We start from the raw sequence: 68,778 nt of genomic DNA, 5'->3' as shown, positions 1-68,778 counted from the left end.
GAGATACATAGTAAAGGCATGTGTGGTAAAGGCTAAGATTAGAAAAAGGGGGCTTGGGGGGTCTCCCCCCACCCCCAAAAAAAGCATGGGGGAAAAAAGGGGGGTCTCCCCACCAAAAAAACACACCTGATGTCACGTCGCGAAGTGGAGGCAATTGGCGTTGTTTGAGAGGAAACTGAAAGAAACTTCTGCTTCCTCTTTACAACGTCACCAAGGAAGATGAAGGAGGGGAGACAACGTGAAGAGGTAAGGGGAATTTTAGTTTAAAAAATATATATATAAGGATTGAGGGTTCAGGGCCGGGGTAATTATAAGAAGGATTGGGGGCCCGGGGTCACGTAAGGGTACAGGGTAGGGATATAACCTTTACCAAGAGTATGCCCTTACCATGCATAAATTTACAACGTAAATCGTTGTAAAGGTACGCGTGGTAAAGGTTATGCATGGAAATAGCATTTCATTGTAACGCATGCGTGGTAAAGGCATGCGTTGCAACAGAATGCGTTGTAACAACATACAACCCCTTCCACCCTCTGGTTATGGTATTGTAAGGCTGGAAGACACGGTCTACTGCCCTGGCTACGCATGATGCCTTACATGCACCGTCTGTGGTCACGCGAGGCTGATGGACACCGTCTACAGTCCTGGCCGTGCACTCTGCCAGTCTATGGGCATGCGGGTAGTGGACACACTGTCTGTGTTCTGGCAGCTGTGACCTTCTCAAAAGTCAATGGTGTTGCTGAGGCTTTCCTACATATGTCTCTAGGCTATGGCTGCTGCTAGCAGGCACACGCCTGCTGTTGCTTTCTGTAAGCTGTTCTAGTTATTGCTGTCAGAGTGGCTTAGTGTAAGTACTTTTAAGGTGCAGTAGATACCACAATCTGTGGTTATTGTGCAGTATACCACACAAATAGTATCCACAGGTCTAAACCATTATTATGTGACCTGCATAAATCTGTGAATTACCTAACTGAGACCAGAATGGCGCAAAATTCAAAGGAAATATTCAGAAAAATGCAAAAAGATTTTAGGATTGCCATCACTCACCAAACTTGGTGACATGCTTCATCATCTGGGTCTCCTCATTTTTAACCACTGGTGGTTCTAAGGGCTACAACCATATCAAAAGGATAGGGAGCCCGTTGGATGTTTTTATCTTGATTAGAACAGATGGTCTTACCCGATGAGAGAGATAGTGATAGACGGAAGTCATGTGCAGTGCTAGGGTGAAAGAGGGAAGCCAAAATTGATACATGAGAAACCCAAACTTCATTGATGTAGCTCATAGTTCAAAAGTAAAAACAGTGCAAAGATAGTGTCAACAAACCACTATCTAGAGTCTTATTTTGGACCATTTTACGGTGTAGTTCAGTTGCTGGCTCTGGGTACCTCGGGTTCTTGGAGAACCTCCAAACCCTATACATCCCCACAACAAAAAGAGTCTAGCGAAGGTAATGGTAGATTGCTTTTGTAAATCATCCATCGTGACATAAGGTTACAGGTGAAAACATTGTCACAAATGGCTGTTTTTTCACACTCACTTTCACTATTTCTTTAATTCAACACTTTTCTTTGGGAAAACCTTGAGGGATCTACACATATGACACCTAGCTGAAATCAAAATAGAGTCCACTTTTCAGAAATATATATCTTTCTTGGATCACCTATGGGTTTCATACTGGTTTTCACCACAAACTGGAAGTAGGTTGAAGGCATAAAAAATAGGAAGAATGGGTTACCTCTTTGAAAAATGTGAAAGCATTAAAGCTGGGAAAAATGCGATTTTAGCACAGCAAATTGTTTGTTGAAGCCATTTTGGAGGAAGGGGGGGGGGGGGGGGGGGGGGGGGGAGAACAGACACTTTTTCCCTCCTAAAAACGCAAAATGTTGCTATATTTTGTCTTTTTTCCTCAGTCCCCTCCAGGTGAATTCACAAGCCATGGGCACCTTTAGAATTCCCAGAATGTCGGTAAAAAGGACACACATTCGGCATGGAAACTTTGTGGACAAAAGGTTATGGAGGCCCAAGCATGAACTACCCCAAAAAGCCAAAAAAGGGCTCAGCACATAAAAGGGGGGGGGTTAATGAGAAATGTAACAGTGTACAGGTGGAACCTGCTTCTTAACTGTAGAAGGGCAATTATATATTACAACAGTTGCTACTACAGATATCTTAGCTCATCCCACATTGAACACTCAATTTAATCTTCCCTCTTAGAGACTCTAGACAAAGATGGTCATAAAAATGGTATTTGAGAAAACTGTACATCACTTTCTATGGTAGAGGTGGGGCCAGACCATACATCACAGTGGTGGCTTCACTATGATGGCCAACGGTAAACCTTTGACAATCCGTTCTAATACCACCATTTCTTTCTTCATATTTACGGACATGTCCGAGATTTTTCACTGGCTGTATTCTTGCAGAAGTCAAATTCTTAGCATCATAGAAACTGTCAAAGAATAGGATACAAGACCTCAAACTGTCCTATTTGTTTACTTCTGTTTATTGAGCAGCTTAAATGGTCTTCTCATCTCAAGATTCATCCTGTGCTTTTATCATTGTTCATCCCTATACACGTCTCTAGTGTATTGCCTCAACCCAAAGTGAGTTGTCTTGTTCAAGGATTGTTGAGCTAAGCCATGTACAGGGTTGCCACTTTGAAGTACTTAGTTAATTGGAAGGGGTAATGGTATATACAAGTAGATTTCAGATGCTTGTCATTTTGCACTTTCCTGGGTAGGGCATTTCTGCATTCTGTCCTTGTAAGACTGGTCCCATTAAAGGGGGGGGGGGGGGGGGGTCCAGGAGAGGACAACCACTAAAATGCTAAGTTTCTTTACACTCTCAGCCATGGATTTAAAAATGGATTCAGGATTCACTGTTAAGGCCTCATGGGACTGTTTGTTATATCGGGAGATCCTTAACTAGGCAGTGTGTATCACGGTGATGAGGAGAATGGACTATGAAAATGTGCCCCTCCGCATTACAAACCGTGATTATTATGGATGAATGGCCCTTCCAAAGATGGCACCAACAAACCTGGTAATGTGCTCGTAAACATGTATTTCAAGTCTGGGGAAATGCCAGCAGCAACTTCTTCAGCCAGCATAAAATCAAGGGGCATGCGGAGGCTCTGCATTGTTGCAACTACCATTGCTACGAGTGGCTGTGACCACAGTTCCAGATAAACTACTCTCATAAGTACTTCTGTTCAGATTGCTTTTGAGACCTGTGTGTTTTTTTTTTATCGTGATCATTTTGAGATGCACCCTCAATGAATTCACTGGCAAAGTGTTTGGACTTGGCAAGAAAGAATAGGTGTTGACTGCAATGACGCGTTCTTGTTGACTTTTGCTCTCAACTACCTTAATTTTGAGATGGGGTGAGAATGCTGTGTGTTTGACTCTGTTGCAGACAGTCATTGGCTGGAGATCATTTGTACCGTTCAGTGATTGCAGGTGAAATATAGTTACTATGTACGAGTGGATGGAGGTTATTGGTTTGTTGGAGTTATGATGACGCACACTTCAAAAGCAACACACTGCCAAGCTGAAAATATTTAAAGTGAATTAGAAGTCAACAGATTCCATGAAATCCACAAAGTCTCCCTGAACAGCAAACTGTATCCCTGACATTTACAGTGAACAATTTCACTAGGGGCAGCTTCTCGATCAGGGCGGAGGAGAGTAGCCACATTGCTTATTCACAGTGCAAGAAGCAGAAACATAAAATGGTAAAACTACCATTTTATATTTCTGCTTCTCACACTGCGAGAAAGCAGGGGTGGGGGTGGGTCTGCTGGAAAGTAGGGGAGGAGTGGCTAGCTCAATGCTGTGGGCTCTGACTGTTTAGGGCCAACCAAAGCAGTTACGCACACGAAATATGGTTTTAGAAGCAAACTTTGAAACATAGCTTGTCCTGGTCTTCATTGAAGATTAACTAATGCTTTCAGCTTAAATGCCAGTATGAGGAAGTTTTACAATGTATGACCTAGTTTCCACCGGAGAGGAGAAACAGATGGCCAAGATTTGTTTTCCGCAAATCTTGACTTTTGTGGTCTTGCTATTTAATGCACAATTTCAGTCACTCTGCAATACCATTTGGAGCATTACCACTAATATTACAATAACTCTGTCTGATACAGCCTTAAAAATTCTCTGGGTCATGGTGGCCACCTTAATGGAGACAAAATAGGTGAAGCATAACCAAGACAAGATGCTAGATACTTAGAAGTTCGCACACACTTTTGTTAGCACATGACAATTCCCTGGCTTTATGTCCACATACATTTGAACTACTTGAACGTCCTTTAAGCAAAGATTAGCTTCTGATAAATGCAGAAACTCTTGCTAATGCATAATGAAGGTGTTTTGCACATCTTGTATAATAGGCACTGATTACCTATGACATCTACTTCTAGAAACCAGTCTTGGGCCTTAAAGCGTTCCAGGGTGCTGGTTGTATGGTGGTTGGGGAAATAGATCTTCTTGACTTTAAACTGGAACCTGGACCCAGGACCAGAAGACAGACAGACAGAGGAAATTGCGGATCTTGGAGAAGGGAAAGTACTATGGACAAAGGATATAGCCTTTATGTGGCAATTGGTGTAAAGTGCATCCATTAGCCTCCTCAGCTTGCAGTTTGGTCCTCCCTGCTGCTGGAAGACCATTGGATACAAAATGTATATAGTGTGAACTTCCTGGCAGTCAGGGGAATAATTACTACATCTGCTATGCATAGATGGTAGAAGGGTGTTCCAAGGAAATTTCATGAAAACCTTAAGGAACTTATTTTTGTGATCATAGCTGGTGATTTGAACGGATAGTGTGTTGAGATTCCAGTTACTACTTGAACGGTAATCCTAGCCACTAGTGGAGGAAGTCCTTTTAGTCAGATCTGGACCACAATAGCCTGAGTAAAAAGCAGAGAGTTCTGGTTGGGGAGAGTGTGAGAGAGAAAGAGAGAAAAAGCAGAGAGTTCTGGTTGGGGAGAGTGTGAGAGAGAAAGAGAGAAAAAGCAGAGAGTTCTGGTTGGGGAGAGTGTGAGAGAGAAAGAGAGAAAAAGCAGAGAGTTCTGGTTGGGGAGAGTGTGAGAGAGAAAGAGAGAAAAAGCAGAGAGTTCTGGTTGGGGAGAGTGTGAGAGAGAAAGAGAGAAAAAGCAGAGAGTTCTGGTTGGGGAGAGTGTGAGAGAGAAAGAGAGAAAAAGCAGAGAGTTCTGGTTGGGGAGAGTGTGAGAGAGAAAGAGAGAAAAAGCAGAGAGTTCTGGTTGGGGAGAGAAAGAGCGAGAGAGAGAAAGAGAGAAAGAGAGAAAGAGCGAGAGAGAGAAAGAGCGAGAGAGAGAAAGAGCGAGAGAGAGAAAGAGCGAGAGAGAGAAAGAGCGAGAGAGAGAAAGAGCGAGAGAGAGAAAGAGCGAGAGAGAGAAAGAGCGAGAGAGAGAAAGAGCGAGAGAGAGAAAGAGCGAGAGAGAGAAAGAGCGAGAGAGAGAAAGAGCGAGAGAGAGAAAGAGCGAGAGAGAGAAAGAGCGAGAGAGAGAAAGAGCGAGAGAGAAAGAGCGAGAGAGAGAAAGAGCGAGAGAGAGAAAGAGAAAGAGCGAGAGAGAGAAAGAGCGAGAGAGAGAAAGAGCGAGAGAGAGAAAAAGCAGAGAGTTCTGGTTGGGGAGAGTGTGAGAGAGAAAGAGAGAAAAAGCAGAGAGTTCTGGTTGGGGAGAGTGTGAGAGAGAAAGAGAGAAAGAGCGAGAGAGAGAAAGAGAGCGAGAGCGAGAAAGAGAGAAAGAGAGAAAGAGAGAAAGAGAGAAAGAGAGAAAGAGCGAGAGAGAGAAAGAGCGAGAGAGAAAGAGCGAGAGAGAGAAAGAGCGAGAGAGAGAAAGAGCGAGAGAGAGAAAGAGCGAGAGAGAGAGAAAGAGCGAGAGAGAGAGAAAGAGCGAGAGAGAGAAAGAGCGAGAGAGAGAAAGAGCGAGAGAGAGAAAGAGCGAGAGAGAGAAAGAGCGAGAGAGAGAAAAAGCAGAGAGTTCTGGTTGGGGAGAGTGTGAGAGAGAAAGAGAGAAAGAGCGAGAAAGAGAGAAAGAGAGAAAGAGCGAGAGAGCGAGAGAGAGAAAGAGCGAGAGAGAGAAAAAGCAGAGAGTTCTGGTTGGGGAGAGTGTGAGAGCGAAAGAGAAAAGAGAAAGAGAAAGAGAGAGAGAAAGAGAGAGAGTGTTCCGTCAGTTTTAGTCCTTTGGTCTTGAAAAAGGGGTCCCTGTATTTGCACAATCTGCAGTGGCGGTTGGCATGTACCAAGGGTGGTGGGGTGCAAATAAACACTTACCTTGAGGTGCCACGCCATCCACCACTGGTCGTCTCTCTTCCAGGGTGGAAACTGCATTAACCAATCCTGGTCCACCTCTCACAGCAGGAGAGCAGCAGCAGGATTGGCTAGAGCAGGCTCTCAGTGTTCCGAAGAGCACTGGAGGTCTGCACTTTCTCTAACCCAGCTATCTAAGACAGCTAGGTTAGAGAACCCTAAAATGCACGTCTGGCGGGCCGTCCCAAGATGGCTGGACAAATAGCATGTACATTTTAAAGCACAAAGCTCCTGACTGCCACTTGGCAGCAATGGCCCCGCCCAGTCACTCAGCACAGGATGGGTCTGTTACTGAAAAATAAAATAGTAATAAACTTCGCAGCCAATGCTCGGAGCAGAGATATGCTCATCTGCAGTGCCGCTGTTAAGGAGGGCTTTCCTCATTTAGCCTAAATGCACGCTGGACTTCCTATTTTTCATTCTTTTGCAAAGCCGTATTAATCCAACTCGTAGAATTCAAAATCAGCAGTAGTCCTAGAGTAAAAAGATACTTGGACAGAAATAGGAGGCAAGAACACTCACATCCCACCACTCCTGAATGACAACTATTCTAATGTTTTAAGTCCAAACCATTTTTAAATGGTTTAATTTACTGGGAATAATAAGTACCATCATCATTTCCTCAAGCATGGTTCATTGCATTTACCTTCTCTCCCTACCTGTGCCTAATAATCATCCAGTTCACAAGTGAAATCCCTGCAGTGCCAAACTCCAAAATCTCTGGTCTCTCCATGCACTACTCATAGTATAAAGATTTACTGTCCCTTACTTTGCCTGATCACCTCCTGCAGGTGACGTCCCCTGGTTTAGCACTAGGAATAATTCCCAATTACTGTGCTGCTCACCTGTGTCCAAATGGCTGTGGGCTCTAAATGTCTTCGTTTTTTAGTTTGCATTTTTTAGGGGCGACAAAGGTCAGATTTAGAGCAATTAAATAAACCACTTGAGAGAGAAGGAAGGGATCCAGCATGAAAGGGGAATTGATCAGGGCATTGCTAGTACACTGATCAATAAAGCTCATGGGTCTGCAAATGGGTTAATATAGACTGAGATGCAGATGACATTATGGCACTCTGAATTGGTATTTCACAAATGATACAGGTGATTAAGAAAACAGGAGGAAATAAGAAAGATCACCCCTAAGACCAGGTTGGCTACAGGGATACAATTAATTGGGCATGTCTTCCAGGGGCTATCTGAGACAATGTTTCCACAAAGAACTCAATTTCTTTGCAAGCCTGAAGCTACACAGAGCAGTATAAAAAAACTCCAGAAGTCTAGGCACTTGTAAATGAAAAATAAAAACGTGCCTTTATCTCAGCTGCGCATTAATAAACTTCTTCGCACACTACAAACCCTACCACTTCAAAGTAGATACCTTCACGTCCTACCGAAATTGGTGACCTAAACTAAAAGCCTTCAAGTAGCTCATTCCTTTTAAGTGCCTATATCCCAACTGCCACCAAGCCACTCATATCAGTGCAGTCTTTCTCGGGCCATTCTCAGTAGGCAGTCTTAACTTGCAAGGGTCTGTCCACAGCCTGCTCCCAAGTTCTGTCATCTTATTGACTTCCTCTGTCGCTTTCATCTAGATTCAATCATGCTGATGGGCACGCATATGTGCCCACCTACTTTTAAGCACATACACAGGAACCAATACTCCTAAGCATCATTCTAGTCCTTTTTTAAAGGTATTTAAAATTCATGGGGAAAAAAAACCCAGAAAAGTGCATAATAAAGCTGAATCAATGTTTATTTCTGCAAGCATGTCATATTCATAATTAACTGCCGGTCATTCTAAATGTGTTGATAGTTGAAACACATGTAATATTGTAAGGTATTTGACATCGCTAGGTTTACAGCATTCAGTATATCAATGTATGAAAATCTACTCTTCTTACGACTGTTACCACCGTTTTGGTTGTCTCAATCTCAAAAAATGAATTGGTACAAAAAACAATCTTATGTCACGTAAAAGGAAATTGTGAAACAGTGGAGTGTTGCTTCAGAATTAAGATGTGCATGGTTCATTCTTACAGGTTTTGTTTTTCTGCCAGCATAACGTGATCTTTTTACGTGAGTTTTTTTTTGTAAATTTTTTTTTTTTTTAAGATGTTGAAAGTATTCCCTCAATTTCTTTTACTTTAGTAGGTGGATCGTTTATTTCCCTCTAGTTGCGGTCACCAACTGTTCCAATGCTCGTGTGTCCATTCCATGTTCCTTTGTTCTTCCAGCTTCATTGCCTTTATTGGCGTTATCCCCTCTTAATTTATCATTACTTTCAGGGCACCATTAGCAAAATTTTTGGAGCGGTCAGGGAATTTAAAATATTTTTTTTCACGTGGTATCTCCGGTAGCGCAATGTTGATTTGTCAGGGTCCCACCTGTTTTAAGAATCACCATTAAGTACCACTTCGAAATTTGGAGGCGCTTCAGCACTGATAACACATTCGGAGAAACCTTCAATTTTCAAATCAGCTGCGTTTTGTACTTCATTTTCTTTTATGTCCGCCAATTTAATTTCTATTTCCTTAACAGCTTCAGGACTCAGTTTAGAATCAGGCTCTTCTGGGTATTTTTCCTCTGTTGCCTCTTGCCCCTCTCTCGATGGTGCCCCTTCTCCTTGGTTTTCTTGTGCATTGCAAGTGTCTGAATCCTTCATGGTTATGAGCTCTGCCAAGTCTTTGCATGGATCGGTGTTAGATGAAGCTAAGTCCACTGGTGTGGCATCAGCTTCTACCTTGGCAATGTCAGGTGTGTCCTCAGTAGTCGCATGTTCTTCATGCTCAATAGGCATTATAGAAACCTCAGGTGCTCCTGGGCAGTCCAGCTCCACTGGCGATGCATTCATCGTAGAGGATATATGTTCTGATGTCACAGAGACCTCAATCTCTGGTGCAGAGGTCCCCTCTCCATTTACAACGCTGTCCTCCATTTCAGCCTGTGAAGTTATGTGCGTTTGAGCCACACTATCTTCTACTTTGCAGAGGGATGTTGCTTGTTCTGGGTCTGCACCCGTTCCCGGTTCTTCTGGTGATGCTGCCTCTTTCTGCGCCGAGCCCTCTTCTGCTTCAGCTGGAGCGAACAGATCTTTCTGAGCCGTACAATCCACCAACTTATCTGAGGATACCTCCATTTCTTCTTTCTCCATTTCAGCAGCGGAAGACACCTCCACTTCATCCACTATTATTTTTCCTAGGGATGCCTTCTCCATTGTGCCCACCTTGCTTTCTGAGGAGGAAGTCAACGTTGCTACAGTGCCTTCCAGCTCCACTTCAGATGTTGCTTCTGCTGGGGCTATGCAAGGCTCCATCTCAGATGAGGAAATATCTACTGCTGGTGCTTTCGTAGAGTGTGAATCCACTAAGGAGGCCTCCTCCACTGGAGCCCCTGATACCTCTGGTTCAGTTGCAGATTCCTCTGCCACTGGAGTCACACAGATCTCTATCTTCGATGTGGATTCCACCTCCGTTTGGGTGAGAGGGGGTTCTACCTCAGTAGTTGATTGCACAAGTGTCACAGGGATCTGCACCTCTGCTATTGGTTCCACTTCTACTGGGTCCAAAGAAGCCTTCTGCGTAGCTGTGGAGGTCACCTCAGCCTGGGCGGTTATACTTTCTGCATCAATGACAGTTATTTCTGTAGCTTCATCCACAATTTTAGTCTCGGCTTGGGTTTCCACTTTGGATGGAGCTATGCTGCCCTCTAAGCTAACGGAATCTTCCAGTTTTGGGACAGAGTCATGGTCTGGCTTAGTTTCAGACAAGGTGGATGTTTGATCTTCTGGGGCATCCTCATGTTTTTGAGCTGAGCACTCATCTTCTCCTTCAATTACACGGATACCTTCGCCTTGAGCAGTACAACTGTCCTGTTTCACACCACACCTATTTTCTGTGTTTAAAGATTTAGTTTCTTGTGCTGTGTTCAGCAAATCGCAGTTGTTGCTTTCATCCTTGTGTGATTCAGTTGACTTTATTAAATTATCAGAATTATTTATAGCTGTTGTCACTGCTTCAATTGTACTGCTATCAACCACGCTCTGTTTGGATAACGTGTCCCCACAGCTGACCTGAAGCACCTCATCACTGCTTTTCAACAGTCCACCATCATTTCTGCTACAGTCTGAATTATTTTCCGTGTTTGGCGATTCTTGCAATGCACTGGGAGGGGTATCTTGGCAAAGAACATCTGTAGGGGGGTTAGAACATGGACTATTATCAGAGGGTTTCACAGTGTTTAAGCAAATAGAGTCTTTTTCTTTTACAGATTGTGCACTGCAGGTATTTTCTGGGGAAATGGAACTCACTGGTTCATCTGCACCATTGATATTTTTGTCACTGTCTGCTGAACATTCTTTAGGGTTTTCATTATCCCCACCTGTACTTTGAATAGTTGCAGGAGCCTCTTTGGCCTCATTTTCGGATGTATTATTTGGACAGATCTCAGATTCTTTTTTTTCTACAATTGCAGATGTTGTTTCTTCAGGTTTAGATTCTGCTGAGACAGTGGAGTCAACCCCAGGCTCAGAGTGTGTTCCCTCACCATTTACTTTTTTAGTTTCACTTGTTGCACCCTTCGCTTGCGCTAGTTTGAGATCTTCGCTGTTTGGGGATATTTGACCTTCTTTTGTTTGATCGTTGCTGGCTTCCTCTTCTTCTTTTACATGGTTAACCGTTTCCCCTACTTGCAACTCATTTTTAGATTTTTCTTCACTCTGTAATCCATTGCTGGCTGGCTGCTCCCCTTTCAAAGTGAGGTCACTATTCAGTTCTTGCTTTACATTCGTTTCGTCATCTTTTTGGTCAACCGTAGTTTCAGAAGGTTCGTCAGCCGCTTCGTCTGTATGATCTCCATAGCACCCCTTTTTCTTCTTACTTAGTTTGCCTCCCATTTTCTGTGAAATAAAAAGAAACCAGTTAGCATTTTTGGTTTTCAAAATGTCTTTTTTCATATCAAAACAGATTGTGCCTATAGTCTGCACTCAAATGTAAAAGTTACCTCTAAACAATTGTGGCGCAAGACTATTCTAGATTCACCTACTGTGCATGATCTGCCATCTGCGCTTGTGCTAGGTGAAAACATTGTTTTGACGTCGATAGGATTCATGTCGTCATCAACTGGAAGCCCACAATATGATTGCAATCCTCTAGATATTTCATTGATGGTCATGTGTCAGGATAAGATGTCCAGAAAGCAAATACTTTTTTTTGCCATTCTTCCGCTTACTGGGGAGAAAAGTGGCCGACCACTGTGACTGATAATTAGAAACTTCGCAATTTCAATATGCGTCAGGTCGTTTCAGTAACTCAGTAGACCGGAGTGGAGTTCTCAATCAACCAGTAGGTCAGACTAAAACTGAACGTAGACGCCAGGTCAGTAGTAAGGGTGTAATGGGCCTTTTAAAGCACGCAAAGAAAAGGGGCTTTTGACATCTGAATGGATTTTAAATTACAACAAAAATCAAGGTGTAGTCAGCTCCTCAGATTGTGCGCCCTGGTGCCGCTGCACCTGCTACATCATCAATAGCTATTACCTATGGACAGTGGTAGAAGTGGGCGGGATCGAAAGGGCATGGTGTGCCCCTACTTTTAAAAATTCTTTCAGTCCGTTCCCCTACTTCTCATTCAAAAAAAATTGCCACGGGACGGCAAGAATAGTCCAACTTACAAAACAATTATTCTTTCATCTTCCAGGGGCTGCTCGCACTTCTCTGTTGAACTCGAAAGGCTGCAGCAGCCCCTCCCTGAGCTCACACAGACCGAGGGCAACCCATTGTCATTCCGATTGAGGTAGATTAATCCTTTCTAATGACAATGCGCCGCCCTCTGCCTTTAGCATATCATGCTGAGTTGGTGATTACAGAGGAGCTTTCTCCAGACAGAGGACTGTCGGGAACTTGCCACCAACTCTGCAAAACCTGTATGATTATTTTTTGGTTACGGTGGTAAGATGTCTTTGTAAGAAGTTTATTTTCCTCACAAACACATGAAAAATTGTGACTTGTGTTTTTAGGCCTTAATGTCCGTGCCAACTGATCTAGTTTAAACTTGATACTCCTTTGTCCAGCTCCTTGAAGATGTCCATTCCTGCGAATGTCATGAAGCAACCAGGGCCAGAAACTGTAGATCCACAGCCACACCGTGGCTTCAGCATACTCTACAGTTTTTTCCGGACAATAATTCGAGGTTTTCCTGCACAGCGGCTAATTTAACATTCCAGGCCTGTTCTGTAATGTGATGTTAGTCTCTAGCTGTTTTGTCGTGATACTTGCTTATCGACTTGTATGCTTTGTATACTTTTGCTTATTCAGGGCCTGTCATTTTTAACCAGACAGCTCTGAACGCGGCATTTGTGGATATACCCATATTTTGCAGGACAAAATTGTTTGGGGTGTTGGGGAATGTTCTAGTCTAATGAACTGGACATGTATTGCTTTGAACCAGAAAAGGCAACCAAGAGTTCATTTAGACCGAGTATCTCGGAGGTTCCCAGTTTTCTATAGCAAGTTGTGGTGGTTTGAAACGATTGTGATTTTGCGTGAATGTTCCCTTGAGTGAATGTGCTCTAAAGGCATTAATTTTCGTGGAAACCCTGCCTGTAAAGACCCATGCTAAGGGAATCATTTGCGCGCTGACCAAGTTACTTACATACATGAAGGTTGTTTACTTGCTGTCCCGTTAGGAGAGGTGACGGGGGGCAGGAGAGGTGACGGAGGCAGGAGAGGTGACGGGGGCAGGAGAGGTGACGGGGGCAGGAGAGGTGACGGGGGCAGGAGAGGTGACGGGGGCAGGAGAGGTGACGGGGGCAGGAGAGGTGACGGGGGCAGGAGAGGTGACGGGGGCAGGAGAGGTGACAGGGGCAGGAGAGGTGACAGGGGCAGGAGAGGTGACAGGGGCAGGAATTGAATTTGAATTTTAAATATTTTTAAGCGCACGACTACCAAGCGGTTTCTTGGCGCGGAGGATGCGAATCAGAGGGCAGGGGAAAAGGTAGGCTGTTAGTGTGGGAAAGCTTGGGTAAAGAGAAGCGTTTAGTGCTTTTCAAAACTCCAGGTAATGAGAGGCGGACCTGAGGGAAAGGGGAAGAGTGTTCCATAAGACAGGAGCCAGAGTGGAAAATTTCACGCCTCCCGACTTTTTCCTGAAGCGGGGGACAACCAAGAGTGAGTGAGAGGAGGAGCGCAGCTCTCTACTGGGGAAGTAGGGCGTGATTGCAGAGGTAATAAAGGACGGGGCCGTCCCTGCCCGGGCCTGGAAGGTGATACAGGCCATTTTCAAAAGGGCACGCTCCCGGATGGGCAGCCAGTGCAAAGCTTTGAGAAGGGTTTTTAAATGGTGGAACTTGGGAAGGTTGTAGACAAGTCGGGCAGCCTGGTTTTGAACCAGCTGAAGTCGCCGGAGGTTGTATGCAGGGACACCAGTGTAAAGAACATTGCCATAGTCAAGGCAGGAAATGACCATGGCCGAAAGAATAAGTTTGAGGACGAAAAAGGAAAAACAAACGGGAAATTTTACGAATAGTGCGGAGGGTAAGAAAACGGGAAGAAACAACTGAACTAATCTGGGAGTGCAAGGTGAGGTGAGCATTTAATTTTATCCCTAGAGTCTTGAAAGAAGGAGAGGGGGGATGCCCAAGGTGGGGGGCCAAAACCGAGAATTCCAGAAGAGGTGACAGGGGCAGGAGAGGTGACAGGGGCAGGAGAGGTGACAGGGTAGAAGTGACTTGTACTTATGTTCCTTGCCTATTTATATACCATTGCATGACATTCACTGATGTGTCTGCAAAGCATACCTGTTGTCCCGAATTTGTGTGCTGAATTTTGACCCCTTGTCCTGAATTTTTACACTCACCATCCTGAATTTGCCATTGTTCCTGCTTATCTTTCGCACGCTTTACATAAACCTGTATTCCCTATGAGTATTTGCTTTTTCCTGAATTAAACCTCAAATAAACATGTTTATCCATTGTTTGAATTAAACGTTATAAGCTGTAACTGGTCAGTAAAGAAGGCTAAACGTACTAAAAATTGGTATGTTTTGCGATTTCTAGCCACACCCCTGACTCCGCCCACTGTTCCAATCTACGGTTATTCCTGCCCCCTGATTCTCCACCCACAGTTCCCCTACCTTTTATTCCCCACTTCGACCACTGCCCATGGAAGAAACGAGCTGAAACGTAAGTGTGACTTACATGAAGCCTGCGCTAATGCTTTCTCAGATTGAGATGACCTAAAACCATGGTAGTGCAGGAGCTAAACCACCATAGACACGACACAAGTTACATTTAATGAAATGCCACTGGCTCCAACGAAAACATGATATTGCAAACATCAAGTTCTGGGAAGTTACCGTTGACAGATTTAGTAACAGCAGACCCCTTTAACCAGCTATAACTCAATAGCAAAACTAAACCAGTTGACGCAGAGCTGCTTTCATGCTATGGCTTCTGATGCGACACAGGAGCAAGCAAGGAGAGCGCGCGAAAAACGATTGGTGTCCCATCTCCTAGCCCAAAAAGTGGGGCTGGCACAATTAAGAGTGCACAGTACTAGCGCACAACTAGTTTCCGGGGCTCGGGCTCCGGCACTTAATTGTCAACACTGTACTTATAACAGTCTGCCACATGGTGGCGCTGTTTATCTAAGTTAGAGATGAGCAGAAGAATGGTTGTTTATTAATACAATGTACATTAATAATTACTAATACCCGACTCCCCACCTATTCCTTTACCTTCGGGGACCTGGAATAATCTGAACTGTCGCATTTGCAGGCGAGAGAGATGGTTAGTGGTTGTTTTGGCAGCAAACACAGGGGCGATGGGTGGTGCAAGCGGCAGTGGCCTCCTGTCAGGACTCTGGCACTTATTATTTTACAAACTAAGCAGTCACCGGGGTACAAGGCAACCCTATTAAGGCTCCCTTACTACATAGCCTGGTAAGAGGGCATTTCCCTTAATTGCATTAGGCACCAGGCACCTTTACTACACTGCTGTCAGAGATCCATCTGAATATTTGTATATCCTGTGAGATTGCTTGATAGCGGTGTATTTGAGCCCCCCCCCCCCCCCCCCAATATATTCATTTAAAGTTTGCCTCGGTTATTTTGCATTCCGATACTGAGCTCTATAGGTGACGGTGAAATGCAGAGCAACCCAGAGCGACAGCATCAGGATACTGCATGCAAACCGACTAAGTTCTGTGGGTAACCCGTGGAGAGGGGGCTAGCCAAACCTGCACACGGGTCAGTGCTGAAATGCTGATCTGCTGTCATAAGTCTGGCGGACAGGGGTGAGGGCAAATGTGGTCAATATCTGAGGGTCTACTACTGAAATGAAGGAGCCAAAAAAGTTGGAAAGGCCTTTAAAAATACACGTGGCAAAGAGAGGAAGAGAGTGTGCTCGAGTTGCTGTGCTGCAAGTGGGAATTATAGCGGCCACAGACCACAAATAGTCAACTGTGGGATTGCAGTGCCATCCAACGGGGACAGACTGGAGCTGCAGTTAAACTATATTAGTAGCACCAATACGGAAGGAACCTGTAAAAGTGGCAGGTTCCTCGCTCTTAAAAAGAGCGGACTTGGGATCACCGACAGTACAATGTGTCATCAGAAAGAAATACAGAAAGCGATGAAAAAACAAAACTAAAAAGATAAAAAACATCCAAATTACATTTGTAGGTTGAAGGAAGCGAGTAACAGTTGATATTCTGGCCTCCCTGGGCCGTATTATGCATTGTGATTGTTTGCGCCTGGCTCACCTCTGGAGCAAACGCAATGCTCCCTATTATGATGTATGCCTTACCCCCAGGGCGGTGTATTCATGTGAAAACACGTAGCAGCTGCTCCATGTTTTCACAGTGCAAGCTGCACCCGCCTGCAGCATTACAGGGGAATAGAGATCCTCTTGCATGAGGGTGCAGTCTGCAGAGGGCTGCTGTCAGGAGGCTCAATGACAGTGCATCACCTTCTAAATGGCGCACTGTCAGTGCGCCTCCGGAGGGCTTCTTTGCCTCTGTGCCCCCGTCAGTAATATGGCGCAGCACAGAGTCAAAGAAATTCCCTCTTTTGCATAGGGGCGTGCCCTATGCAAATGAAGGAACATCCTCCGATGGTAGCTGCTATTGGTATTAAAAAAGGGGACACCCATGCATCTGCGCCCGCTTCTATAATACCAAAGTGCCACAGGGGCGCGCACAATGGGCGCAAACACCCGTTGCGCCCCAGGGGCACTTATTGCAATACTGCTCCCTGTGGCTACAGAGTCAGCATCTAAAAGTGTTTGAGGAACAGGGGCTTCCGAAACCTTTGAATGTAAAAGCACACGTCACAACCCTCAACAAAAACCTGAAGACATAGAGCTGCTATCTGACCAGTCCTACAAATGGAAACCATAAAGAAACAGGAGAGTAAGGTCCCCCTTGGAGGAAGGAACGGGAAAGTAAAATAGTAAATATAAAGGGCATAGTGTATGCCTTTCCACTTACGCCTCTCCCGAAGCAGGGCAGCAGCAGCAATATAACAACCGATGATTTGCCAACAAAACCGAGACAAATGTCATGGATTATGAACCGGTTCTTAGTACAACTGTCTCTAGATGTTGAAAGGGTTGAGGAGATAAACGGGTTAATAGAAGTATTTTCTCGCACATGCTAAGTTCATAATGTGCATGGGGAGGCCGGAGACTAGTGGGGAGTGGCACTATCCAAGATTATAGAAGTTCACGTTTCATTTCAGTTTAATAAACGGTTGCACGTAACAGTCAAGGCGAACACTTTTCAATTGTATTTTAATTGAACATGCCTCGTGTTTTCTCTAATTAACCCTCTCCACTACTTTACAATTGTTAGCATATTTAAAGGTCTAGGGAGGTGAAATAGTTCCATGTAGGTTTCAATTATATAAAACAGATTCGAAAATTCAAATACGGGTAAGGTCACTGGAATCATGCACGCTTCAATGAAGACAACTGAGCTGCTTACTAACAGAAGGAATGAAACAAAGGTTGGTTTCGCACTTCTCCTCGAACATTCCATTGCTTGCTTTTTAGGTCTCACGACCTATCAATGCGGGCAAGCGCATTGAGCGGAGCGAGAAATCATGTCCTCGAAATCCTCGTCAAACCAAGGGCTTCTTGCGCTGCGGTTTTCATTAAGTTCACGTGAATCACGTGACCAAACAAGCACACACATTCACGGCCGCACAGCACATCAAAGGGCTTCGCCCAGCGTGCGCTCTGCGGCTTCTCCTCCCCTAACACGCTTCTCCTCCTTTTCAACCTGAGAGCAGTCATGGCCGCACAGCACATCAAAGGGCTTCGCCCAGCGTGCGCTCTGCGGCTTCTCCTCCCCTACCACGCTTCTCCTCCCCTAAATAATCATGGCTGGCCGGCCGGCCGTACTTTCAGTTTCCCGGCCGCTCTCTCTTTAGAAAAGAGAACATTTCAGCTCTCAGAGTGTTAATTCGAAGAATATTAACCCACAGGCTTCCCACAAATGTATTTTAAACAACAATACTTGCCTTGAGCATGCAGAACTGAGATAAACTCATGAAATTTTTGGGCAGCTTCCGTAAAATATATAGAATGCAAGTTTTATTTTTCAATTAGATTTTTATCAGCTTTTGTTTCTATTTTAGCATTTCCTGCTGCACTTTTTCTAGAACAAGATGGAATGATGGTATTAATGGTGAAGAATTATATCATAATTTGTTGAGTGCAAATTTCAAAGGTAGCTCATTTGTTAAACCCATTACTATTAGTTCGGACTGCAACTGCCAAATATCTTTTCGAAATGAAGTGGCATGCCTGACATTATGTCTATCTAGAGGCATCTTGCTTTGGTATTTAGGCATACATGAGCATACAGTGTGAGATCCAGTTTTACGATGAGTGCGGAACAGCAGAATTGCGTGTAGACTCTTTAAAGAAAAAAATACATACTGAGGTCACTTTCTGGCCAAGAGTCTCCACCATTAGGAAACTAGGACTCTGGTGTAGATGTGCAGTTCATAATTTCTGGCCGCCATAAAACTAAAACCTCTGTCCTGTTGGTAAAGGATTAAAAATCTACAGATTGACATGTTGCAGAAGACTTTACCCATACAAGCTCTAGAATCTCGCCAGTCTTAGCTGGACGAAAAGCATACTTGTATAAGTTCACGAAGTGAGAAACTTCATTAAATTATAAAAATATGATTTTTTTATACTGGTTTTGGTTAATACTGCCTGCAGACAAAAACTGCGCACTGACCAGAACCGGAAAGGATTTAAAGGGTATTTTACAAACTCAGAACGAGCCCATACGCTTGAAGCCACAGCCAACTATGAGTCACTGCTAAACGGTACAAAACAAAACCAAATAGTCTCCTCCGCCGACCAGCTTGACTCGGCCCAACGAACATTCCAGAACCGCAACGAGTGCCCCGGCCCCAAAAACGCGTTGCTCCATCCAAATAGTAGGAAAAGCGCTGAAAAATAACACGCGCCTCCTGAAAGGGGCTTTGGCGAGCATTTCGCTTTGCTGTGCATGAATTTCGCGTAGTGCAGCCTTTTGATTGTCACTTCATGTAAACACATCAAGTACAACCTTTTCTATTCAATATGCGTCAATTTTCTTAAATACCTTCCATTTTTTGCAACGGCCACTATACCGTTGCCAGGGCACTTACAGACCTCCCCCACATTGGTTGTGTGCAAATCTGCATAAAGCGACTTCTAAAAAAAACAAGCACTGGCGTTGCCAATAGGTCTCGCAGTAGGAAAGTTGGAGCTATTGGTTTTGTAAATGACATTTTATATTTATATATTGTTATTGACAATGCCAATAACGATATATAAATATAAAATGTCATTTACAAAACCAATAGCTCCAACTTTCCTACTGCGAGACCTATTGGCAACGCCAGTGCTTGTTGTTTTTACTGGTTTAATTAAGAAAAATCTGTCCTGAGTGGGTGGAATGTTCTAGTAGCCCTATAGACTTCCTGCCTCGGGGTACACCAGTTACGTCACAGCCCCCAAAATGGCTCTTTCTGCTCTAGGGGATTTCACACTTTGTTTCAGCCGAAATAAACTGGTTTTCATTATATTTCATATGCTTCGATAGCACAATGAATTACATCCAGAGTTCCTCTTTATCCTGCACCCATATTGTGCAGCCATCTGCCAAGGCTGGATAAGTAAAAATGATTTGTGACACTCTCCGGCATGAATGACTTGGCAACTGGCACTTAAGCTATAGTATGTGAAGGGTGAATGAACATAAATCCGGATTTGTTGTAGATATTTCCATCCATCACAGCTTCAGTGTCTCTGCTTATCGGACTTAAGTCACACATATTGTATTCACTTAAAGGCCATTTTCCTTTAGTTTATGTTGTACGGTGCAAACCATGGTTTCTGATATTACCAGGCCAGACATGTATATTTCTAGTCACATGCATCAATGCTCTTCACACACGGATACAGAAGGTGTCCTCAGCACCATTGTCAGCCTCAATGCAAGCAACTACCTCTCCTTATTGGACAAAAAGAATTCATAATTTCCAAGAGTCAATGGTCGTGAGGCCCCTGATGTTACTCGAAGTTTACACTACCTTTAACACCAATGACCTTAAGAGGACCGTTAAATCATTAAAGGTCTGCATGTGATCTGGACAATAGCACCTAGAGAAAATTGCTACTTAAGACCCTTCACTGTCAATTTAATTTTCGTTAGAATGACATTGATCCTGCACGATGGTTTAAGACTGCTTTGATAATTTGTCAATTTTGCCAACTCATTTTTCGAATTATCGAAGATAGTTTTTCTTCGTGTTCATTTTTGGAATATGTAGACCTCAAGGTTTGCTCCTTAGCGAGAATTGTTATCACTGGTTTGAATCCACTGGCACATCTTCACCCTTGAATAATATTAGCTACCATAGGTACACCAACCATACCCAAAACGAGCTCAAGAATGAACAGGAGTTGAACTCAGTGGGAGGAAGATGTAAGGATGTGTAGAGGGCAAGCTGGCCCTTCACCAACTCACAATCTCAGCCAGCCTTCGATTGATTCAGTTTAAATATTTTCAATGCTTTTATTATACCGGAATCGTTTAGTACAAATGGGGAGGTCCTGATCATCAGGTTATCCCAGTAGTGAAGCTGAGGGTTGAGACTTCTTCTGCGTCGTCTGGTATTGCCCAAATATATGTATATATGTCAGTTCTGGCACTCCGTAGTTTATCTCTCCTTCCCTATCTTTAATGCCCAGATGGCTTGTAATCGCAAGTCTTTCCCACATTTTTATTTCACTTTTACCTCTTCCCTACCCCATTCTACAATGCCTCCCTTTCTCTACACCCTTCCAGTTAAGCTTTTCGGTCTCTTGACAACATATGACTTTACCACAAAAAAATTATTTTTGTGGAAAAAGTATATCGTCATTTCTCAGAAATGAAGTTTTTGTCTGGTTGATTTCATCATATGACTTTCTTCGTGTTGGAAAAATATCAAAATGGTTGTATACCAGCTACATTCAGTCCTCCTTCCTTTTTAGGTGGAGCCTAGGCAGCGCATGCACTGTCCCTCCGAGACCTGATGTAATCTGTATGTGAGTTGACACTCCACCTATTTGCTTTTTATGGGTTTGTTAGCTTGTCTCGTAAAATATCTTTGTTTTTAGTGGTTAATATGTGTTGTAGTTCCTCCTTTTCTTTGTTTGGTACCGCCTAACTACTGTAAACTTGCTACCAGTGGCACAAAGTATTTGCTTTGGAACTCTTGTTTTTGGTTGGCTAATTTGAACGTGTAGGCAGTTTCGTTTTTTGACCAGTGGAATTAAGTTTTTGTTTTTAGCGTTGCCGAAATATTTTTTGGAGCGGTAGGATGAAGTGTTTGTTTTTTGCATTGCCGATATTTATTTTTTGTAAGGAAATTGTTTATTCTTGGGGTTTTGGTTGCTTAATTTTAATGTGCATGCAGTTTGCCTTGCCAGCTTCAGTAGCGATTCACATTTTATTTTCGTAAATTTGACATTTTGCTGTTTCTGCCAATTTACTTAGTGTGTATTGCACATTTGCTGTAAACGAAAAGCTAACATTCTTTACTAGAAGGATGATTTGCGTATTATGTAGTCCCTGTTTCCATTCACAACAAGTTTAGAAAACGTGCTAATGTTTCACACTACAGCAGACTTTCATTTGCACTTCTTGGTTTCTTTCAAACAAATATTAATACATTAGAATTTATTTACACTGTAAAACCAGCGTAAAGGCAACGGTATTGTTTTTTTTATAATTAAAAGCGTGTTTAAAACAAATAAGTGTTCATTCCATTTTTTCGTTGGAAATCTTATTTGTGCATAGCTACATATACATACCTTTATATTCAGCACAAGTTTGTGCAGCAGCTACATGCACTATACATTATTTCAAAGTATAATTCATACCTCCACTACAATATATATCAGAATGTCAGTCAAAAAAGCTTTATTATCGGTTAAAAACCATAAAAGCACATAAATAGACAATACAGATAAAAACAAGTCATTAGGCAACAATAAGGTACACTCATAAAACGGCCTATGGGCATAAAAATGGTTAAAAAAAATACAGAGATACAAGCATAATAGACCTGTGCAATTCAAGATAGAGCAATTGATGGGTAGTCCCTGAATACATTATTTATAGAGTACTTTCTATGTTGCAGTATTTATGCAAAGACGGGAGAGGCAACTTGGCATTTTTATTTTTCACGGCTCTGGTGCACCACATGCACAGTAAAAATCTAGCAGTCGCAAACACAATCAAAGAGGAGGTGCCATCTTTTAAGATTCTAAATACCTCCCTATAATCCCCAAGGCCCCTGGACTTGCAGAGTTGGATGATCCATTTGGCTCTTGCCTTAGCGTACGAGGGGCAGAAGAGCAGAACGTGCAGATCGGTCTCTTCACTACCGTCACACCCTGGGCAGGAACATTTGTCCACTTGATTGTCACGGCCCTTAGTGGCAGTGATCCATGTCTAAACTGGACATAAAGTTTCTTGGCCAGTAGGGGCTGGATATCATCCAGGAATTTCTCAAAATGTGGTATAACCTTGATATCCAAAAAGGTATTAGTCAACCTACCCAAAGAGGAATTCGCTAATGTGAGTTCCATTCGATATCGCTTCAGTACAAAGCTCATCGACCTCTTAGTAGTCAAGGCACATGTTTCCTCCGGGGAGGACCACACGTCTCCCATACCAAGTGCGTGGCAAAGCGGTTTAATATACTTGAACCATGGGATTTTTCCCACCCCCTCTGGACAAAAGGTCCCCAAGGTCCTCCCTGTAGCTAGAAAGCTCCGGGGTGGACCAGAGTCTCCTCCAGTACAGCAGGGGACGATTTGAAATAATCTCCTGCATAGGAGCCAGGCCTAGATCTAGTCGTAATGGGGTCAGGGGGACGCTCTGGGGGAGTCTCAAAAGGCGCCTGATAAAACTATTCTCGGTAGAGGATAGAGAAGTGGAGACATGACCCCAGAGATCTGCACCATAGAGCGCTCCACCCCTTGCCTGGGCATTGTAGATTTCCACGGCCGGTCCCAAAGATTTTAGAGAGCACTCATTGTACACCTTTAAGATACCGCCAGAGGATTGGGCCAACTTCAGGTTTGCTTTAGCCATGTTGGACCCCCAATCCATTCTATCATTTAATGTTACCCCCAAGTAGTCGAAGGTGGATACTAGTTCCAACACCGAGCCATCCAAGTGGGGGTGGGGAACAGGTGGACGATTTGGCATTGTAGGCCATAAATTTAGTTTTGGAGAGGTTAATCTCCAGGTTCCTCGATCTACAAAAGGAGCAGAACGCCTCCAGTGTTCGCTGGATACCCATGGAAGATTTTGATATCAGAAGGGTATCATCAGCGAACATCAGGGCTGGTATCTTGCGACCTGCTAAACTGGGTGAATCTAGCTCCCTCGCTCCCATTAGATGATCAATCAGCCCATTAAGGAAGAGGGAGAAGAGCGTGGGAGCCAGCACCCACCCCTGCCTCACTCCCTTTTCCACAGGGAACGGTTCGGAAAGCTCCCCATTCCTCCCATACCTTACCCATGCATAGATACCTTGGTGCATACGTTTAAAAAGGTGACACAAATAAGCCGGGACACCCATCTCTAGTAGTATTGCCCACAGCTTGTCCCTATGGACCAAGTCAAATGCGGATCGAAGATCCACAAAGATCAAATACAAGCTACCTGTCCCCACAGGTACAGTCTTCCAGTAGACCAACTGCAATCTAAACAGTTGGTCGATGGTGGAGACCTTCGCTTGAAAGCCCGCTTGGAGGGAAGTTAGGATGTGATGTTCATCCATCCAGCTCTGCAACCTCGATAGTAAAAAGCGGGCAAATAGTTTCTTGAGGACATCTATGAGGCTGATGGGGCGGTAGTTTGCCGGGTCGAGAGGAGAAAACTTTGTGGATGGGGATGATTTCTGAACTCAGCCAGGTTTGGGGGATCTCCATTCTCCTGCAGAATGGCATTGAAATAAAGCCAGATATAGGGAGCCCATACCTTCGGTTCACTCGGGTATAGATCTCTGGGGATCCTATCTAGGCCCGGAGCATTCCCAGGTGTCAAACTTTTAAGGGCCGCCTGAATTTCTAGCAAGGTACAGGGTGGGCAATCATTGCCTCCAGAGGGGCTTGGTCGAATATACTCTTTAAGAGAGCTAGATCTACTGGGAATGCTAGGTCAGTAAAGGACTACAGGGGCTTAAAGTGGGCTAGCCAGACCTCTCGCCTAAATTAGGAGTTAAGGCAGGCGACCCATCTGCTGATCCTGATCTAACTAGATTCCAAAAGGCCCTGAAATCGCGACCCTCCAGAGCAACTTTTATACTTTCCTACCTCAATACCTCCCACTCCGACCTAGCCTCCATAATCATGCTTTTGTAGATTTGTATGGCCGTTCTAATGCTCGACATGGATCCAGATTTTACCTCCTTTACAAGGGCAGATTTGGCTGCCCTACAATTTTTGTTGTACCAATGGGCCTGATTTTTTACCCGTGACCGTGATATATCAGAATGATTACCTCCATATAGCCGAGCCCTACCCCTAAGTGCACAAAGCGCTTTACAACTCCATCACTGTCATTTACATTTGTTTCCTGCCAACAACATCAAAAACAACCATTTGCAATGCAATAGGTCTCGCATTTGCGAGGGTTTCAGCTATTGGCATTGTAAATGACAATGCCTTTTATTTATGTGTTGGTTTTTAAAACATAAATAAAAAGGCAGTCATTTACAATGCTAATAGCTGAAACTCTCGCAAGTGGTAGACCTTTTGCATTGAAAATGCTTGTCAGTACTGGTGCGCACTCATTGAATTAAGTTTTTTACTGATGGTTTATCGTCGCTTGAATATTAAATTGATATTCAAACAATACACCGTCACGAACAAACTTTTATCAAGTCCAAAATGTGCACAAAATCTCCAGAATGTCTAAAATCTGCAGGGTACTAAAATCTTTTCTACAAAAATAAAAATAAAAAAAGTCTGTGCTACAAACTTGAACTGTCTTTCTTCTGTGTGTGCTACAAGACTACCCGGGTTTTTGTTCTGGTGATCTGCCAGATGTGCTGCAAAACATATTCAGAGCTTTGTGCAAAGGCCATGAGAAAACTCGGAAGGTTCCATAACCGCACAGCCTGCATCACCTTTGACATGAAACGCAGAGGCTACGGCACTCTATATCCCTGCATTCTATATCATTGATCAAGTTCTTGGTATAAGAGGATACACTCCTGAACGCTTGCATTGTTCATAAATTAGTGCATGGTGGCATCCCATAATCTCTTCATATGCACGTTTGTGTTCAGACAGAACCCTTGATAACTTACTGTGGTCTGTCCAGAACACTTCAACTCAGCCCATGCCTTGCAACTGCCTTCTGGTTAAGAGAATGTGTGTGGGCCACAATGACCCCCAGACTCCATTTACTTCCTTCCCCTGAGATGCAAGTCCTACGTAAAAACTCCATGCAAAATAACAGTTACCCTCTATATTCGGGTTAATTTGTACAAGACTGCATCCGGTCACTTCCAAAACCGGAATCAATTTCTTTCCTTCGCTTCACCCATGTGGTCATCTTTGAACCTTCTTTTTCTTCTCTGTTCAAATCTCTGCTGGCTCCGATGTCTGCTGGTTACAGTTCTATAACCTCCACAAAACCGATCTCTCATCACCTTCCACGTCACAAGTACTCTCATCTTAATCTTAGTCTCCAACATGACCTTGACTGCTCGCTTCCCTCAGTCCTCCTTCTGAAGAGCCTTGTCCCTCTCCAATTCATTTCCTGTGTTATTCTCTTAGCCTTAACCCGTTTGCAGCGTGCGTCGGCCAACGGCCGTCGCTAGCACTACCTCCGGATTTTACGCCACGGTTAACAGGTTAATGGGCCACAAGGGGTTGGAAGTTTCAGGGCTTGAATGAGTAAATGATTACTTGTGGCTTTTGGGATTGAGAGAAGGGTAGCAAGAGTTTTCTAGGGTTCGGGGAAGGGTAGCAAGAGTTTTCTAGGATTTGGGGAAGGGTATCATTAAGGGGTAGCAAGAGTTTTCTAGGGTTCAGGGAGGGGTAGCATTAAGTAATAGTTCAGGTATAGGAAGCAGTAGCGGGGAAGAGGTTTAATTAAAAAAAAACAACATTTTTTTAAAACAAAATAGATTACTTTCCCTCTATTCCTCTTTCGCGTTTCCTCTCTATGCTCCACTCAGGAAGCAGGCAGCCTCCCTCTCTCCCCCTACAATGGCAGCATTGTGACGCCGACCTCATAGAAGTCTATGGGGAGGCCGTTTTCTCCATGCAGGCTGCATGCAACCTACATAGAGAAAACGGTAGAGTGCATATGACTTGTTTGGTCTGCCCTGGAGCCGACCAAACAGTCAGCGCCCACTTAACAATTTTATACAATGTGGTACTCAACCTAGGCCCCATTTTTGTACAATCAAAATAGGACACATGTGCCATAAAATCTCAGATCTTCTAAAGCCAACCCAGGTTTAGAAAGTACCCAGATTGAAGAAAGCAAGGTCTGGTGGAAGAGTGCTCTGCGTTTGCACAATGAAGGCATGGAATGTTCTACCCTTGTCCATTATGCCTGAACCATCTCACAATTCAGCAAACTTTTAAAAGCCTAGTTATATGAGAAACTTTTTGTAATTTGATGGTTCCATTCTCTTCTGCTTTTCTTATCCTCTGATCAACACTGGATGCCCTTTGGGCTGCAACTTCCTTGATTAATGTAGAAACCAATCTAATTTACTTTGAACAGTGGAAAGGGAAGTGTTAATAAACTGTTGTTCCCCTAGTTTCATGCTAGACAATATATTCAATTGTTGGAGGAATTACATTTATATAGGGTTCGTTGACTGTGTAGCTATATTTATTAACAAATCAATGCGAGTTTCTATGAGCTAGGTTCTTTTTCTTACCAATGTGCATGAAGTATCAAGTCAGCTCTATGATAATGCTACACATGTTGCTGCATAATTCACACCTACAATTGTGGAGCGCACTGCATACATTGTCAATTTTTGCCATGTAGTCGGTCTTATCCTGACACACAATTTGATCCACTCTTGCTAATTAACTCCCCTGCCCCGACAAATGGGAATTTCCTCAAAATAAGAAGTATAGAGGAGATATTATTGCATCCAAAATGCCTAACAGAACTTGTTAACTAAGGGAAAAGGCATTAACCATGGAAAGTCTCATTTCCTGGGCGCTCACATCCCTCTTTACTCCGAATCGTTTTATTAAATTTTGTCCCACATCCCTGTTGAATCCCCTTCTAAAGACCGACCAATCAAATTTTACTTTGTGATCGACTGCGCTGATTGTGGCACAAATCATGCTTCATTGTACTTAAATTGTTGGTCCCTCAAGCTGTACTCTAGAGGTGGATGAATGAATGCATGAACGTTAGGATCTGCATACTCAGCAAACAGGCTATGGTGTTCAGCGACGGACAGCACAGGATGGCTGGTAAACAGCACAGTGGACTCAGCACTGAAATGCTTCTACCAAATGAGTAATTATTACCTTAGGGAAAGACAGGTCATGATATTGCTTATGAAGGGGTTGAAGAGGCCATTCAAGGTAACATGGGTGGCTGAGAATTGGAATACTAGGTCTCTAGACAGGCTCCACCCCAAATCACCACGATTTGCAGAAGAAGAAAAAAAACACACTAGCATTGTAAAAGACAATTGGGCTCACCTATGCTAAGTGATAGCTACTGGCTTTGCCAATGTCTTTTAACCATGTTGCACAGCTGCGTGGCTCCTGAGAAGCATGGATTAAAGTTATTTAAAAAGCTCTATTACGCATGAATGGGACCACATCAGTGTTTTTTTTTTCTTATGACGGCTGGGGCAACAGACAACGGGAGGGAAGTAGTGATAACGAAGCCCAACAGGAGCGGGCTTTTTGGATCAAAAAATTGTATTTTCCCAGAATGAGAAGTCAATGGACGAAACCGGATTGAAGCTAGCCTAGCTGATATGGGGCGAAGCCCTGAAACTGGGTGCAGGATGCTAGTTTCCGGTCCAGGGCGGACCGGTCTTGGCAGTTCCGGCTGGATTGTTCCCATGACTGCAAAAGACAGAAATTGGTCGGGAGGGATCAATCTTCCAATCCTTTGAAGATACAGGATTATGAGTTCCCTTATACTGGGAACAAAATTCTCAGCATTAGTTATTTTATCTACAAAATCATCGCATACCTAATCATAAACACGATTACCAATGTTATTTATGGCAATCCTTAATGCAAAAAAATGCTTTTATCTAATCCTATCAATAAACATACAAAAAAAAAATATATATATATATATATATATATAAATAAATAATGGGTAAGTGGGTCGGCAGGTTGCGCACACCGCTTCCGTTAAAGCCCCTGAAGAAAAGCAAATGGAGCTTCGAAACGCGTCGGGCAGATCCCGTACGGAGCAGCGTCTACGAGTGGATCCCCGCCCTCACCTATACATAAACCAAGCTGCTGTTCGCGTGCTACTTAAAGGTGGACACCTTCGAGCATTGATTGAGATATATATATATATACACACACACACACACTTACATCTACAACTATTATATACAAAGGACATAAAAACAACTAACAATATCCTTGTACAAAATCAACCTTTTCACCCAGAAGGTCCCACTAAGTAAATCAAGTGTCCCCCTATTTATTCAGGGGGTACACTAAGAGGTAGTCCTGTTTACACACATTCGGTTAAGGTAGACCGAGAACCTCAATTCTGAGATTGTGTTAAATCAAAATTAAATACAATTTAACAAATATCCTCAGACTCCTCTTGTCAAATATGGCATGTCGACGCGGACGCATTTCCGCCTCCAGAAATCTTGGCCTCCTCCGGACAAGGGTGAATGAACGTCCTAAATAGATACACAAAAGTTAAGTACAACGGTATTGCACCTATAGCTGTCACTCATCTCTGTGCCACCATGGGCCACAGTGAAAGACACAAAAACTGAAAATGGAAAAGAGACTGGGAAAAAAACAAGACAGTGTATGTGTGCGCAGGCATGCACTATTATTTACGTGGGCTAAGGCAGAGGATACCATATCATGAGAAAAAAAACGCCAGTCACAAGCAAAATACCTAAGGAGGTGAAAAAAATACCTAAGGAGGTGAAAAGAAAGTAAAGAGCATGGAGCTCGAAAAGCACCTCCGTATTTAACTACCTTCACCTTCCCATCGTGAGTAAACGAGATGCAAAAGGGGAAAAAAACGTACTAATGTCCCACTATTCACGGCGGGTTCATATGCACCTGGAGAATTCGAAAGTAGGTATCTGGAAACAATAACAAACCTTACGGATTGCCACTGAAATAAGTTATATGTCCAATTGAGACTTAACCCCTTCCTTGCTGCCGTCGGCCATTGGCCGACGGCAGCACTACCTCCCCACCCGTTTTGCGGAAGTGCCGCACTGCGGGAAAATCGGGGCCACAAGGAAGGGGTTAAATTCAACAATATGTCACATGTCCAATCGAGACTTAAATTCAACAATATGTCAAAAACTAGAGTCTTGCCTCAAAGACAAATACATTCTGAATCCAAGGGCGCCCCACCGGAGAGGTCAACAAACAGCTCTTTTCCTCTTTCCTTTTACACGTACTTTAACTCTGCCACATCAACAAAAACTCAAAATGAAATCTGGCATCCAACGAGTATTCCGTGCTTTAAAATCAAAACCTGCACTCAACCAACGGATCGTATCTTAGCATACCTGTACTGGACGTGATCTAAACACGGATAAGACTCTCTTGCAAAGCTTCAACCAGACGCGCACCGGAGATTCTGTAGTGTTGTGGTCTAGTGCACGCACGTTGCGTGACCACGCGACGTGCGACGGCTATCTTTAGATGAGCGCGCAGCCCAGCGCGGTATTTAGCGTGAGTGCCGGAGCAGAGGTCGGAGCTGGCTCGGCGCTCTGAGAAATAACCAAATAAATACATAGAAACGCACAACAGTATCCTGTGGTCATTGGGGGCATTAGACAACATTACAATGGCGACGAGGTCGGGTTAGGAGGAAAGAAGAACCCACCGGCGCAACTAAGAAAAAAAAAAAAAAAAAAAAAAAAAAAAAAAAACACAAAACGAAATTCGAGCTGGACCAGGAAAGCCAACAGACTGGCACCAGCAAAACCACAGGCCACCAGAATACAATACTGCACACGGAAGGACGGACACCAGAGAGCGTGGCAGAGCCCACAACCCCAAGAAGGTAGGCAGCCTCTGCACTGGGGGAGAAGATAGGACTGAGAAGGGAGTAAGGGAGCACATTGGCCGGGGCACCCCACAACGCTAAACGACTGGGAGCAGGAGCGCTGGCTACCTCCAGGAACAGCGAAGGGGCAGAACAAGAGACCCCCCAATTAGACAGAATACCTGGAGGAGAACAACGCACCAGGTAGCCCTAATAGCCACGGAGACGCCACAGAAAGGCGCGAAAAGATGAGCACGCAAACAGCGTCAGCGCCGGCCCCGGTCCAGTTCCTACCAAAACCAGGGGAGCCTCTCATGAAGTGGGAGGATTGGAGAGACTACATAGACAATTTCATTGAAGTGTTGGAGGACGAGAACAAAGAAGTTCCCCAGCAAACGAAAGAGAAGGATACTTTTACACAATTTAGGCCCGGAGGGGTTAAGGATTTTCAAGAACTTGGTACCCAAACCACGAGCAAGTACGGACGACGATGTGTATGCTCACGCTATCGAGGAGTTAAACGAACATTACAAACCCACCATTTGTGTGTCGATAGACAGGTACAACTTCCAGCAGAGGAAACACCTTCCAGGAGAGTCCGTAGAAGAATATGTCGCTGCACTGAGAAAGTTGGCGTCCACATGTAGATACGACACGTTCCAAGATGAATTCATCAAGGACCAGATCGTAATGCACACTACAAGCGCAGCAGTGCAAGCCAAGCTATGGGCGAGCGGCGACGCCACACTGCAGGAAGTAATGATAATTGTCAGGCGAGCGGAATTGGCGCGGAGGTGCGCAGAAGCGGCAAAAAGGGAAACTGCAGTGAGCCCGATGGTGAACAAGATTGATGACGACGAACGCCACAAGAAAAACAGGAGCAAGGGACCCCCGAAGGGACCGAACAGGTGGCAAGGGAACCCAGGACCACCAGGTAGACAGACGGGAAACTACAAGAAATCGTGCTATAGGTGTGGGAGCTGGGCGCAAGAAGCTCACGACAGGAAATGCCCAGCGTTTCGAACCAAATGCATGTATTGCGGCATCATAGGGCACTAAGAAAAGGTATGCCGAAGGAAATCCTCCAAAAGCATGGTTAAATACATTGACCAAGGACAAGAGGACAGAGAGGAGGAGGACCACGGAGAGGAAGACACGGTACTCTGCATCTATGACCAAGTGTTGAGTGTGGACAATAAGAGGTCGACCAAGCCGGTACTGGACATGACCATTGGTGGCGTACCGATAAGCATGGTGGCGGACTCAGGATCACCCTACACTATTGTACAGCGTGCAGTGTGGAACGACACCTTCAAGCCGTACCTAGGCCCAGACCTGGAGAAATTGGACATCAGGCCGGTTACGTACAATGGGGACCGCATACCCATGTTGGGGTTCAGACCATGGAGGTTTGAAATTAGAGGACGCAGGGCCTACTGTAAGCTGTACATATCGGAGAAAGGTCCATCAGTGCTGGGATGGCTGGACCAAGGTGACTTGGGCATCAAACTGGACCCGGGTGGCAAGGAGCAAATCCTGCTCACAGAACTGGAAGCATGGCCAGACTTAGATAAGTGGAAGAAAGAATTCCCCAAAGTCTTCGGAGGCACAGTGGGCAAGCTAGAAAAGTTTGCGCACAAAATCATCCTCAAGGCAGACGCCATACCGGTGGCTCACAAGGTGAGGAACGGTCCGCTGGCAGTGAGAGAGTGGAGCTACAGGAACTAGAAAGGAGAGGAATAATCGAACCAATCACATGTGCCGAGTGGCTGGCGCCATTGGTGGTGGTTATGAAACCCAGTGGAAAGGTCAGGCTCTGCGTAGACCTGCAAGAGCTGAATAAAAACATTGTGGTAGAGAAATTTCCCTTGCCAAGGATTGAAGAGATGCTGCCCAGGACGAGGGGCATCAAATGGTACTCTACCATTGATTTGACATCTGCATACCATCAGATCGCCCTGCACCCAGAGAGCAGAAGGTTAACATCATTCATAACCCCCTTCGGGTGCTACCAGTTCTGCCGCATGCAGTTCGGACTAGCTTCTGCTGCAGTGGTATTTCAGAAACGTATGCACCAGTTCAAGGACATGGACGGCATCCAATATTTCCAGGATGATATTCTGGTAATGGGGAGAGACAAAATTGACCACGACACCAAACTCACGAAAGTCCTGAAAACACTAGAAGGAAAGGGCCTAACGGCTGAATGGGAGAAATGCCGATTGGGCAGGGAATCAGTAACGTATTTGGGACATGAGATCGGTGTGCAAGGCATCACACCCAAGGCCGAGAACGTGAAGGCGATCTGTGACGCACCCCCGCCTGCCAACAAGGAAGACGTCAGGTCCTTCTTAGGAATGGCGGAATACTACAGTAAATTTGTGCAACATTTCGCAACAAAGACAAACCACATGAGACAGCTCACAAGAGAAAGCTCGGTGTTCCACTGGACGGAGGAAGCACAAGGGGAGTTTAAGAGCATCAAGAAGGATGTGGTAGGAGCCATACCCCTACAAGGATATGATCCACAAGGAAAAACGGTGCTAATCACGGATGCCAGTGATAAGGGCTTGGGTGCCATGTTGATGCAGGATCGAGGACAGGGAGTGATGGAAACACTTAACTTAGTCTCGCGCACATTGAGTGACACGGAGAAAAAATACAGTGTCATAGAGAAGGAGATGCTGGCCGTGGTGTGGGCTATGACAAAATGTAGACAATTCCTGGGGGCACCCGGCATAGTGGGAAAACTATTGGCGTTACTCCATGAAGGACATCTGGGGATAGTCAAGATGAAAATGAGAACCAAGCAAGGATATTGGTGGCCAGGTATGGACCTAAGAACAGAAAGATACGTCAGAGAATGCCCACAGTGCCAGGGAGCAGATAAAACGCTCAAGCCACTGCGCCCCGCACTAGGCAAATTTGACCCTCCACAAAACCCGTGGGAGGAGCTGTCCATCGACGTCTTGGGCCCAATCCTGGATGGACAATGCATACAAAAATACATATGTGCCATCATAGATACTCAAAGTGGCCTGAGATGAGGGTGGATGAAATAATGGACGCGGAAACAATCTTAAATTTCTTAGACGGCACTTTCCTGAGAGAGGGTATACCCAAGTCGATCTTAAGCGACAATGGTCCACAGTTCACTTCGGAAAAGTGGAATAAATTCATGGAAAGAAATGGCATCCTCTCCAAGCACACGTCGATCTACCACCCTGCAGGCAACGGTCTAGTGGAACGATTTAATTGTGTGGTGATGGGTTCGGTGCAAGCAGCGATAGCGAACAATAAAGACTGGGAGAAGGAAATATGGAAAATGATATGGGCCTACTGGATCACCCCCACAGGTACAGGATACAGCCCATTCCAAATCTTGAGAGGCCGTGACCCTTTCACGAAGGACAATAGAGTATGGAAGGAGAAGACCATAGTGAGCCAGTGGTCCAGGCGAACCTGGAGAAGGCCCAAGCCATCTATGCCAAACATTATGACAAGCGGCAAAATGCAAGGGACACAGGACTGGAGGAAGGTGAATGGGTGCGAGTGAATCTGGCAACGATGCAAAGAAAGGGTGATAGCAACTACAGCAAACCGTTGCAGGTGAAGGAGGTGTACGACAGGGCCGCTCTATTGAGTGACGGAAATGTGTGGTCACAGGACCGCATGGCAAGATGCAACAAGGTGCTACAGTGGGACCAAGCAGGAAGAGGATCTGATATCGCAGAGGAGCCTAGAGTAGAGGAAGGACGGTTCGATGGAGAAGCAGACATGTTAGGAGAAGAATCTGGCGAGGAGCGAAGCAATAGAGGCAGTCCCAGAGTGGAGAAGGAGATAGACTCAAGGGGACCAAGGGAGAGCCTGGCTGCATTGAACAGTGGGTGGGCCAGGGCAGAGGCTCCTGTGAGAGAGACCATGGCAACCCCAGTAAGACTTATCCGCAGGGGCAGAGCAGTGGTCAAGCCCACCAGGTTCCAGGACTTTGACATGAGCGGCAGACTGCAAGTTACAGTTTACTGTTTGGAAACAAGCATTGGAAATGCACTAGGTCTCGCATTAGAAAAGTTGGAGCTATTGGTCTTGTAAATGACAAATATTTTATTTATTTCTTGGTTTTTAAAATTGCTAAATTGATAGCTTTGTCATTTACAATGCCAATAGTTATAACTTTCGCGAATGTGACACCTATAGCATTTGGAATGCAACATGTTTTGTATTTACGTGACTTAGATGGCAGCTCTGGTCGTTAGGCCACATCTCTAGAGAGCAGGGTTGGATTTTTTAAAAAGTGTCCATTTGCTGCAAACAGTGGCGATGAAGTGATACCTTTGCTCGGAGTGTGCACCCCCTTTCAGCAGGTGTTGGCAGATGCAACTTCAGCAAGGACAAGTTTTAAAGAGCAAAGGAGCCTGGCCATGCAGGTCTGCAGAGTGAGACGTGACGTCACAGGGGGCGGTGCAAACATGTGTGTGAGGGAGAGAGTCAGATGGGGAAAACCTGAGAGGTGCTGCATGGCATGCACAGATGACGACAGTCAAAGTCTGCACCAACCGGGATATATGCTGCCACACAGGAGGAGCTCAACTACATTACTATCGTGTAATCCAAAGTTCTTCACATAAAACATATTTATTCAACATTTCTCTTATTCAGTGGAGAGCCCTGAACAATGTACCAACATTGGAAAGATGAATGTTTAGGACGACATGCTAGGATTCTGCCTAGATCCCGGCAGGTCATACACAGATGAAACTGAGCGCTTGTTTATCTCTTGAAATGGTGAAGCTGAAAGACGTCACTCTGCGCACAGAGATAAAACAAATAATTATCCCCACTCTTTTCTGCACGAGCATGTTTCAAAAGAAGCTGAACAGTTTCATCTGCAGGTTTATTGTGCTAATGAGCCAAGCTGCAATCTGAGAGCTTCTTTTGAAACCTGCTCATGGAATTTGGAGCTGCACCTCATTTACTTCCTCTGGTGTGATTAAATCTTGTGTCGAACTGCAGATAGTGCCAGTAAGTAGCCCCATGTGATATGTTTCACATATCATGCACAATACTTTTATGAGAGGGCAGGCTGTGTTCGAATACATCCACACACTAAACTACTCCTTGTTGAAAACTGATTGAGGTGGGCGGCCAGGGCGACTAGCAGATGCGTTCTGACTTTTTAGCGATCTTAAAACTCAACGCTGCGGCGCTGGGCTTTGTGCACCTTTGTTAACACGATGAAGGTCGGACGCACGGGGCGAGACGGGATTTGTCTCTAAACCAGGAAGGTGGTCGTTTCGCACCAGGCTGTTAACAGAGGTCAAGTGACAGGGGTGCGCGGGTGGGGAGTTTATCAGACGACCTCCGAGCAGAGGCTAAGAGAGGAGAGGAGCTCGTGACCGGGCTCGTGTTATAAGGTCCCGACACCGAGGCTGTGGTAGCGGCTACATGCGAGCCTCAGCTGGTGAAACTCTGCTTCTGTGCCACCACTGACCTCTGCCCCGTCCGAAACCCTCCGAGGACATAAATGGATTCATTAGCAGGGTAACAGAGTAGGGAAACTCTCCAAGCATGTACCCTTTCTCAGTTCTGGGCCCTCACACGCACGCACGTAGAGTAATGCAGGATTTGACAAACAGGCTTTGCGCACCATCCTTCCCATTACAAATAAGGCGGTGTAAAATGAAATCATCAATAGGTCTTGAAAGTCCGCAAGTCTAAAAAGCAGCACAAAAGAATAAACACACAGCCCGAAAGAATGACATCCATACTCTGGTCGAAGTTTGTCTGGCGGGGTCATTACTTGTTCTGTTTGCAAAATCCCAAACAACTCTGAACTGGTTGGTGCATGTGTTTTCGAAAGTGCACTAGGTTGTCCTTCAGTAGCGCGATGCTGCACCAGTAACAGATTTACGTGAAATCTATAGTTTACCCATTAGGATTTTTTTAAAACACAGTGATCACCCGGCAGGATAGCCACAGCACTGAGGTAGCACAGCAGAGACTTGGCGCCCGGCTATTTTATATAAAACCAGGCCCTGCTTCTAGTTAATACATTGAAGTAAAAATAAACTATTGCAACACGCTAATATATATTTTTTTAAACTGCACACTTTTTCTCTCAAATAACTCTTCTTTTGTGGTAGATGACACTGATATTGTCTACATAGGCATGAAAATGCATATTCTAAATTGTTTTCAATTACAATGTCACCTCACATGTCAATGAATGTTTGTGTAAACTGCGTTTGTGCTCGGAGGGTGGGAGGAGGGCTCCTATCGCAAGGAGGGAGGGAGAAAGCCAGAAATATAGAGGCAGCGATGGAAAGGAAAGATAAGGCGGCCGTAATATAAATGCCGTCCAAAACATGAAGTAAGGCGTCCGCTTCACAGACGCCGTGCTATTAGTCAAGCAAAGGGAAAGCAACAAAAATAATAAATAAATGGACATTGAGAAAAGGCACGCTGAAGGGCGAGGGAGGGAGAAGAAATGCGAGAAACGTGTGAAGCCTTTGAAGCTTCACTTCAAAGGCTTGTTGGCACAGCGCACGCTGGGGGATGACTGTGGGAGGGAGGTTGGTGTCTGTGCACGCGCTTTTTATGGCAATGCACATGCGCATTGAGCGAGCTTTCACAGGCACTTCATGGAATCGCCCGATCTAGGTAAGCTCTGTTTAAGCCACTTTATATCGAGCTCCCGCTCTCAATGCCCATGGGCATTGAGATAGGTCGCTCGACCTAAAAAGGGAGATATGTAGTGTTGCGGTCTAGTGCACGCACGTTGCGCGACCACGCGACGGCGGCCATCTTTAGATGCGCGCGCAGCCCAACGCGGTATTTAGCGCGAGTGCCGGAGCAGAGGTCGGAGCTGGCTCGGCGCTCTCTGAGAAATAACCAAATAAATACATACAACCGCACAACAGTATCCTGTGGTCATTTGGGGGCATTAGACAACATTACAGATTCAAACGGGCGCCATTAAGGTACAAAACATCAGCGTCCCATGTGATCGAACCCGGGCATCCCACTTGATCGGCCTTGGTCAAGGAAACTAAAGACCGACTCAAACAAATGCAGCTCCTGCCCACAGTAAACAAATATGCTGAGAAACCACCATCAAGAAAGATTAAAAAAGAGAGGTACAACTAAGGGCCACTAATTATTAAAACCAAAAGTGAACCACAATGGAGGACGCTAACAAGAAAAAATACTGCCATACTCCGTTACCTAAAATTCCGAAAAGGATCTATGTATCAGTATGCAAGCCAATACATCTGCACCCCCCCATCCTGGGGGTACACTTAAACCACAAAAATTGAAAAATAATAAAATTACAACATAACTCTCTAATTCACCTCAGAGAATGGCGACAGCAAGCCGGAACCCATGGAAGCACAGAGATAGCCTTCCAATCCATGGAAAACATGTATGAATGTGTATATTCCAGAACTGTGAATGAATATTATTTATCATACAAATATATACAAAAATATACAAAAGTACAAGGGAAACCAACACACGATGATATATTGCTCAGCTCTATACAGTGCATAATACAGCTATGTAGTACATCAAAATTAACACGACATTCTGTTGTATACCAGGAAATCACAGACTAAAACCCTAGAATTCAGATAAGTGCCCATATCTCATCACGGTCATTCAAACCATGTGTTGCAGTATGACACTTTTCTATCATACGAGCTTCCAATCTATTTAAGTTGTTTGTAAGGTCACCTTATTTTGGGATTTGACCACTAGAAGCACTGACCACCTAATGTCATTTTCACTGTGACCAAGCTCATTGAAGTGCTGAACCAAGGGAGCCTCCTGTGTGTTACAACGAATTCTGGATTGATGTTGCATTATCCTCATTTTCACCGCCTGTGTTGTCTGTCCTATATACACCCTATCACAAGGGCATGAAAGGCAATACACAACATGTATCATATTACAATTTGAGAAGCTGTTCTGAACATGCTTCATATTATTCAACATCACAAACTTCGAGTTGGTCGTCTGAGGACATAACCCACAGCTGTTACACTGAAAGTGCCCGATAACCGGTGGGAGACCCAACATGTTTCTTATATCACCCATGGGTTGTGTTTCACGAGCTGCCTTCACTAGTTGTTGCCATATATTTCTTCCTTTACGGAAAGCGAACAGCGGCTTAGGGATGTCAAATTGCTGGATAAGCCTCCAATTCCTCAGAATAATCGGTTTAATCTTGTTCGCTTTCTGAGTATAAGTCAACACGCATGTTATCCGGTCAGATGTCTGTTTTTCCTTGGCAGTCAAAGTTTCACGAGGGGTAAACCAAGCTCTTTTTAACGCGGTTCTCACTAGCTTCCTCGGGTAACCTCGATTACATAACTTGATTTGTAGTCCCATGAGGCACGGAGTCAGAACTGGTTTGCATATGGCTGGATCTAAACTGGGGTGGCATGGCGAGCAAAAGAACGATGGATTTAACCCAGATCTCTTGACAGAGGGTGAATGTTTGATTTGCTCTGAATTCCGTCCATCATCTTTGTGTCGACAGAGCCAAAACAAGCAGATGAATTCAAAATACTTGGTAAAGACATAATGAACAAGGGTGGTACTTAAGAATGGAAATGGCTAGCGATGGTGAGGGGTTGCATTTCAAAAAAGAAGAAAATTATACAGAGCTGATTGGACTGGTTGTCCGTTTCTGGTGTCATCGTTTTTGCGCAGTTCATTTCTAATTTGCATTTTATTAGATAATTTATGATGCAGGTCCTGGTCTGTCTGATGAAGAAATTTAATATCAAACTCCGTATTTCAAACGTTTGATAACCCCACAGTTTTCATTTATCGTTCTTCTTTGTTTGCAAATGATCTGATTTGCTGCTGTTATGGCTTCGCAGCACCTTGTTCCATCAGATGTTGGCCAGTACCGATGTATTTCGTTTGGGCACTGTTCATTTTGAAGACTTCCATCCTAGACTGTGCATGCGGGTCGAGGCATTAGGTGAATTAAAAACAATGCCTGCGGCAGAAATGTCAGTGTGTCCTGAAGGTCTGGGGCTCAAAACCCACCAGACTGACTCAGCTCTCCATCTGCTCCACTACATGAAATCCCTACCTTTCAACTGAATGCATGCAACAGCAGAACCTACAAGCTAATTTACTTCAACAGATTACTAAGCGCAAAATAGTGAAAATTGCTTTTAAGGAACACAAGTATTTAAATGAACCACTGAAACCACACATACAATACATGGTAGTAATATTTTCTAAAATGTACCTAAACCCGAGTAGCCACTTCACTCCATCCTGGGCCACTTTACAGATGAACTAATGGTTGTGCTGTTTTTCAAGCCAATGAATGCCTTTTGCCCGGGTCCATTTTAAAACCACAAAGGCAGTGTGATATATGGGGCCTCTAATGGAAGCACAAGTGACCTCTGCTGCGAAGGGCACTAATGTGCTGCTACAATATGCACTCTGAGTGGGTACACTTGTTTTGCATTTGCCAGCATGTCTAGATCAAGTTCTGTCCGGGTGCCACAGTGCCAAGGCTTTTTGTTATACACGAGGTGTAGGAACAACTGGTTCTTTTCTGTTCTGAACATTTCTATCTGAAATGGACAGTTTGAGTATCTCAGCCTGGGAAGGGAAATGAGCGGAACACTGGGCCCTCTCAGACCCCGGTTGGACGGCTGTCCAGCTTGTGCTCCCCACATCTAGCGCAGCTATTTTCTACTCCTGCGCCTTGGTCACTAGCCACTTACGCCAGCAGAACCATCTGGCGAGTAGTTCACCAGGGCAACTAGTTCACTCTCCTTTGTCAGGACATCTGTTGGTTATCGATTTAAGCACAAAAGCCTCTATGAAGAGCCCCATGGCGATCAAGGCTGGGATATGCTATTGTGGTATTCTTAAAGTATGTGGGGCTGCAGTGGAACATTAACCCAACAAGCTAACTCATCATTTGCCTCAATCTTGAGGCGCTCGCATTCCCTGATCTAGAGATCATGGGCCAAATGCCCCGAGGTGGACTTGCCCTAATTTGAAACCAGGCTTTTTTTTCCATCCCATTACCCTTCAAACTCTCCTCCATTTCCCTTAAACCGTAGCCCAAGTAAAACAAAGTAAGTTTTCCACAAAGTCGATAGTCCGCTTGACTAAAACCCCACTCATCGAAGAATCAGTCCCTTGCTCACATTAACACAGACAGAATGCCACCTCTTCCACCAAGGTATCACAATCAGCTGGAAAAAGGATTATTTTTAAACCATGAAAGATCTATTTGCCGTTCATAGACTTAAACTGAGTTCATTTTTCCCTACTCATCCCCATACGTCAGCTGGCTCTACTTAATACTCCTCAAAGAGAATCCCCAGCTCCTTCAGGCTGGCCTGATCTTACCTCACACTTCAAAGCTTCACCAATTTCCTTTATGCAAGGTGATCAGCCCAAGCTAATAAAAGCCCAGCGAAGCCATCTGAATGACATAAGTTTGGACAATTTATCACCGGCCCATTTATACCAACTCTCCGCTTATAAACTAGAGTCCCAGAGAACCCTCCAATACAAATAGTATTCTGCCTATAAATCCTGTGTCCTCCAAACTGAAGTATGCAGAACACAAATCATGTACACTATGGTGCTCACAAGACCTGAACACCAGCAATTTGGAATGGTATTTCTAAAGTGCAGACGGTCGCTCCGGAAGGAGCATCATGGCGCTATGAGTCCTGTTTCCAAGTCACAGAGTGAAGTGAGGGAGGCTAGATGGCAGCTTTGGACCAGTCGTCGGGAAGCTTGAAGATCCAGGTTTTGAGGAGCTTCCGGAATGGCTTTTCGACTGTTTGAAGCCTGAGATGCCTTGGCATACTATTCCAGGCTTTAATAGCTAAGGTGCTTAGAGTTTTGCCGCCTTTAGATTTCAGGTTGAATTTAGAGGGGGTCATGAGGTTATCTTGTGAAGATCTGAGGGAGCGGCACGGAGAATAATGGGGGAAGCGTCTAATCAAGTAGGAAGGACCGGAAGGCTACAATGAGAATCTTGAAGAGGATTCTCTTGTGCAAGGGGAGCCAGTGTAAGGCTTTAAGGGCTGCGGAGATTGAAGATTTTCATGGAAGTTTTAAGACAAGCCGGGCGGCAGTGTGCAAGACACTTTGTAGTTTGGCGAGAGTGGACTTTTTGGTCCCTGCCATGAGTCCATTGCAGTAGTCCACACGGGAGAGTATGAGGGCTACCGCCACCGTTTTTCTTGAGTCAAGCGGGAGGAAATCAAAGAATTTCCTTACGGACTTTATTATGCCGAAGCATTTTCCCGCTGTGGTCGAAGCATGGAGATCGAAGGAGAGCTCGGAGTCGAAGAGGACCCCGAGGTTCCTGGCTGATGAAACAGTTTGTGGTGGAGCTGCAGAGTTTTCCGGGTAGACAAACTAAAAAGACAGACGAGCAACCATACTAGAATCCACGCGCCTATGGTAAGCTTAGAATACACATCATTCATATGATCCACGCAAAAGAAACAAATCACGCTTCCAACCAAGAGAGGTAAATGCCTCTTTACTCCAAAAGGAGAACATTTAACCCGCTGCTTAATCTTCTATGTTTCACTCAAAGAGTTTTGCCTCCAACAGTGCCCTTTTTCTCTAAAAAGAATATACATTTGCACCATCAAACAGAACAGCAAAGGTTTAATTTCCTGTCTTATAAGACCCCAGCCGTCTTCTTTCCTCTGCACTCATTATTATATGCGTAAGTGTGTGAGCTCCTGGGATAGAGATGCTGTGAACACAGATATCGCACAACATATACACTTAAAGTGAGCGAGGCAGAATTTATACAATCACTCTTGGTGCTTCAGTGTTGTTCCTGACAACGTCTTTCATACAAGCAAGGAATGCAGTTACGTATGGCAAATGTCTACTCATGCATATGAACAGCTACCAGATGTCTGGACCTTTCAAACAAGAAGCGATTTCAACTTAATTTTTTTAAATGGGAGCCACCATTTAAGCTGACATGGCTGGACTGGCAGTCGGACTTTGGGCATCACTGGAGTGCTATGCAAACTGTAGCAAGGAGCCCTTTTTGTACGGTCACCCCCACCCTTTTTGCCCTAACTCTAATGGTTAGGATTCTGACAGTGCTCTGAAGCCTGCTGCCCAGGCCCCAGTGCCAGTGCGCTCTCCCTAAATATGATGTATGTGAATTGCCAACCCCAACTAGCAAGGACATTAACCCCCCCTTATAAGTTCCTGGTAAATGGTACCATTGGTACTCAGGGCATTGAAATTAAAGGGGTCACCGGAGCCTGAAGCACAGATCGTGCCACCCTGTGTGACCCGAGTAAACAGATGACAGCTGTCCTGTCAGTGCAGACTGCAGGAGCAGTGAAGACTCCTCAAATTTGACTTTACCCTCAGTATGAGGGGCAAAGTTCACTGCATTATTATTGATATATGTCAGTCGCCACTAAGGTAGGCCTGCTGAGCCCAAGATGAAGCATGCATTATATTAAAAGGTGAGGACATAAGTGCAAGCTTATATATCCCTATAGTAGCCTCTTCCCGTGAAGGGCTACTATAAGTGTTCAGCGGGCCATAAGAGAATATGGGCTGGCACCCGGGCACCCTAAAGCTGCCTGCTCCATTATGGTACCACTGAAAAGGGTCATATTTGGTATCAAACAACTTGTCTCATCTAACTGGACATAAGTCCCATATCGGATTTGATGCGATGTGCTTCCAGGTGGCTAGCTTAGAGGTTGCCCATCTGGTTGCCCCAGCCTTTCTGATGCCCTGGCTGGTCAGCCTGCAGCTGCTGCAGCCAAGACAGGACTCGGACTTCCCTGCCAGGAGGTTTCAACACATTCATGACTCTTAAACAAAGGCCTGGCTGGGAAGTAAGTGAAGACTCCCACTGTGACAGGATGGCTAGTGAAGAGGTACATGAGCGCAGTGAGTTTCAAAGCTTATGCGACCTCCGATATGCATGCAGGCTGCCTTCCAAAGGGAGAAACAGCCATCCCTCGGCCCCAGGCACACTTGCACCTGGGCATGTGGGAAAATTGGTGTACATCCACAGAAGGCTATGACACCCTAGGCTGGGCCACATGGTTTGTAGACAGCCAAGGAAGGTTGCTACCATTTTTAAAAGTGGCAGAATAGAGGGTTCTGGGCAGCAAAGGTGGTACACTCCCCAGGTGGTGCCACCTCAGAGGTGGATTAGCTGCCGAGGCTAGTAGCCCATGGGCTACTTGCACCCACACTACTAATTCCATTAAATCTAGGATGTATGGGGCACCCCTGGCACCAGAACTTGAGATTGAATTCAATGTGCAATGAAGGACAAAGAAGAGACCCAAGTCTGCAACTTCAGGACCTACACAATGCAAAGACAGAATAACCTGCACCTGTGGCAAAGGCCCTGCAACTGCACCAAAGACTGGTTCCCCAGACAGAGGGACCTCTTTGAGAGCCAAAGGCAACTCCAGAACTCTTGTACGAATGGCACCAGTCTCCTGCTGGTAAAGGACACTCCCGGAACCAAAGAATCACTGGCCATTGGGCCTGCTGTGGGAATTGCCCAAAGGAAAATGGTCAAGGGCATCATGAGAAATGTAGTCCTGATCTCCAGCAAGCTTCAGGTGTCTACTGTTTTCCCCGACTCCCAGACGTCGAAGTAACTCCAACCTGAACTTGCCACTGCCAAGGCTTGTTGGCAGCCAGTTCGGCTACCATTTCCTTTGTTTAACGCTGTGCCTCAACAGAATTCTGCAGCATCTTCAACTCACCACCTCAGTGACCCCGTAGTTGAGTTTTTGCATCCGTTTCCTCACCAGCACCTTTAAGTGGTAAAACCAACTCCTCCGCTGCTCCCGCTTCAGCACCGGGGACAGCCAGGACAACTCTTCACAAGGGCCCTATGAGCCAGGTAAAATTCAACTGACCATAGTAGCCTGGTCCTGGGACCTGCATCACCTTTAACCCCCAGTGTGTTCCATGCACTCGGCCTGCAAGTAACAGATTGTCACTAGCGCTTTTTCCAATTGACCATAACATTAAAGTTTTGCAGTAGTCAATTGCACAGATTTATTTTTCATTCTAAAATCCATAACTCCGGTTATACTCAACCGATTGTGTTTATTTTGGTGTCTAAAGTAATATAAAAATAGGCTTAATTTTTATAAATTGGTGTTGAATTTCTCTCAAGTCATGTCAATTACTTATCATCCATGTTGGGACTCTGAGATGATTAACACATGTTCCTCTAATAAAGCCTGACTGCTCTGAGCCACACTACCAGGACTGAGCTAGGGATTTATTAGTGTAAAAGCAAACAACCTATTTTGGGTATTGTGAGTATTAAATAGTGAAGCCTAACCAGCCTCGCTAAATAACTCTCCACTTGCCTACACTGTTGACTGAATAAAACAACAGCATGATCCACCAATCTCAAATTCATTACAGTTTCTACTCCATGTTAAGAGCAATGGGCTTTGCTTGAGATATACACAGGAACCACACACACAAGCGCTGCATCTTAAAGCATCAGGGTGACAGGCACAAATCTACACGCTGTAGCTTTTCTCCTAAGATTTTTGTAGATGCCCATGTCGCACGAGTCACAAAAAAGGCCAGGGCTTTGGAGAGAAACAACCAAAAAAATGTAGATTTTCATGTACATCAGAAACTTCTCTGTCATTTGAAAATTCCCCTGTTAAAAGATGCTTTTAGAGTGCAAACACACTCTAATCTTTATCTCATTTTTTTCATCTGCAATGAAACAATGTATTACTGTCCAGGAAATCCATTCCTTTACATCCCTGTACTGTTTGGGTGTCCTTAGCATCCATTTAAAAACCCATGGCAGCATAAGCTGTCTAATTGTGGGTGAATAAATTGGGCAGGAAAATCAAAAGGGAAAGGGGGGGGGTGATTTGTGAATACCCACAAAGTTCATGTTTTGACTGCCATTCAAACGCCCACATTATTTCTTGCACTCACACAGTTTACTAAAGTGTGTACATCTCTATCTTTATCTCTCTATATATCTATATATAGTGCCATGCTGGGAGATTTACCACACAACTAAATTTCATTGATAGGTATAAGTGTCCATATATCCATATTCTGTGAATAAGGACTTAGCAAATTTGATGTTGAATTTTTTTTTAATCACTGAAGTTGAACTTCAGCATCTGAAAAGAGTGCAAAAATTGCTCCTCATTTCACGAGTCTTCACTTTTGTTAAAGCATCAAAATAATCTTGCCACTTCAAACTGTATTAGTATAAACCTACACGCTGTTAACATTTGTAGTGTGCAGCTATGTTTTATATGTGTTCTCTGATATTTCTTTCCATTATATTTCAATGCAGGCTGCATGCAAACCGAAGGCCCTCTACAGACAGCAGATCAGCAGTAGCCCGGAGATAAAAGATCCATAGGGATTTTGGTGAAATCTGCAGTCCAGAGGTTCGAATCCCGGCAAGGCCAACCAAGTTCTCCATCCCTTAAGTGCTTGCCTTGAGTGCCACTGAAGTAGGTAATAACAATGTTATTGACAGCAGCTAGAAAAGGCACGCGTAAAGTTTGAAGCACTATGTTTTTATCACTGGCCCTCCTGAAGTTTATATTCAAACCATTACAAACCTCCTAGGGTCTGTGTCTAATGTTTTGGCAGTAGCTTCTAGAGTATGTGATTCCTGGCAGGCACTAGTCTCACCCCTTTACCTCCCACCACATCACAGACGTGCTTTAGCCTAAAATCTGTTTTTCTACCTCCAGTATCTCTACCTACATTACGCCTTTTACAGTCAAGGCATTCAGCTGTGTTTACTTGAAGGTATTACCATAGATGGCATGTAAAAGTTCAGCTGCTGCAGTTTCCCACTTCTTGAAAATGCTTTCAAATACATTTAAAGAAAATGTTATTGCTACACACGTATTTACACATTTTTTGGGAGTTTGGAAGGCTTCCTGCTACGAGCTCCTCCATTAAATCAACTCGCTGTTTTACTTTTTAAGTGTCTCTGCTGGAATGAAGAACTAATAATATTTACTCTGACCGATAGTAAATCAGGCTCGCGGCTGTTCCCAGCAATTCTTCTTCCTCGGTGTAAGAGGCAGACACACTCAGTGTTTAAAATACCTCGAGTGTCAGCGTTCACTTGGTGGATGCGGTGTTTGTTGCCCTCCCTGCCGTGTGTGTGGCGCAGTTTAAATATCTGCTCGTCCTCGTGCGCGCCCCACCCCGTCATTCCCCGTGTCGTCGTGGGTCAATACTGAGGGGTGGGACGTCTGTTCATATAGTGTGGAAGTGTTCGTTATGGCCATTCTTGGTAGGAAAGGGCATGTGCTCTGTCTTTAAGTATACCGGAGTTTGAAATGTGCAAGTAACCAAAAAGCATATTTGCGTGTTTCTTCAGAGCAAATAACTCCTGTCATTGTTCTTGGCTGCGCAAACAGGGCGCGTAGCTCGAAACTCAGACACACTGATGGGGCGCAGAGCCTATCGCCAGCATGAATTTACTGACAAAATCTGAGGCCTTTTGACCATCTCTCGTGACCAAGCGAGGCTCCTCGTGTTTTCAAAGACAAATTAAAAACTCTCTTGGATCACTACATCCACCCAAATTGTACTCAACAATACACACTATAGGCTCACTCAACTTCACCTGTATATCACCTAGCTAGGTGATATACAGGTAAAGTTAAGTGATCCTATAGTGTGTATTGTTGAGTACAACTTGGGTGAATGTGAGGATCCAAGAGAGTTTTTTCTTTGTCTTTACTTACAGTACCCTGTCTCTTGGTCAGTGGGGTTGCTCCCTCATTTTACATAAAATTTTGCACAACCAGTTGGTTGGGGAGTGTCAGTCTCTCTCTGAAGATTGTCCTTGTTTACTTCCTGATTGTTCAGGATACCGAATTCCTCTGTGTATTGAAATCATGGATTCGTTGAAAGCGTCCTCCTGTTTTCACCCAGAGCTGCTTGGCTTGAACATCGGAATCACAGCAGTCTGTGTCGAAACCAAAATACATGGGGGACGAACTCGAAATTTAAGGCCTCAAAATGACAGGGGCTTCGCAAACTAGCATTGGAGGAAACGCTAGGGACAGACAAGACTGTCACCAGCACTCGGACAAGATTGGCCCCAGTTGGTGAGACAGTACAGATGGTGAGAGGTAGACAGGCAATGTGTTAGCTGGGAGATGACGTGGGTTTGCGGACTATGCTTTAAAAGTTGAACCCACTTCCTGTGTTCTCTCTCCTTAGCCCTGTATCTGATCATGGCTGTATGCTTAGACCCTTAGCTTTACCTGGGCACCACCCTTTTTTACATATTCCCCAGCAGGGCTACCGGAACCCAATCCCACCAACCTCTAGGTCATGCCCACACCTGAAAGATAAAATATCTTGTCCCACAATTTCCTTTTAGTCCTACTTCACAGCACTTCTTGCAGAGAAAGTGAAGATATCTGTGGGACTTCTACAGAAGGATCCGACAGGAACCCTCACGCTTTTCTTGAAGCGCACCTTCAGATGAAGGAACCAGGACCAGTCCATCGGACCATAAATATCTATAAAAGCGGCTCCCAAGAATCCCAGGGTGGCATGTTAGGTCGCAGAAGATAATTAGGCAGTTCCTAGTCTTCTCCAGCTCTAGTTAGTAACTGGGCGCTGGTGGCAACACAGGAAACCCAGCTAAGTCACACCCAAGAGGGGACAATGAAGGGGACAGCAGTGTTAGCATTGCTTACCTGCCAGAGGAGGAATTCTCTCCTCATGCACCTACAATGGGGCACCAAGCAGAGCGAGTCCACACCATAAAGGATGTCACTGTTGGAGACGGGCGAGCCCAGGGGGCATTAAAGGGGGCAGCAGGAGGGATCCCTCTTTTTGCAGTTACCAATCGAACAACACATGCTTTCTCAGGAAGGATGTCCGCTATTTAACTGAGTTCACTGCCATCATCTCTGAATTCGCTCTATGTTAACTCAACGTGTGTAGTCAATAGTCTTGCTACAAATATTTCCCACAAAAGTTTTTTATGTCCGTTAATAAAGTCACCTGTGCAAAGTATGGTGGTAATTGTCCACGTTTTCACAAAAATCAGGGGCGTCTATACCAGAGGCGCGCGGTCTCTGGAGAAGCTCAGCTACTGAAGGCCTTGGTGCAAGACAAGCTTCCCTCACAGTTGGGTAAGCAGGGCTAGAGACCGAATGCATTTGAAGTGGGACAAGTGCAATACAGAGAATTGTGAAGAATGGCCTTGTTGTCAGCAGCAAGGGTGCAGGACCAATTGCAAACTGAAGCAAGCAGTTCTCGCCAATAGGCGTTCGGTCCCGAAATGGCACATGAAACCCAGGCCACGAAAACCAATCAGAGATGAGAACACACCCTGTGCTTACTGGTCCATCTACTAAGCACACCTACAACCGGTCAACAGTGACACTTAAAAACTTTTTTTCACAAACGATTGAACAAATATGTTTGCCCTGGTGTCGGTTGTCTTTAAAACCCGACTGCTTTTTTAAATTTGGTATTTTGACGAGCCCAGTCCTAGTCATTTAAGAAGCACTGTAGGTTTAGTAACATGCACTTAGTCTGACGTTATAAAGTATAACGTACCCAATAAACAAGCAAACATTTATTTTTTCCAGTGGCCAGGCGGTACACAGGAAAATGCCATAAATAAATGGAGAAGGGTGGGGGAGGGGGCAGGGACATTGAAATAATTAAAAGGATTCTGGAACAGAAAGTGAAGGGCGGGAGTATCGACTGAGCCCAGGTAAGGCTGGAGAGCGCGAGGCTGTGTGCAGACCGGAGAGATGAAACGAGCAGCCCCGGGCCCAGTGGCCTGGGGTCTTTAACGTCTGTCCAGATGAATGACTGCTTATGTGTTTGTATCGATCTGCTTGGTGTCTGGCAACAAAGAGCTCCCATTACTGGTGACATCACCTGAAGCCAGAGTCCTGCGCTGCGGCAGTGACTCACTGCCCGCTACGGTCAGGGAGGGCGGACAGCGGCGGCTGCACAGGACAGAGCCCTCGCTGCGCTTCCAATAAACTTTTTAAAATTAAATGTGGGAAGTGAGTCATGGGATTGGTCATCGATGGTCACGTGATTGATGATCCGATCACGAGTCTTCCCCAAATACAAGGGAGCTCTGCAGAGCCTGGAGACCCGTCTCCGTGATTTGCTAGATTGACGGAAAAAAGTAATAAATTGGGACTTTTCTCGTTACAAACTACTTTTATTAATACGCTGCCTTTAAAATATACATTTTGGCTGTGCACCAGTAGGCGACCCCACTACCAGCGGACACAATGCATTGCTCTTTCCACGATTCAGGGCCGGATTGCGTGTTCTAAAACCAGACTTTAGTTTGGGTGTTAAACACAAGGTGCGATCCGGTGTTCAGGGGAGCTGTCCAAAGTGCTGCAAACCGCACACGTTTTCATTTCAAATCCATAAATGGAAACTATGTTCGTTATGCAGTGCTCTGGTAAAATGTTGAAACGTTTTATTGTATCAATGTGCTTTCGAAAAAATATATATGTGTGGTAACTGGTCAGCATGAGGTGGCAGTGCGTTTTACGCGCATTTCATGCCCCACAGTGACGTAGTGCGCTCCCCTGCAGCTACAGTCCTGTTCTCTGAACAGGTGTTAAATGAGCCTCGCGCTCTCAGCCAGCCTCAAGGGCGCGCGCTCAGGGGCGTGGCTGCAAGTAGTACAGCCGGTGCAGTGGTACCAGGAGGCATGGGTTTGAGAGCCAGACTGAATCACTTGGCCCCACCCCGCGGCAAAGTATTGGAGTTGGGCAATAAGTAGGGGCTGGTTACAAGCCACGGCCACTAGAAATGCCGAGAAAGTGTACCAGCTTCCACTGGGAGAGGGCGTCCGACGTCACTCCCTCAGCACACCAACAAGCATTTATAAAATAAAAATACCAATTCGCTCAGTTTAATTTAACTGGTATCCTGTGGGTTTCTATATGGCACCTTTAGCTGCAGGGCTCCCAGAGAAGGCCACGCTATTTGCTGCACCAGGCTTCCTGTTCTGCAGTGATGTGCTAAGCATCAAGAGCATTGGTCATATTGCCTCCACTTAAATGCAACAAGACTACAACTCCCAGACGCCTCCAGGTTGTTAAACGAAGACCTAGAACTGGAAGCACTGTGTGTCCATGTGACAGAATTTAGTCTGCTCATAACCATAGTATGAGGCCATGCCTGCACAAAGCAAGGCATACTATATAAATTGGTATTCTTAAGTGTGTACAACAGAGATAGAATGTGTATTTATCACACCCCAGCTCATTTGACTGTCAGCTATGGAGAGGAAAAAGTTGATTCGACGATTTCTCAGCGATTTAAGCCACTATGTGCGTGTGAGAGATCTGGAGGTGGAACAAATACTTTTTGGGGCCATAAAGGATCGGCAATCAGTCCCAAGTTTTGATCTGTTTGAGCTAGAAATAGTTTGTTAAAATCTGCAGATCATACAGCAGATGATGGAAATAAGGCAAATCCATAATCATGCGGACATCGTCATGACTGCAGAATCATTTAACTCCAATGGCACTGAATATAGTATATGACGTGTCACCCAATTAAAGTTAGACACTAGAAGCACAAGAAAAAAAAATCCTCACATCTCTGGCTTAAAGTGAGAGCGCTGCAGCCATAGGTGTACAATATTCAAGTGCACGTGTAAATAGGGTGTGGACTTTTAGTTTCATTAGCACTGGAAGCCACAACTCCAAATCTGAGCTTTGTTCTTGTCCCCCCTCAATGCAGTGGCGAAGCAAAACTTGAGGGAGATCCCCTGCAAAGTACACGGAGGACCTCTTTCCCCAGCCCACTACCTACCACTTTTGCTGAGGAGGGCCCCACCCCCGCTCCGCAAGGTCTTATGTTATGCAACGGTCTCAATGAAAGTAACATTTTAATACTTTGTTCGTTGCCTCACAATTTCACACCCTCCACTATATAGAGCAGAGGTCATTGGCCTAGGGGAATTGTGGGAGGAGTCCTGCCTGTTACTACGAGGTGCCTAGCATAGCTTTTATCATTGGAAGGTTGGGTCCCCAAATCTCGCAGTTTCTTTAAGGGACAAAGCTTCTCTCTTCACCCAGATATAAATCACTGATCTAGGAACATTTTTCCTATCCAAAAAAGTGTGAATCATTCCCCTCATATTTTGTGCTGTGTTCCATGGGTATATTACCAAATCTGTGTGACACACAACTCATTCTAAGACAGATGGCTCATGATTTCCCACTGAGGGTTACATTCAACTATTTTTGGTCTTTTCTGCTGCCAAGATACAGCATAATTACGTTGGACACCGTTGGCCACTTCCAGCTTTTGAGCCTACAGCACTTTGAGCTCAAGGACCTCCAGTGTAACTTCTTATTAGTTTTTGCTTACAAGCCCCAGAATGCTGTTGGCTAAACAGCCATGACTACTTGGGGGCCACATCTGACGTGTAACTATTACAGGCCATATGTGTTTTATCTTGGGGTTATCAAATGACTGAATTTAAGGGCACAACTTTTTGAGTCGCTAATTTTCCTTTTCAGGAGTACACCAAATTAGTTCACATTAAGTGAACCAATAATACAGTTCCCAAAATGCATTGATTTGTTAACTGAAAATAAGGACCGATTACTCAGATATCACCACCCAGCATCACGTTTTAAAAAGAGCAGCTGGTTTTGTAGGAAACCTTTATTCAATTCTCACCATTTGTTGGAAATGGGATTTCTGGTTGGCTAGGGCATGTGCCTAAGCCAGGCAGACACCACCACTCTAGTCAGTGCAAGGGAGTTGCGCGCTTAAGATAACCCCTGCTCACCCCTTTGGTAGCTTGGCACGAGCAGTCAGGCTTATCCCAGAGGCAAATGTGTAAAGCGTTTGCACAACACACTCACACAGCAGAAAAGAAACTCCACACAAGGTTATATAAAAATAGCCTTTGTATTATCCATAAAACACATTAGAACACCATCACATATATACACTGGGCCACCAGGCACTTGTCATCACTTTAAAGGGATTACATAAAGTAGGCCAATTGGGCCATAACCATTACAGTTGTCCTCACCCAGTAAGTAGCTACTGGTAGGAACTGTACATAACACATTATGCATAACCATAATTAGCAGTGTGCTAGAGTGAATACTAGTAATGTGCAATTCTGTGTACCCCTCACGGGCAGCACACCGCTACATCAGGGAACAACGCATGCACATAAGGCAACGTTCCAGTACTCACTTACCGGAGTCATCAAGCCAGTGTGTAGGGCACCAAAGTATTTGCATCCCTACCCCAACTTTGCAGCCACATCGCCTTAGCAATTACCGTGTTGGCTGCATGGTATTTGCAGAACGGGACCTCAGTCAAGAGTTGCCACCCTGCCCTGCTCTCCGATCACGGGTGCCCCGAAGTAAGCGAGATTCCATGGGTAGGGGAGCCCCCCGCTGTTGGAGAAACCTCCCTGGGCCCGCTGATAAAAAGCTGAAGTGCGACTGGCCAGCGGTCATCTCCAAAGGGGGGAAATGGTTGGGGCAATGTCGCAGCGTGTCAGGAACCCTCCAGGGTCCCACGGACAGCTGGGAATCAAAGGATTACAGCTCCTAGAGCCGAATCACCCTCCTCAGTGAAGTTGAGCCGGTCGCACTGCAACGCCAGTCCTCAGCCCCCCATCTGTGGCTGGGCCAGGCCTTCGTCCAGGCTAGGCCACAGGCCCATCACTCCTACCTGGCTTCTGGCTCCTCCGCCTTGGATGCCGGTTGCCAGGCAATGCCTCAATAATGAGCGGCCACTCCAGGCCTCCGCGACCAGATGCAGGCAACACGACATGGGAGGGACAGCGTTTCAGTAGTGGTTGCTCTACCCCCCAGCTCCTCCTCCACTACTGGGGGAAACGTAGCCCAATGCACGCTGCACAGCCACATGCTCCTTAAGGTGAAACGCGGGCCAAACCACGGTGCTCACAGCACCGGTTCCTACCAGAAAGGAGGACACAAAGCTCTCCCACGCACTTCATTGAGGAATGAACCCTCGCATCGGGCTCCGATAACCAGAGCGAGGCACCTCCAGATGGACAACCTGGCAATCCCTGAAGTGGAGCACGCCCAGGGGGAAGGGTGCAGGTAGGCAAGCCGGCCAGCACATCAGGGACCCTCGGTAAAGGTGGCAGTCCTTCTGGTAGCAACAAAATTTTGATGCGCGTAACCTGCACTCCTAATTTGCACAATATTAAACAGTCAACATAAATTGCAATTGTATTCATACAGTATATGCGGTGCAGCCCTGAAAAGAACCTGGTTAGCCTCTCCCAGGTAGAAGAGCAGGTCACAGATCAGCACACCAGGCAAAGTCCAGATGGCGGTTCCTCCTGGCAGTCCTCCGTCCAGGTGAATTTCCAGTCAGTTCAAGAGTTCCAAGCAAGTTCGAAAACATGGGGTCACAGCCCTGGTACTTATAGGGCATCTGTCTTTGTTCTCCCCTAGCCCAGCGTTCTGAGCCCAGTCCAAACCAGTTCTGGGGGGCACTTTGCTAGTGCACAACACTAGCCATTGAAAGTGTAAGCCATGGCCCCAGACACACCACCGGAGGGCGGAGCCATAATCGTGGAAGGCAGGCATAGCCCTATTCAGGTGCAGGTGCTAATCCTTCCACCACTCCAAATGCAGACCAACCCTATTCAGCCTAGTGCCGACTCATTCAGACTCTGGAGCCACTGCACATCCCCAGCAACCTGTCACTCCAAAGCCAGACACTTAATACATAACAGGCAAGCACAAAGACACATAGTACATAGAAATGCCCACTTCTAAATGTAATACAAAAGGGGATGATGGACGGAGCGTTTGAGCAAATCAAACACTCACCCCCAGTCAACTGATCTGGGTTTAATCCATCACCATTCTTTAGCTCACTCAGCCACCCCAGTTCAGACATGGCCATATGCAAATCAGTCTGACCCTGTACCTCATGGGAACAGTCCAGCTCGAACTGCCAAGCCATGTGTTCCCTGGACCGGAAACAAGCATCCTGGGACTGGTTTCAGATTCATAATCCTCATCAGCCAGGCTATCTTGAATCCAGTGGCCAAGTGAGCAAGGGACTCACGTCTGAGCATACCCTGCCAACAGGGTCAGACTGATTTGCATATGGCCATGTCTGAACTGGGGTGGCGGAGTCAGCTAAAGCATGGTGATGGATTAAACCCAGATCAGTTGACTGGGGGTGAGTGTTTGATTTGCTCAAACGCTCCATCCATCATCCCCTTTTGTTTCGCTTTGTTCGCCCTAAGTTGGCAGGGTATGCTCAGACGCGAGTCCCTTGCTCACTTTGCCACTGGATTCAAGATAGCCTGGCTGATGAGGATTATGAATCTGAAACCGGTCCCAGGATGCTTGTTTCCGGTCCAGGGAAGACATGGCTTGGCAGTTCGGGCTCCACTGTTACCATGAGGCACAGGGTCAGACTGATTTGCATAATGCCATGTCTGAACTGGGGTGGCCGAGTGAGCTAAAGAATGATGATGGATTGAACCCAGATCAGTTGACTGGGGGTGAGTGTTTGATTTGCTCAAACGCTCGGTCCATCATCCCCTTTTGTTTTGCTCACTTCTAAATGTGGCATTTCTAAAATAGTGATAATAAATCCGAACACCAATGTGCAGCATTTATCGCCACTATTCCAAACATACCAAAGTTGATCATGCTACCCCTCTCACGTCAGGAATTACTACTGAAGCACATATCAGAGAATCCCCAATGCATCCTTATGAGAGGGCAGCCTCACAACAGTGAAAAACCAAATAGGCTGTTTGTCACTACTAGGACATGCCACACAGTTAGGGCACATGTCCTACCTTTTACCTGCAACGCACCCTGTCCACAGGGCTAGCTAGGGCCTACCTTAGTGGCGACTGATATGTATTAAAAGGGGAGTCACAGATGTGGCAACCACTATGTGCCACATCGCAGCAGCAGTAAACTGTGTGCGCAGGTCCGGCTGTGGCAGAGGCCTGGGATAGGTTTGTAAGGCGACTTTGGTGGGTGGTGCAGGCAATGCTGCAAGCCCACCAGTAGCATTTAATTTACTGGCCCGAGTATATGAGATACCGCTGTACAAGGGACTGATCGGTAAATTAAATATGCCAAACAGGTGTAGACCAATCTTACCAAGATTACCATAGAGAGCTAATGCACTTTAGCACTTAACAGTAGTGATAAAGAGCCTAGGGTCCTAAAAAAAAAAAAACAGGTCAGAAAAAAAATACAGGAGGAAGGCAAAAAATTCTGGAATGACCCTGCAATAAGGGCCAAGTCCAACACCATTAAACTCAAAACAAACACTTTGCCGTGACAGAATTAACAATTGATAAAAGGCCAAAAAATGAAATGCTGAATTTGATTGGGCCAAATTATCCTGCCTATAGTTTTTCATTTCCATGTTTGTCAAACCTGCAACATAATTTTGACCTCCATTGCCGTCTAATTCCAATGGCCCTGACTATAACCAAAATTAACACATGCGGTAATCCACATACGGGCTTTCTTTAGACAGCCAACAGCACTATTTACCCAACTAAAACACTATTGTTTACAAACCCACATACTAAAAAGATCACAGTAGACACTATGCTCTAGACATAACCCCTTCAGCATAAAGCTCACAAAACATCACAGTCATATAGTTAGAAAAGTGCTTCCAAGTTATTGGCTCTTCATGCACCACACCAACAAACACCCTCAAAACACACATATAAGCATAACGTTACACAAACACCATACTCTAGCACCTGGTAAAGTACCTATTATAGCACTATATTCACATGCATATAATGTTTCTTGCTGCAGTCCTGCACCCTATTTTGAAAAATATATTTTATGTTCCTCAACCGGGTGTGAAAAACTGATCTTTACTTAAAACTTCTGATAGTCACCTCTACTTTTCATATGTCTCTGCCTTTCCTTTCTACTGCATGATGCTTCTCTCGAAGCACAATATTCTTTGAGCCACATGCACACTTGCCTACACTATATTTCAAAGACTACAACATCTACTTCCTTTTATTTTTTTAAGAAAGTGAAACCTCTGCAACACAGCTCCACCTAACTTTTTTCAACTCATCTATTAACCCCACCAAACGTCAGAATGAACACACACCCCCCTTCTCCAATAATGAACACACCTAACTCCCAATACTTTACTCTACTGCAAACTGACTGAGGCGAGTGCATGGCATGGCTTGCTTAAACAAATACAGGACTGATCCCAATAACCAACACTGGATGAACCACTAAACGTGGGTGCTACCCAGCACTCCAGCGCCTCTTCAGCAGCAGCAAGAGCTAACGTGATACAATACACATCACAAGACTACGATCTAGGTTGTGATTCCAAACAGCTCACAATCAAACAGTAAAAAAAAAAAAAAAAAAAAAAAAAATCTTCCATAGAGAACATGATGGGCAATTGGCTCGGCCCACTTCAGCTACTTGTTAACTTTACTGTGAGTGAAAGCAGTATGCCCTTTCACAAGGAGAAAAGCTGCATACACAGAAGTTTCCTTCTGTGCCAGGGTCTACTTTGGAAAGGTGTGCTTTTAGAGCACAAGCATTTTTGCCTTGATCCCATTTTTGTTTTTAGATTAACAAGGGTCCAACAGCAACCGCAACAAACAAGATTTACAAACCTATGACTAAACAAGCACTAAAAGCCAAAAGGCTGGCACAAACAAGAGACCTATTGGTTTTACCAATGCTAGTTTATCACTTGCTGGGAGATTTAGTCCTGAACTTGGAAATAGTGCATGGCACATTGGAGGGGTGACTGGTGGAGCTGGTGCCCTACCCGCAAATGTCCTGGTTCCTTTTGTGCCCAATTACAGGCAACAGTTGCAGTCAGCAGAAGCAGACACTGCCCTTTCAGCCTGGGAACATTCATGTTGGTCCTGTTTACATTTCAAGTATTTCTTACTCTTGCATTCCCCAAGAGTATTTGTTTTTTTCAGGAAAGTGCGTTTCTGTCGTTTTTTTATGCAACCCACATTAATCGTGTATAGTGTGCAATATGGAAAGAGTTGCTCCTATGTAGCTGTGTAAGTATTGGTTCAATTGAGAGCTGTTGAGTTCACACCAAACGCAGAGCGAACTTCACATAGTGCCTACCAGTGGGTAACTAAGGAGTTTGGAATACATGCTGATCCAATCCTAGGCCCCTCTGCAGTTTTGTAAAATGTATGAAGGCAGTGGAACGAAAGATGCCAAAAAACTAATCTCTAAGGGGTGTGATATAGTTGACTAAACATTACATCATCCACTGCCATTGCTGACTTTATAAGAACAAGAGGATACCGGGATAGAAAAAACATTTTATAACAGAAAATAGAATCAAATTTCTTAAAATATAATTAATCGCACCTGGAACATCCTGCGCATAACTGAATCGAGGAAATGTGACTGTGATATGTTGATTTTATCAAACATATAGTTTAACAATCCTAGGCCTCTCTGCAGAGTGCACAGAACAATGGTCAGAGGTGCCGATTGTAACTGTTTATATATGTGAAAAAAAGTGTGAAGGGGGTACCCAGCTGAAATGGATATTGACAGGGCGAAAGTTAAAGAAAATGCAGTGCGTATAGGGGATTGGCTGCATTGGGCTAAGGGGAAGTGAAGAAATGCAAGGAAGTACATGCATTAGAGAGGGATGAAGAGGAGAGAGAAGACAAGTTAGATGTGCAGAATGAGTGTTACAGAAAGATATGGAGAGAAAAAGGCTGCAAATGTCCAACAAAGCAACTGCAGAAGAGAGTGGTGTGGAAAGGAAAATGAGAGTGAGCGACTAACAAAGACCAAAGACCCCCTCCCACAGATCATAGTAAAGGTTTAATTTCAGTCTGCTTAAAAAGTGCAAGTAACTGTGTATAATGAATATATATATAAAAAAAAGCACGCTCACAATCTTCATGATTGTCCGCTATCATTGGCCTTGCCCGACTCATCTTTGGCATCCTGCGTGCCCCGCCCTAAAAATCACGCCTGAAGACGCCACTATTTTCATGAATCCTAAACTGTGAATCGAAAATGTGGATACGAGGAGCTGCGGACGCGGTGAAGCTCGAGAATTGGGATAGTGTCCTAGTGCCATGGGCCTATTTGGAAGATCCAGCCCATCCCTGCACATGCAACCCCGCACCGCCGCCCCCCTTCCCCCACAATGCACAGGCGCGGCTCAGCTACTCACATCAAACCTGGGAGGACTTCAGATCTCGACCCGAAGAAGTTTAAAACTATGGTTCTCCGAGATACCGGCTGAGGAGGCCCAATAGTGAGATAATACACCTCCCCCCGCACACACAAAGGAAAGCGCCTGGTTTCTGCGGTGCCCCCCTCCTTCGCAGCGCTCACCGTGACTAAACGACGCCTGTCGGTGCGGGGCCGGCAGCTGCAGACAGATGGGGAGCAGCTGAGCACTGATTGGGTTACAACGAGTGTCTGCGGTGGAGGCAATTACCGAGCACGCGGGCCCTGCCCCGCCCTCCCCTGCGCGAGGCGTCACCCGGGAGCCCGGCCTCACACCGCGGGGGGCCGCTCCCTCACACACTCACCAGAGGCCAAAGATACTCGATAACCGTTCAATTAAACCTCTCGCCACCCAAAAACGATTACCGCGGCTGCATCTAATGGCGCCCCTCCCCACTGGCTGGAACTCTGCTGTGGGGTAATTATCCAAATTCATCAAGCAATTCCATTAATTAGGTGAGCGAGAGTTTTTTTTTGTTTTAAAATGAAACCACTTCCAATGGGTGGTTCGACGTCGCTTTTTAAATAAAGTTATTTAAAGTTTTACCAGAGAAAATGTTTGCTTAAAGGAGGAGGTTTTTTTGAAAGAAATCCAATAGAGCGCGCGTGGGGCTCCCTCTCAGCTGGGGGCGTGAGGGCGAAGCGCCGACTCCTCGGGAGGAGACCGAGCAGAGAACAAAGGAGGCTGCGGGAATTGGGAGCCGAGGCTGCATTCCGCCCCATCGCGCCTGCCTCCCCCCGGCTCATAAAAAGCAATATATGCCCCCCCCCCCGACAGGAATAAAGTGCACCCCCTCTCCCATAGAGGGATGAAGGCAGACGGTACCCACCTTGTGCAGCGAGGTGAAGTCCGGAGCGGGGAGCTGCAGGGAGATGGTGCGCTCCCCTCCTCGGCAGAGCAGAGACTGAGGGAAGACAAGGGCCAGTGACAGCTGCTCCCTGCCCCCTCCCTCCCTTCGCGAGGTGCAGAGGCGCCCCTCCCCCACCGCTCTCATTCTCTCCCCGGCATCTGCTCTTTGTGAAAGTGGCAGCCTGGCCCCTCGCCCCTGCCCCACACTTTCCCCCAAGAGCAGATACCATGTATTGTTCAGTCCTATTTTCAGCCCAATCTCCTGGAGAGACTGCCTGTCTGCTGAGTGTGTGTGGTATGTATCTATCTATGTGTGTATGTGTGTGTGTGTGTATATATATATATATATATATATATATATATATATATATTTCATAGTTAATTTGGATAAAAAGGAAATCCGTATGTATGTATACGAGTGTGTGTGCATATATATGTATATATATACTCTTCCACCATAAAGACAATGAGTTAAAGTCCTTAACACTCAGCTACTCCCTACTGTTACATTTCAATTCGTTGTTGCCTTCTTTTATTATTTAAGTTATTTATATTGAGCCGCATAACCAAAATACATGTTAGGGCACTTTCCAATGAACCGTAAGAGAGTTGCTTCTGTTTAACTCTTCAGAAGCCCAGCTGCCAGCAGGCCTAAGGTCCTTGGCCAAGCGCCCGATAAGATATCTGGGGCTATATGTAGCAGATGATTTTACTCAATTGTTCAATTTAAATAATGGAAACACTCTTCTAAAGGCAAAAAGGCTTTTAGAAACATGGACATTATTACCTCTGACATTAGGGGGTCGACTTTCCTTAATTAAAATGTCAATTCTTCCCTTGTTTGTATTCCTTTTTCTGAACCTTCCTCTGGATGTGCCAATTTCTTATTTTGAGGAACCGGATCAAGTTATCCGGGAATTTGTGTGGGCAAAGAAGCAAGCACGGGTAAAATTGCCAATTCTTGAACTAGACACTGAGCATAGGGGGCTAGCGCTACCCCACTTTTCCACATATTACCAGGCCTCTGCGGTTTGTCAGACAATACAATTAGCAGCTCCTGTTTCAAAATATGATAATTTTGTTTTAAATCATATGTTAAAAGAGAGTGTGATTAATTTGCCAGCTTTCCTCCGGTCAACGAAATTACTAAAGAAAACAAGATATAAAAGATATAAGGTTATAATGACTATAGCAAGACACACTCAGCGACTCTAAAAGGCATATAATGTTTCGGCACGTCATGCATTTACCCCCTCCAAGTCTGTGGGTTGTGGGGCCTACTGATTCGGTGGCTTTCTTCATTTTTATGTCTGTCCATGCAGGTGCATTTCGATCTCTCAGTGTTCTGACTTGGCAAAAGCAGGCAACAAAGATATTGGTCAGAAATTGGACAAGTTTGGGGGCGTGGCCAACAGCATGCACTGTTAGACGTGTGGTCCGGGAGCTCCCGGCCGACGAGATCAAAATCCGCCATAAAACTTTACCACGGATAGCAAAAACGCTAAGTACTGTGTGACGGACAACCCAGGAGCGAGCCCTCGACACAGCGGCAAGTTTTGACGACTCCGGAGCCCCAAATCTCGGAGTTTGCAGCGGCGGCCGGCGGACGACTCAGCGAACCAATATGGCGGCCCCGCACTAGGCTCAGTGTCCGGGAGGCGGAGGAGAGCGCCACGGAGCCTGTACCACCGGCCCAGAGACGGCTCGATCCTGCGGTACCTAACACGCGCAGAGTACCAATTACCCCAGGCGGTACGGGACACCGGTGTCCGACCTCCCACCACAAGAGGGCGGATCGCCGAGGACATCGAGGCGGCTGGCGGTGAACACGCTGGGGGAGCCGCTTGGGCCCACGTACCGGGGGAACAGATCAGCGATCCTGTGGCAGCGGCCGCCGCAGAGAATCCAACGACATGGAGCGGCTCCCGCAACCCGCCAGAGGCACACGAGGTAAGCCGGTTCAAGAGCGCCCTCCGCCAACATGGCGGGGTGAATTGGCGGCCGCGACGGGCGGTCTACAGTGGGGACACCCAGCGGGACGGCGCCCTGTAAATTGACCGTGGGACACCTGGAGCGGCAACCGGGAGGGCAGTACACGGAGGTGTGGAGCCCCTTGCAACCGGGAAGTAACTTTATCAAGATGGCGGCCATGTTACTCGGCCGGCCATCCTCGATGCTAGAGCCAGCACTAGGAGGGATATAGCCTGCCCCAGAAAAGGCTCGTGAGGTGGAAAGCGACCCCGAAGCACCGACTGAGGAGGAGACTGGTCGCGCACCCAAACCCCCCCCCACCCCTGACAGGCACACAGCTCGGGGAACAACGAAGGGCGTCAGAGCATGCTGGCAGAAGCCGCGCAATAACACGGGTGATACCCGCGACGGACCAGGAGCTCGGTGCACTATCCGACCACAGGAGTAGACCTCCCCGGGGACTCACTGCGACGGAAGGGTCACACATTGCTACACCCCCCCCCCCTCCCGTTATCCAGAGACTGCAGCTAGAGCTAAGCGGTATACAGACCTCATATTGACATTCGGGGGGAGGTGAACGCTGCGGACACAACTACTGCACGGCGACACACCACAACTTCGCCTCTCGAAGACTAAAAGCTCGGCAAACAACTCTTGTAGCCGCGGAACTGACTTACGCCATAAGCGGTACTAGCCAGGGTGCCCCTGGAGGATAGCTGAGACCACCCGGCGGCGGAAGTAGCACACAGTGGAAGGAGAGGAGCGGTAGCGCCGGGCCCAGTCAGCACCAGGAGGGAAGGGGGAAATTCTGCCACAGCACCACTAACAAGGTGGGTCGTGCACACCTATTTCCTCGCACCTCCGACCCGCTTCAACAATAATGGGGAAGAAAGACCCGCCGCCCAGGTCACTGAAACAAGGCCCTATGGACAACTTTGCGGCACCACGGCAGGCCAGAGGGAACCCGGACGCTTCATCTGAGGCCCCCGTCGACACTGGGATTCTGCTCGCAGCGATACAAGCGTCCAGAACGGACATTCAAGAATCACGGGCGGCATTAGAGGTCAAGATCGGCGAGGTGGGTTCGGAAGTCACTCTCCTGCGCCAAGACTTCATGAACCTCTCGGCCAGAGTGACGGAGACAGAATCTCGCATCGGAGAAGCGGAGGACGCGATCAACATGATCCGAAAGGAAATGGCAGAACTCCAAGCATCGCACCGACAACTGCTGTGGAAGGTGGACGATGCAGAAAATAGGGCACGCCGCAACAACCTGCGCTTTGTAGGTTTTCGTGAAGGAATTGAGGGTACCAATATGTCGGCGTTCCTGCATACCTGGCTCAAGGAAACCTTCCCAGGGGCACACTTTTCGACGTGCTTCGTGATTGAAAGAGCACACAGAGCACTGCTGGCGAAACCTCCGGAGGGTGCGAGACCTAGACCAGTAATCGCACGCTTCCTCAACTTTGCTGATAGAGACTTGATCTTGAGGGAAGCTAGGAGAAATCAGGTTGGAGAACACAAACATCATGATCTTCCCAGACTACAGCCAGGAGGTGCAGAAACAGAGGCGCTCTTTTGACTCAGTAAAGACTAAACTCAGATCCATGAACATTACGTACATGCTGCTCTTCCCGGCAAAGCTCAAAGTTATCTACAAAGATAAAGCAATCTTCTTTAATCACCCGGAGGACGCATGGCAGTGGCTAGAGTTGAGGCCGATCTTCAATAGCAGGGAAACAGCTGGTCGCGAGGAACTGGACAAAGTCGTGAGAGAAAAGATGCAATGGGGCCTGCCCAAGCAACAAAGAAGGAAATCCAGAAGGACATTCACCCGCACTGCAGGAACCCCATACCGTGCACACGCATCTGCAGAAGGCAGAAGGGGGAGATCGGAATCTCCGGGGACATCCAGCACAGCTGATCGGCGACTGCGGGGAGATCACAAACGGACCTGCTCGGAAGGAGACGACGAGGACGGTAATGAACTCAGAGACTCGGAATCCGAGGCAGACGACCAGACCAGCCGTCGGAGTTCTGTCCACCCCCTACTGACCGAGATACACAACCTGGAGCAGGAGAACTCCGACAAGATGAGTGGGGCTGACACTTTGACACAAGATTCACACTCCTGAATACGGCTGAAGTGGACTACTGGAATCGTCGGCCGGGAGAACGGCGACACGCAAGTTGTCACCACCCCTTTGTTTCTTTTCCTTTTTCTATCTTTATTTGGGTTTCTGTTGTTTAGTTTAGGACGTTTCCTTAAGGTTTTACATTCTGATCACGGTTGCGCCTGGGTGCGACACCCGGCAAAAGTACTGTACTACATCCTGCCGGGGTGGGAAGAGTGAAGCATAACTGAAAACTGGGAGGGAGAGGGTGGGCGACAGACCGACTCCTACTGAAAGCTCTGCCCTCCGGGGGGATGAGACTGGACGGGGAGGGAGGTGGGGAGGGGGGGGATGCAGGGCGGGAAGATTTCAACAAGTTGGGGCAGGGGGGGAGAGGCAGTGGGGGGGGGGGGCGGCCACGATCGTACGAGCTGAAGCACCACTACTGGCACACATCCTGGATGTCCACGAAACGTAAGATTCACTCCACACCATGGCAGGTACACTAACTGACCTACCCCAGGAAGGCAGGGGGGTGTCACTCCTCACATGGAACGTAAATGGCCTGGGCTCTAGAGTAAAGAGGGGGTTGGTGAATGCATATATCAAGAGGGTGGCCCCGGACTTTGTCCTCCTACAAGAGACACATCTAAGAGGTGAGAAATGTACATTTATAGCTAGAGGGAGATACACAGTTTTGGCGCACGCAGGTTACACTACTGATTCGAGGGGAGTGGCGGTGCTGATAAATAAATCATTCCCGTTCGATTTGACAAGCACATGAATAGACCCACAGGGCACCTACGCTGGAGTACAGGGAATATGGAAAAGGCAAACGTACACAGTGATCTCGGTATATGCCCCACCGAAACTTCAGACACGGACGCTCAAAGCGATCGCTTCCATCCTTATAGACACTGCAGACACGTTCCAAATAGTGGGTGGAGACTTCAACGACGTAATGTCTGAGGAGCTAGACCGTACAGGGCCAACTCGCAGGAGGGGGCGCCAACAGCGTTGTCGCAACATATGACCAACCTGGGCTTCACGGACATCTGGCGATGGCGTCACCCCACTCATGAGGCATACTCCTTCTACTCTGGGGCACATAGAGTATTCTCTAGATTAGACTACATCTTTATGGCTAGGCAATACCTCGCTGCTGGAGACGAGGTGGAATATAAAGCGAGGGGAATTTCGGATCACTCGCCACTATATGCAAAGATGGGGTCAGTAAGGGGAAAGGGAGGCTCAGAGTGGCGTCTGGCGGCCTGGGATCTCCAAAAGCCGGAGATAGCACGGGGACTTAGGGCCGACATCAAAGTATACGTGGCGGAGAACGAAGGCTCAGTCGACTCCGGGTCGTCCTTCTGGGAGGCGCTGAAACCGGTCCTCAGAGACAGGGCGCAGAGTAGGTTAAGGGCAGAACGGAGGAGGCAGCTGGCAGAGACAACGGAACTCGAAATCACGATACTGCAATTAGAAGAGGAATACCAGGCACATAAAGATGAGAACACCCTGAGAAGACTGCTAGACAAACAGCGAGATATAGGGAGATCGTTTCTAATGAGGCACGAACACAATCCCTGGCAACACTACATCGGTTATACGACATAGGGGACAAGTCTGGCAAACTCCTAGCCTGGTTAAGCAGGAAGGAAAGGGCAGCAAGATGGGTGGAACAGCTTAGAAAATTAGATGGAGGCCTGGTGAATACCGACAGGGAGATAGCAGACACTTTTGCGTCCTTCTATGCACGCTTCTACACAGCACAGGAACTCGGGACGGAGGACGAGGCACTTCAATACATGGGGGAGGTTGACCTACCTACACTGGCTCCCGACACCAGTTTAACGCTAGAGGCAGTCATCACACTTGAAGAGATATCAGATGCCATAATTAAACTTAAAACGGGGAAAACACTGGGACCAAACGGGTTCCCGGCGGAATTTTTTAAGCACACCTCAGATCTGTTGACACGCCACCTCAAAGCCCTGTATGCTGCTTCCTACCAGGAAGGCCGCCTACCACCAGACCTCACACTGGCCACTATAGTCCCTATCCACAAACAGGGGAAGCCCAAGGAGGAATGTGCCTCCTATCGCCCCATCTCCCTCCTAAACATGGAGGTGAAAATTCTAGCTACGGTCCTGGCGGTGCGTCTGAGATCGGTGCTCCCGGATCTCATACATGCGGACCAATCCGGATTCCTACCGGACAGAGCAACTAAGCTGAACCTTAGACGCACGCACAATTGGCTTCAAGAAGTTAAGGACAGAGAGTAACCCCACTGGTTCCTGTCCTTAGACGCTGAGAAAGCGTTCGATGCAGTACACTGGCCCTTTCTCATGGCAGCACTACAGATTTCCCAAATTTCAGGGGTGGATAAGGCTTTTATGTACAGCACCGACAGCACGCGTCAGGGTGAATGGCCGACTATCCAGGGAGTACCAGATCTCCAGGGGCACGAGACAGGGGTGTCCACTGTCCCCTCTCCTATTCATGCTAACGATCGAGGTCCTGGCGGCCAGGGTCCGGCAAAACTCAGGCATCAGCGGCTTCACATGGGACAGATTAGGGGAACACAAGAAAAAATATCATTGTACCCCTATGACGTCCTATTATACATTACCAAACCCGAAAGCTCGATCCCGACACTGTTTGGGGAATTGGAAGGCTTTGGAGCGAGGGCGGGTCACACCATCAATTGGAATAAGTCTGTTCTCTATGACCAAGGGGAGCTGATAATTGGGGGGCCATACCCGACCAGCTGCTCACTACCGCAGACGGCTTTCAGTACCTGGGCATATATATTACGATAGATAGGGCACTTTCATTCTGTAAGAATGTAGAACGAGTAATGACAGACGCAACTGAAGACATGACCAGATGGAGGCAACTGCCGCTCACCCTACTAGGCAGGGCGGCCATGTATAAGATGATTACTCTCCCCAAGTTCCTCTATGCCCTCCAGAATGAGTACTACCCTCTCCCAGCCAACACAATCTCCAAAATACATGCGGACTTACGCTCCTTCCTGTGGCTGGGGAAGCAACTACGTATTGCCCTCCAAACACTCCAACGGCACCAATATAGTGGGGGGATCTCACTGCCCAACCTTGAGGCGTACTACTGGGCGGAACATCTGACCCCCATTAATGACTGGATACACACCCCAGCGGACCACCCGACTTATGCGCTGGAAAGACATAAGCTGTCACCCCATAATATACTTTCATACCTATACGGGGGAAAGGTGCGGAGGTCGTTCCTGCCGGCTACAACGATCACTTTGAGGGCGTGGGCAAGTGCCACGAAACGCATTGGCTGGGAGGGGAGATTGACACATCAGACGCCGCTCTGGCGCTGCCAATGGCTAACGGAAATAAAGAAATTGAAGGGGTTCCGAAGGTGAGATGATATAGGAATTTCACATATCGGGGATGTGGTATACAGGGGTGAATTGAAATCATTTCGCATGTTACAGACAGAATTTAGATTGCACCGCTCACAACTGTTTAAGCACACTCAGTTCGCCCATGCGTGGAGGGCCCAAAATGTCACACTGGCAGACATGCCGGAGTACGTACCACTGGAAGGCAGGCTTCTCCAGGAACAGATGGTCCACCAGGCAGTCTCCCTCACATATAAGACACTAACGAACCACATGCTGGGTGACCTATTGAAATTGAGAGGGATTTGGGAGGCAGAGGTGGGGGAGATGGAAGACCTGGACTGGGAGTTGGTCCTGATGCACCCCACGGAGGTTGCGATCAAGTCACGACTGCGCCTCATTCAACTGAATGTGCTTCATAGGACCTACTTCGACAGAGTGCGCCTCCTTAAGACCGGAAAAATTACTGACCCCACGTGCCTCAGATGTCGGCAACATCGAGGAGACTTCTATCACACCATATGGTCATGCGACAAAATACAGGTATACTGGGCACACATCTTCACGGCATTGGGAGAGGTTTTAGGTGTAGAGCTGGTACGAGACCCAAAATTAGCTTTGCTGGGCATGACAAACGAGGTGGACCTGCCACGCCCGCAACTCATATTCCTAGTATTGGCACTAGTAGTGGCTAAGAGGGACATAGCGAAGTACTGGGGGGCCTCAGAAACACCAGAGATAGAGGAATGGAGAAGGGGCCTAGATCTTTGCATGGTAGCGGAGAGGGTGACATACAGGGCGAGGGGTTGCCCCAAGAAGTTCAGAGGGGTGTGGGCCAAATGGAGACAATATCACGGGATTGAAGTGGGTCAGTAAGAGGCAACACACTGGATAGTGTAAATAAAAGGCTGAATTGGGACCCAACATGACCCCGTGAGGACTTGACTACAGGAGTTCAGAAGAGCAGAGGGGCTGCTGGAGAGATGTGCAATGTACCGTGCTACGGAATACTGTGGGGAAGAGGGGGATAGGAGGGCGGGACCCGGGATTTGGTAATCAATGACCGTACATCGAGGTGCTTGAAAAGATACGATGTGGCAAGCTACAAGTTGGGGACTGTTTTCTTGGTTCTACAGACCATAGTTGGGCGGGGTGGGGAGGGGAGAAAAATGTAAAATGCAGGGATCCGCCGTGACACGACAAGCCCGAATGGGGGAATGTGCAAACTGCTACTGGGAACGATCAAAGCTGCGCCGCCCGGCCTCCGGGTTGTGGGCTGAATGGCCGTGTGACAAGATATACCCTGTGAATAGCCTCGGGGATAAAATGGTAATCCTGTTCTTTAGGGCTGATTATATTTGTGTACTCCCTGCAACAAAAATAAAGTTTAAAAAAAAAAAGAAATTGGACAAGTTTGATTTGTCTGCAGTGGGCTTCTTTAGTAGTGGAATTAATTTGACCTGCTTCCAACAGCCAGGAGCCGAGGCCGACTGTAAAGCCAGATTTAGTAGCCAATTTATAAAGGGATTAATTGCCAAGCTGTTAGTGGTCAAGGTATAGTTGGGGACAGGGATCATCTGGGCAATCAGACTTAGAGGACAACATGGCCTGCACAGATTCTTCCATGGATATAGGAACAAACTCTAGCAGAGAGGGACTCTTGTGAGAAGGTGAAGACAAGCAGCTGAAGAGAGTCAACTACCAGTTTAATCTTAGAGTAAAAAAAGTGGAAAATTGATTGCAAAAGTTTAGAAATGACATCAATGGCTGGGGTGAAGCATCAGGGTGTCTGATTTTTTTGTGACAATTTTAAATAATTCACCTGCTTTATTTTGAGTGGTATTAATATAGCCTTATAGCCTGCCGTAGAGGGCTATACCGGCTATTAAAGGCCCTCTCCAGCGTTAAAGGCCCCGAGCCGAAGGCGAGGGCCTTTAACTGTCACGCCTGCCAGTTCATGAACCTCAACAAAGATGGCTACACCGCTTTGCGCATGAGCGAGTGAGCCA

General features: G+C 46.1%; 1 protein-coding gene across 2 annotated transcripts; it reads right to left on the bottom strand.

Moving 5' to 3' along the window:
• Window positions 1-8,074: 8,074 nt before the first annotated feature.
• On the bottom strand, window positions 8,075-59,364 carry LOC147673841 (uncharacterized). Of its 2 annotated transcripts, none has more exons than XM_086947725.1 (2): window positions 59,271-59,364; window positions 8,075-11,233 (listed from the first exon to the last, which is right to left on the bottom strand). In XM_086947725.1, the coding sequence occupies exon 2, from the start codon at window positions 11,228-11,230 to the stop codon at window positions 8,729-8,731; it is 2,502 nt and encodes an 833-aa protein (XP_086803851.1). In that variant the 5' UTR covers window positions 11,231-11,233; window positions 59,271-59,364; the 3' UTR covers window positions 8,075-8,728. The 2 variants fall into 2 exon arrangements, with proteins under 2 accessions (XP_086803851.1, XP_086803852.1); XM_086947726.1 differs by lacking the exon at window positions 59,271-59,364 and adding an exon at window positions 58,382-58,556.
• Window positions 59,365-68,778: the final 9,414 nt, after the last annotated feature.

Source organism: Lissotriton vulgaris, chromosome 12, assembly GCF_964263255.1.
Source record: "Lissotriton vulgaris chromosome 12, aLisVul1.2, whole genome shotgun sequence".
NCBI lineage: Eukaryota > Metazoa > Chordata > Amphibia > Caudata > Salamandridae > Lissotriton > Lissotriton vulgaris.
This window is presented reverse-complemented; position numbering and strand designations above follow the sequence as displayed.

Excerpts from the sequence above, each read along its gene's own strand:
- LOC147673841 (XM_086947725.1), bottom strand. The coding sequence starts at position 11,230 with ATGGGAGGCAAACTAAGTAAGAAGAAAAAGGGGTGCTATGGAGATCAT.